The 72,089-nt window shown below is 36.6% G+C and overlaps 1 protein-coding gene and 2 non-coding genes across 4 annotated transcripts; all 3 read left to right on the top strand.

Annotated features, from left to right (window-relative positions):
• Positions 1 to 46,557: 46,557 nt before the first annotated feature.
• Positions 46,558 to 50,550, top strand: LOC112711130 (uncharacterized protein ycf45). Of its 2 annotated transcripts, none has more exons than XM_025763705.3 (9): positions 46,558 to 47,005; positions 47,085 to 47,147; positions 47,323 to 47,400; positions 47,626 to 47,846; positions 48,302 to 48,374; positions 48,494 to 48,778; positions 49,567 to 49,710; positions 50,097 to 50,147; positions 50,349 to 50,550. In XM_025763705.3, exons 1-9 carry the CDS (start codon positions 46,799 to 46,801, stop codon positions 50,418 to 50,420), a joined length of 1,194 nt encoding a protein of 397 aa, XP_025619490.1. In that variant the 5' UTR covers positions 46,558 to 46,798; the 3' UTR covers positions 50,421 to 50,550. The 2 variants fall into 2 exon arrangements, with proteins under 2 accessions (XP_025619490.1, XP_025619491.1); XM_025763706.3 differs by having other exon boundaries at positions 50,243 to 50,550.
• A 10,235-nt stretch (positions 50,551 to 60,785) lies between these two features.
• LOC112713141 (small nucleolar RNA R71) lies at positions 60,786 to 60,893 on the top strand. The gene has a single exon (XR_003158115.1). It is a non-coding gene; the product is annotated as a small nucleolar RNA R71 (small nucleolar RNA).
• An 8,667-nt stretch (positions 60,894 to 69,560) lies between these two features.
• LOC112713607 (small nucleolar RNA R71) lies at positions 69,561 to 69,668 on the top strand. The gene has a single exon (XR_003158578.1). It is a non-coding gene; the product is annotated as a small nucleolar RNA R71 (small nucleolar RNA).
• The last annotated feature ends 2,421 nt before the right edge of the window (positions 69,669 to 72,089 follow it).

The raw sequence follows: 72,089 nt of genomic DNA, 5'->3' as shown, positions 1-72,089 counted from the left end.
TTTTGGCTGTAATGAATGATTATGAAATGATTATGAATGATAATGTAGCTTATGCACTTCTTTTATCAGAGATACGAGTTTTTCTGGGTAAAGAGCAGTGGCTTGCCACCACGTGCTCCAAGTTGAGACTCGATACTCTGTTGGCCCTACGTCGCAAGGGTGACCAGACACTTATAAATTCCCGGAAAGGTTTCTCCAATGAGCCAAATTTATAAATGAATGAGAAAAAGCTATGCATAGACTCTTGGGGATGCGCGTTGAGGGACTGTTCAGGGTTTAGTAGCCAGACATGTCGAGTTAGCTTGATAGCCGATAGATGAGACTCATCACCTATAGGACAGACATACATCATATGCATATGTTTGAATTGCTTGCTTGGGCATTATTGGGAGTGCCTGTGTGAATTTAATATGCTTAATTGTTATACTTGCTACCTGCATTATTTGTATTCTAATTGTGTTTGCTATTTTCTGCTTGTTTGTCTGTGTGGTTCCATCGGAGTTGGAGGATTTGGAGGAAAGTGGATGATGAAGGGTTGGAATAGAGTTTTGGTTAAGTTTAAGAACCTTATATTACCACCATTGTTTATGTTTTTTCATTTTAAATCTTTAAGCCTTATAATTTAAATGTCGGAGTTCTAGGATTGTCTCTGACTTTTCCAAGACCTTATATCTTATGTATGCGGCACCATTACCATGCTGAGAACCTCCGGTTCTCATTCCATACAGATATTTGTGTTTTTCAGACGATGCAGATTGAGCGGCACCTCGTTAGGTGATGAGAGAAAAATGATTCCACACAAACTCACCGGCAAGTGTACTGGGTCGCATCAAGTAGTAATAACTCACAAGAGTGAGGTCGATCCCACAGGGATTGATGGATCAAGAAACTTTAGTGAGGTGATTAGTTTAGTCAAGCTAACAGTGGTGAATTGGGTGAAATTGAGCCACAGAAAGTAAATTGCAAAATGTAAAGTGCAGAATGTAAATTTGTAGAAGTTTAAAGAGCAAGAAAAGTAAATTGCAGCAACTGTAAAGGGAATTGGGTGCTGGGAAATTAAATAAAGTAGTAAATCAAATCTCAAAACAATTGCAGAAGATTTAAATTGCATGAAAGTAAATTGGAAGCTATGGGAACAGAAAGCAATAGGAACAGAAGATTAAAATCAAGCTCAATGTAAATTGAATTGTAGAATTACAGAAAGGAAAATTTACAGAAGAGAATTATCAGAACCTGAAATTGCATAAGCCAAATTGTATTCACCACTGAGATGTAAAAGTGCAGAAAAATAAAAGTGTATCAAAGAGAGCCTTTTATTCTACTCCAACTCCTACTGCTCTCTATTAGAGCCTCACAGCCTAAAGCCTTTTTATATGCATTCCTAAATTACAAATGAAATTCAAATTGAAAACAAATTAAATGCAAAATTCCTATTTTAGATGATACTTGTGCTTTCGAGTGATGTTAATTGGGTTCTGCTTGCTTTGGGGCTTCATTGGGCTTGAATTGGAATTAATTGAACCAAAGTTGCACTTCCAGGAGAACGGAGCATTCATTTAGAGAACGGGGTGTTCGGGCACCCACGCGTATGCTTGCTATACGTTTGCGCGTCCCTGGTGTTTTGGCTGATCGACGCGTACGCGTCCTGTGCACGTGCGCGTCCCTTGGTATTCTTCATCATCGACGCGGGCATGTCCTGTGCGCTTGCGCGTCCTTGATAGCGTTCATTAAATGAGCGCTACGTTTGCGCCATGATTGATCCCATGCGTGCGCGTTCTTTGCACCTGCGCGTGCTTCATCTCGGTGCTCCATCGACGCGTGCGCGCCATGTGTGCATGCGCGCCGAGTGCAAAATTTCCAATCCCAAATTCGAAATTGCCCAAAAATGCTCCTTTAGTTAACTTAGCGTTCTCTTGGCAAATGAGCACTGATTATCAAACAGAGGACGCTTCCTTGATTTAGTCATGGGCCACGCTTTTGAAAGTGTGGCCTAAGGCTCCAAAGTGTGCCTAAACTCCAAAATGTGCCCCAAAATTCTTCTTTTCTTCTTTCGAGCTGATTTTTGTGCTATTTTTGCTTTTTTTTCACTTATTTCCTACAACATTTATAAAATCAAAAGATCAAGAAAATATACTATTTAGGCACAAAAACACTCAATAATTAAGCATTAACCATTAATTTCTTATATGAAAAAGCATAGAAAAACAGGATATGATGCGCAGTCATCACAACACCAAACTTAAACCTTGCTTGTCCCCAAGCAAGAAAAGAATCATGCAATAAAGTTTGACAATCCAAGGTGAGAAGAATAGCAACTTAATGTTCATGGTTGGCTAGCTTTTCTATGCATGCCACAATCACAAAAGAAATGTAAATGATTGATGCTTCTATCTAGTTCAATTTCTGAAATCTTTTCCTTATATTTCTTCCTTGAAACAAGCTTTTGATTTTCTTATTAACTTCTCCTTTTGGGTGCTTTGCCCCATGAGTTGATAACAAAGCTACGACTCTAAATGCTTTGTTTTCAAGTATTACCACTTGATACACAAGCACCACAAGCATTTAATTAGAGGACTTTTTTAAGCTCGTTTGTTTCTTTTCTTTACTCTCTAATCATTGATTCTCAGAGCCTTAAGCTTTAAGGGAATGCTTTTGCACTTGAGCCTAGCCTTGACTCTAAGTATTTTGTTTTCAAGCTTTTTGCTTGATACATAAACACCACAAGTACTTAACAAATGAATTGTCATTGGTACTCAAAGCCTTCATCTTTCTCATTCTTTCCCCTTTTTCTTTCTTGCCTTAATTTGCAATTGCTTCTTCAAGTTTTTCCTGATTTCAAACAATTTCATAAAATGTCCTAGATGAAAACTTCAATTAAATAAAATCTAATGTGATTGAGCAACAATTAATCATACTAGCCTTCCAATACTTGTATGCCCATGCTAAATTCTTCTTTAATGACCTTGTTTGTTTATGATCATGATTCCTTAATTACTTTAACTCACACAATTCAAGATGGTAATCATAATGTCACAGCAAGATGTTACAAATCAAAATTTAGGCTATGCTTATTCATACACACATGCATACGGAGAAGATAAAAACAATCATGCGATTTATAGTGATGGAAATAAGTAGGAGGAAAAAGGAACGTTACCACCTTGTAGTTCATCTTCATTGTTGTTGTCCTTTTCCTCCTATTCTTTCCCTTCCCATACCAACTTAGAGTGTTTACTCATCCTCAAGAAATAATTAGAACAGGGGTGATGGGGCTAAGATGGATCATGAGTGTCTTACACAATAAAATGTTAGTAGTACATGTGTTTAAGCAAGAAAAATGAAAAATAATAGTGAAGGCACATGAAATATAGACATTGTGATTGCAAAAATAAGAGGGTGTGCATGATACATTGCATAAAGAATAAGTGGTACACCAAACTTAGTGTGACACTTTCACTTGGAATTGATGCAAGTATCCAGTATAGATTGTAAACAGATTTTGTTGCAAAGCAACACCAAACTTAGAATGCAACCATATGTCAATTTATTTGAACTAAAACTAAACAAAGAAAACTGCTATATGTTAAATACAATTACCAAGAGAAGAATTTGTCACGAATAAGGATTTCTTGATGAGGTATTTAACAAAAACAGTTAAGGAGCAAAATAAATGAAAGCATTAAAAACAAAGAAATGACTAAAACAAAAGAAAAAAATGTTAAACCAAAAGAAAGATAACTTTGCAGAGGCATTATGATTATGCAAACAAGTGGTGTCGCTGAATAAATTGCATAGAAAATAAGTGGCACACCAAACTTAGAATCTTAGTGTGACAGTTTTATTTTTTTATTTGATGCAATTATCCAGAAAGATTGAAAACAGATTGTTGCAGGGCAACACCAAACTTAGAATGTAATCATATGCCAATTTATTGAAATTTAAACAAAGCAGATAGAGAAAATAAATAAGGCAAAGGAATGAAATGTTACCTAAGGTTGGGTTGCCTCCCAACAAGCACTCTTTTAGTGTCATTAGCTTGACATGTTGTTCTTCACTTTCTTCCTCTTCGTCCAGTTTGTTAAGAGGAATGACCTCAAGGGGGGGGGAGAAGATTCAGCTATTGTCCCTTGTTTTGGTCTCCTCTCAGTAAGCTTCCTTTTGTTAATGGCTTGATTGAGCTTGCTTGCTAATGGTTCAGGGGTTGGATTGTTTGCAGTTGACCTTCTCTTCTTCATGAATGTTGTCCTTTGTAGCTTGGTCACAATCCTCTCTTTGGTGCTCTTGTCAGTTGTCTTCACTTCTTTAATATCAAGACATGGTTGCTGTGTGATTGTTGGAGCATTATCTTCATCAAAAGCCTTTTGAATTGTTGATTCCATAAGCTCTTCTTCTATGTACTTCTCTGCTTCACTTGAATGTGAATTCTCTTGATTGACTTTCTCACTTTCTTGTTCTTCCACTTCCTCCTTTGCATTCAACATTTGATTTAATAATACTTCCATGGAGGAGGTTTGTTGTTCTTCCCAAAATTTCTTCATCTCCTCTTCATATCTTTTAATCACAGATTCAAGTATTGAGAGTTTTTGGTTTAGGGAGGTTTATAGAGGTTGTGAGTTTTCATGTTCCTTTGTCATCTTAAGTGGCTTCTGTGGATATGCAATTTCAGGTTCAAATACCTCCACCACCTCATTCTTCATTGAAAGTTTGCGTGACACAGGTGCCTCTTCATCTTCCTTCTCCACTTCTTCCTTTTTACCCACTAATTGATCTTCATCTTCCTTGCTTAGCAGTTCTGAGTGTTTCCTTATTTTCTCCAAGTGCTCATCTATCTTTTGAAGGAGGATTTCTTGTTCTCTCCAGGATTTTTCTTGCCTTTCTAATAATTCTCTGGACTTTTGAAGGAGATCCTCAGCTACTAGCTCAAAAGATGAAGGTTGAGAGAAATTTTGTGGATATGGATGTGTTGTGGTGAGGTTGTTTTGAGTAGTATGGAATGAATCTTGTGGATTGTGGAATAAGTTTTGTGGTTGGTAGAATGAATTGTATGGATCTTGGAGGAGACTTTGTGTTGAGGCATAATCAAGTGATGAAAAATTTTCAAGTGAGGAACTGTGAGATGAGGTTGGACAAGTTTGTATAAATGAATTGAAGGTTTGCTCAAGTGATGATGGCTCTTGATAAGTAGAGCATAAACTGTTAAATGCTTTCTAGTTTTGATCCGCCCATCCACAATGTGAATCATTGTAGAATTCATCACAGTACGGATCATTTTGTGGCATTGAGGGACAATCTTGCATGAATTTATCGAAAGCACTCTCCACTGATGATGTCTCTTGATGAAAAAAGTATGGATCATCAAGATCTCTTTGATTTTGACCCTCCTAGTCACAATATGAGTATGAGTCATCTTGTGGCTCTGGGAGGTGTTCATTCTCTATTATTTCTTGTTGATATTCCCATCCACCATTATCATAATAACATGAATTATTTTGTGGTGTTGGGTAGTATTCCATGGAATTGTCTTGATTAGCATGTCCCCATTAGTTGGATTGCTCATAATCTGTTAATTCTTGGTGATATTCCCAACCACCATGAGAATAATGACTTGAATCAATTTGTGGTGGTGGGCAATATCCCATATGATTCTCTTGCTCATCTTGTGGCTCTGAAGCATATCTCCATTGATTGGAGTGCTCAAAATCTATCATTTCTTGGTGATATTCTCAGCCATCATTAGAATAGTCAATTGGTGATGGTGGGTAATATCCCATGAAACTTGTTTGATCAAAAGATGAGTTGAACTCCATTTGAATTTTGTAAAATATATCACCAATGAAAATTGAAATTCATGTCACAAGTGAGAATTTCTTAGTGAGGCAATAACTCAAACACCTTGGCATCAGCCTAAAACAAAAAATTAAAAGAACAAAAACAGAAAAAATGCTTAATCTAGACTTCTCACCCACTTAATCATTGTCGATCTAAATCAATCCTCGGCAACGGCGCCAAAAACTTGATGAGGGAAAAACGATTCCACACAAACTCACCGGCAAGTGTACCAGGTCGCATCAAGTAGTAATAACTCATAAGAGTGAGATCGATCCCACATGGATTGATGGATCAAGCAACTTTAGTGAGGTGATTAGTTTAGTCAAGCTAACAGTGGTGAATTAGGTGAAATTGAGCAATAAAAAGTAAATTGCAGAATGTAAAGTGCAGAATGTAAATTTGCAGAAGCTTAAAAAGCATGAAAAGTAAATTACAGCAACTGTAAAGGAAATTGGGTGCTGGGAAATTAAATGAAGCAGTAAATCAAATCTCAAAACAATTGCAGAAGATTTAAATTGCATGAAAGTAAATTGGAAGCAATGGGAACAGAAAGCAATGGGAATAGAAGATTAAAATCAAGCTCAATGTAAATTGAATTGTAGAATTGCAGAAAAGAAAATTTGCAGAAGAGAATTATCAGAAACTGAAATTGCATAAGCCAAACTGAATTCACCACTGATATGTAAAAGTGCAGAAAAATAAAAGTGTATCAAAGAGAGCATTTTATTCTACTCCTACTCCTGCTGCTCTCTATTAGAGCCTCACAGCCTAAAGCCATTTTATAGGCATTCTTAAATTACAAATGAAATTCAAATTAAAAACAAATTAAATGCAAAATTCCTATTCTAGATGATACTTGTGCCTTTGAGTGATGTCAATTGGGTTCTGCTTGCTTTGGGGCTTCATTGGGCTTGAATTGGAATTAATTGAACCAAAGTTGCACTTCCAGGAGAACGGAGCGTTCATTTAGAGAACGGGGCGTTCGGGCACCCACGCGTATGCATACTATACGCTTGCGCGTCCCTGGTATTTTGGCTCATCGACGTGTACGCGTCCTATGTGCGTGCGCATCCCTTGGTATTCTTCATCATCAACGTGGGCGCGTCCTGTGTGCTTGCGCGTCCTTGATAGCGTTCGTTAAATGAGCGCTATGTTCACGCCATGAACGCTCCCACGCGTGCGTGTCCTTTGTGCCTGCGCGTGCTTCATCTCGGTTCTCCATCGACGCGTGCGCGCCATGTGTGCGTGCGTGTCGAGTGCAAAATTTCCAATCCCAAATTTGAAATTGCCCGAAAACGCTCCTTTAGTTAACTTAGCGTTCTCTTTTCAAATGAGCGCTGATTGTCAAACAGAGCATGCTTCCTAGATTTAGTCATGGGCCATGCTTTTGAAAGCGTGGCCTAAGACTCCAAAGTGTGCCTAAACTCCAAAATGTGCCCCAAAATTCTTCTTTTCTTCTTTCGAGCTGATTTTTGTGCTATTTTTACTTCTTTTTCCACTTATTTCCTTCAACATTTATAAAATCAAAAAGATCAAGGAAATATACTATTTAAGCACAAAAACACTCAACAATTAAGCATTAACCATTAATTTTTTGTATGAAAAAGCATAGAAAAACATGATATGATGCGCAGTCATCATTAGGCGTCTAGAGTTCTTGCAGCAAAGTGGGTCTTTTGGGACTTTATATTTTGTGCTGTTTAGATATGCTCATGTATAGAACCCTCTTACATACTTGATTTACTTATGTACCTCATAGAGGTTTATATAGCACTTAGATTTCTTTTGTGTATTTTGGGTTATGAATTTTATATGTATATATGTAAATATACTCCAGCCAGCCTTAGCTTCGCAGGCTGTGCTTGGCATGCTTGAATATTTTGTACCTTGACCCTCTAATCTCCTTGTATATATATATATATATATATATATATATATATATATATATATATATACTTAAACTTTCTTCGTACACAAGTAAATGTTATTTCCTAAGCACTGCGCTTTCAATTTCACGATTTCGCTTTACCTATCCTTCAATACTCCTCGTATATCTTATATTCTTTCAATTATTATACGTATATATTTTATTTTAGATGTCGTAATACCACACTACCTCTATTTTACGACTTAAGCATAAAGTTTTGTGTGGTGGGGTGTTACACGGTGCGTGGTCAAAAACTAAAAAGAATTTAGAAGAAGAAAGAATAATAAGTCGAATTAAATAAAACTAACTAAGATTTTTTCTCATAGAGATGGCGAGCTTTGATAAGATTCTCTAGATTTTATATGTAGAGCAACTTGACAGAGTTTGCAAGAATGACATCAAAGTAGAGCCTTCAAAGACTAACTAGTTGTAAATTTTTTAGTAGTGCTAATAAATGATGGTAAATAATTGAAGATTTCGATCAACATTTTTTAACAGGTTAAGCATTTCTATTATTATAATCCATGATATCTAAAAATTAATTAAAATTCTGAAGGTTGAAGACAGTTACAAAAATAATTCTAAGACCATATATTTTTAATTACAGAACAGAAAAACAATGAGTGATTGTTTTAGTTTATAGACAAATAGAACGACATTTTATTCCTTCCTTCTATAGATTTTTTTAAGCGTAACATATTATTTTCGGCCATAAAAAATTTAAATATTTTGACGTACAATTTTAATAATATAAGATATAATTATCTTGATATCTATTAATGATTGAAACAATTTGATCAAATTACCCAATATGACGTGAGAATTGAGAAGGTAACGACTTAATTTGTATGAATAAAGCTCTACATTCAAGTAAAATTCTTATTCAAATTTATCCAAGTTGTTGTAACAACTTTTTAAATTACGCGCTCCTTCTCCTTCTCCTCATCCTCATATTTTTTCTTCTTCTTCTTTTAAATTCGTGCAGGTTCTTCTTCTCCTCCTCTTCCGCCTCCTCCTCCTCCTTCTTTTTCTTCTTCCAAATTTGCACATACAGATTTTTCTTCTTTCCTTTTTCTTCTCCTCACCTTTCTTCTCCTCCTCTTAGAGATTATTAACACCTGCATCCATTCAATTCAAAATAATTCAATTCATAATGAACCGAACATGTTATTAAGGTGAAATAATTATATAGTACTAAATGAACAGAACATTATCCATTATATAAAATCAAATTCAAAACAGCTTTCTGCATAATGAACCAAACATGTTATTAAGATGGAATAATTATATAATACTAAATGAACAAAACATTATCCATTATATGAAATCAAATTCAAAACACCTGTGTCTACAATTTAGAGATTATCAATTCAGTTCAATTCAATTTAGAACACCTGCGTCCATTCAATTCACTTCAATTCAATTCATAATGAACCGAACATGTTATTAAGGCGAAACAATTGTATAGTACTAAATGAATAAAACATTATCCATTATATAAAATCAAATTCAAAACAATTTTCTGCATAATGAACCGAACAAGTTATTAAAGTGAAACAATTGTATAGTACTAAATAAACGGAACATTATCCATTATATAAAATCAAATTCAAAATAGGTTTCTACATAGTGAACTGAACACGTTATTAAGGTGAAATAATTGTATAGTAGTACTAAATGAACGGAACATTATCCATTATATAAAATCAACTTCAAAACACATGTGTCTACAGTTTAGAGATTATCAATTCAATTCAGAACATATGCGCCCATTTAATTCAATTCAATTCAATTTAGCAATTGCATTACATTCAATTCGATTGAAAAAATAATCCATTACAAAATGTTGGTGTTGTTGGTGATGACGATAATGAAGAAGAAGAAGAAGAAGAGAAGAAAAATCTACGTATGTAAAGGAGAAGGAGGAGGAGGAGGATGAGGTATGTGTGAATTTAAAAGAAGAAGAAAAGGACATATGCGTGTATTTGAAAGAAGAAGACAAAAAAGAAGAAGAAGAAGCGCGGGGAGAAAAAGAAAAAAAAGCACGTGTAATGATGCTCTTTTAAGGAGAGTGGTTTTTGTTGGTGTTGAACCTACTTGAATAAACTTAAATGAAAAAAATACTTGAATGTATAACCATCTTGAACTTATATTTTTAATTATTAAAATTGTCCAACGTTGCAATCTTTTATAATTAAATGGTAGTTTTTCTATTTTTTAATATATACACATGAAATAATAATCATTTAAATATTTATCTTTTTTAGTTGATTCTTAATCATTCCTTATTTAATAAGGAATGGTACATTATTTTTTGTTAATTAAATAAATTTTAACTTTTTTTATTATATTTTATATGAATGGATCAAATTTAACGTTTAAAATTTATTATTTATTAGGGTTTAAGAATTAAAATTTAAAATTTAAAATTTAAAACTTAAGCTTTAAAGTTCAAAAAATACTACATTTTATTTTTTCATAACGCATTAACCATCGTTGTATTTTCTTCTGTTACAGACAATAATGGAATAAACTACCAAAATCACTTAACGGAAAAGATTCAAAGAAAAAAAAACACAAAAAAATAATAACAAAAATACCCTAAAAAGATTTAAAATTTAGACAAAGATAATAGATATTTCCGTTTTAGTTAACGAAAAAAATGGAATGACAAATACAAATGCTACCCGACTACTTGATAATTGATGACTTTTATCACTTTTTAAAATGTCTGAAAACATCTTATCTGTTTTCATATTGTGTCATTTATTTTTTTCCCATAACTAAATCTTTTAAAGACATATTTGGTGATTTACTTGCAGTAATACTTGCATAGACAAGTGTTAGATCCTAGACAATTTGAGGCTGAAGGTGCTACCGTGTGAAAATTTTCGTCGACACTCTTCTTCACCCACTAGTTGTAGCAATTATAATATTGATAGTTAGAAATGTACCATCTTTTTTTACGACAAATTTCTTTGTCTTTAGCTACTTGAATTATTGTCACCAATACAACTGCAAATAATTAAAGAAGATATTAATGTTATATTTTTTTCTTTTGAGTTTAATTAAAAAATTAATGGTTTTTCGTTAATATTAATTAACATTTTTAAAATTATATTTTTATTATAAATTTTAAATTCTAAATCCTAATTTTAAGTTCTAAACTCTTCAAAAGAAGATGGTTATTACAAACTAATTTTATAATAAAAAATAATTGATGTTGATTAATTAAAAATTATTTTTTTGAATTTTTTTAATAAATAATAGAGAAGATATTAACATGAGATATGAAAGAAGCTAAGATATATATGTGAATAAACCTGAAACTAAAAGAAAATCTGAATAAAAGTTTGTTATGGTCGTAGGCTTCTAAAAGGCTTACGATCGAGTCAAATGGAGTTTTGTAGATATTGTTTTATAGAAAATGGGGTTTGATCGTAGATGGAGGGAGTGGATAAAGAAGTGTGTGTGTTTTACGTCTATGTCGGTCCTAATAAATGGTTCTTCCTTTAAACCCTTCAAAATGGAAAGGAGTCTAAGACAAGAGGATCCTCTTTCTCTCCCTTTCTATTTGTGCTTGTTGTGGATGTTCTGCATAGGATGATTAGAGAGTCAGTGCGGAATGGACACATTACTCCATTGTTGGTTGGAAGGGATAACATTGAGTTGTCACATTTGCAGTTTGCGGATGATACTATACTTTTTTGCCCTTCTGAAGAAGAGACGATCAGAAACTATAAGTGATTGCTGCGCTGCTTTGAGATGATGTCAGAGTTGAGTATTAATTTTGACAAGTCCATCTTGATCTCGGTTAATTGTGAGCAGAGTTGGGCACGACAAATGTGTCGATTGTTGGAGTGTAAAAAGGTGTATTTACCTGTCAGATATCTTGGCATTTTTCTGGGGGTGAATCCAAGGATGGTCAAGACATAGAAACCAATAATTGATAAGGTAGAAGAAAAGCTAAGTCTGTGAAAAGCAAAATCTCTAAATAAAGTGGGTAAGCTAATTCTCATTAAATCTGTTCTTAATAACCTGCCTATTTACTATCTCAGTTTGTACAAAATGTCGAAGGTAGTAGTAGAAAAAATAATATCCTTACAGAAGACGAGAGGGACGAGATACCTCTAATAAAATGGAAAGTTGTATAGGCCTCTAAAAAGGTAGGAGGTTTGGTTGGGGAGACTTCAGAAAAGAATCAAGTGAGAAAACATAAAATGAGAAGACACCACATCTAACTCAAAATATTAAGATAATAAGTTAATGGATCTCTCATCTTATAAACTCTTCACTCTTCTTTGCTTTTTTTGATGTGAGACTAACTTCATGCACTCTTTGCACTTACAACACTAACAATTTTTAGCGTTATAAATTTTTATTTCTTTTTTTTTTTGCTCTATCTTATTGGATTGAGCTTTTTTTACTTCAAAAAAAAGTTTGCCATGGTTAATTATTTATCAAACACTTAATTAGGTGTCAATAACAAAGCTTCCTTAATCTATCTACTAATCTCGATATGTTTCGTGTATGTAACAACGAGAGATGGGAGGTGTACTGTATATATAACCGAAATTTCATTTGATCACATCAAGAATAATTTTAAAATTAATTGATATACATTTTCATTGGGCATACAATAATGTAGATGGAGTAACACGATGAGAAGACATATAACTAAGTTTAAACAATTAAGATTTAAAGTTATTTGAGATTACTAATAATGTGCTATTGGTCCAAGTGAAAAGTGATTTTATATTCTTAAGTAAGATTTTGAGTTTAGCTATAAAAAGAAAATGAGCGATCCAGTTGGTGGAGTTCAAATTATTTTGCTGGGCAAAAGGTTCAAACACCCGATGAACAATTAAAAAAAAGTGTTTAAATCATCATTATTTTGATTTCATGAAGATGCAAAATGTAATATTTTTTTCTTGATAACTTTTTTTTTCTTGGTCTAATACTTTATAAACACTAACTCTTACCATTAACCACTAGCTACATTGATTCTGTGTTATTATTTTTAAGAGTCCCGTTAGGAAATTAATGGGATATTTGTACAATATGTACAATGAACTATTTATTTAGTCCAATATGAGTTAAAAATAAAAATTATCCACGAAATAATAAATTTGAAAACTCTTATTTAGTTATTTCATATCAAATTTCAAATTTTAAATTCTCCGATTTCAAATTTTTAAAAAAATCTCGTTAGTTATTTCAAAAAAATAACCATCTGAAATTCTTCAATACTCTCTTCTTTTTCAACCAACGACAACCCCACCTTCATCAATAATCATCTCATTTTACCATCGTTACTTGACTTGCTACACGCCACTCACCCTTAATAAAAATAACCATCCACTTAAGGATAAAAATAATCATCCGCATACCTAATGAATTGAACATCTAACATATTTTAATTATATATAACTAAACTCAATCCAATCAAAATAATCATCTACATAAAATAAAATAATCATCCGCATACCTACTAAAATGACCATCCTAAATTGACCATTAAAATAGAAGAAGATGATAAATAAACAGAAGAAACTATTATTGTGGTAAAACATAATTTTGAAGGACTAGTGATGACAAAAGCGGCACTCTTGTGAAGCATAGGGCTCAAATCATGAAAGAACCTAACATGTTTGGATTCGAAGAAGAAGAGCATGGTGGTATCATCGGTGAAAAGAGACTTGAAGGAAATGGAAGAAAGCGAAGACGCATCGGAGGAGGTGAGGACAGTGTCGGGAAGAAGGCACACACCGGCTGCGACGGAGGCGCTGGACGTCTGGGTTGCTGCGGTGCTGTTAGTTCGACCCACACAATATGTTTGTCCTCCCTTGGCGGTGGCCTGTGCGGCAACGGCGCCATTCGGAACAGTGTCGGCGCGATTTCCGATGGCGACTGGTGACCATGGCGTTAGTGTACTGGCGAGACTCCATGAGAAAGGCATAGAACGCTGACAAACCGTATTGAGAGAGAGAAGTGAGAGAAGGAGGTAATTTATTTGTTTCCAAAATCGATGATAATCCTAATATTTGATTTAAATTTCAAATTGAAAACTATTCAAAATTATTTAGTTGCATATAATTTAAAATTAATTAATTGCCTATCAAATATTTTAAATTTTAAATTAACCCCATTATATGCATTGTACAATACCTCTATTGTCTCCTTGTATTTTCCCTATTTTTAATTATCTAAGTTCCAATTAAAGTATCCAATAACATTAAAATATCGTCCATTTATCTATAACAATATATAATGGCAATACATGAGTTTAGTATCCAAAATTCTTTTCCAATTTTTCCCTTTTTAATATCTATTCCACTATATGTCCACGTTAAACAACTTTCACTCTCTCATCTTCTCTCTTATTATTATGTCAGTTATTCACGTTATCACTCTCTCATCTTCTCTCTTATTATTATGTCAGTTATTCACGTTATCTCATATTATTGTTACTGTGTAGTAGAAAAATTTTTTTTTAATCTATCTTCTCTTGCATCATTCTCACTTCACTTAAATATAACGTAAAATCTAATATAATTTACTTTCCGTAGTTAAATAAAAGTGTAACACTATGCTTATATAATTGTTTTGATTAATTACAGTGCCAATATATTAATGGAAGATTTACGTGAAAGTCGTCGACCGACTTGGCAAGACTATTCCAGGCGACAAAAACAAAACATGAGCGAAAAATAGAGATAACACCTGGCCAGAAAGCGTGTCCGTTACTGATTAGATAGGAAAACAAATTGATACATTTGAGTGTTCCAACTAATATAACATATTTATTTAACTAATAATATTTTTTTTTTTAAGTTTTGATTCAATAAACCTTTAATTATTGTCATAAATAATATTGTTATAGATATTGCTATATTATCTTAATGTATTTTAAATTCATAACAATATATAATGTCAATACAAGGATACGCTTTTAAAAGAATATAAAAAGTAAAATAATTTAACAGGATAATATTTTTTTAAAATTTACATAGAATAATTTTTATACCAATATAATATTCATTCATATGAGTTTATTCATGGAGTACCTTATAAAAATTATAATTAAGTAATTTTTTATTTTATAACCATTTTATATCTTGGGATTAAAAATTTTGTATTTTTATTAGGTTTATTTTTATATTTTATTTTGGTTCTGTTAATAAAAAAGTATTAAGATTAGTTTTAATGTTTAACTTTTAGGATAAAGAAAAAGATGAGACATTTTTTATAAATTAAATTATTGAAAAACTATTTATTAAGAAGATATTAAGTTTATTTTTTGATTATAGGAATATATATAATTCACTCTTGAATGTAATTAAAATAAATATATATTTATTTAATTTTTTAAATTTTATATTAATTATTAAAATTATAATATAATGGATGTACTCCTATAAAAAAAATAAAAATGACTTCATAAATTTTTTTTTGGAAGGAAACATGACTCAATAACTATAAAATCTAATTTAAACAACTATAGATAAATAAAATAAGTAATAAAAAACGGACATAAAATTTAATTTTTTTTGTTATTTGGTACAAAAATTAATCACTGTTCTCACGTATAATGACATAAATTTTAACATTATCCTTTCCCAAAGCCATCTATTTTTTTAATTTTTATCCTTATTTTTGTATTTTATTTTAATTTTATTAAACCAAAAAGTACAAATGTCATTTAACTTTAATGTTCAACTTTTATCATAAATGAAAATATATGATTTTGTATTCATTAGATAATAAAAAAATTCATAATAAAAAAAAGTTAAATTTACTCATTTGTTACATTTATAGGAGTGTAGATGATTCACATTAAGACTTTTTTTTGAACTTTTATTTTTAAAGTAATATTTATTGTTGAGTGTAATAATTATGAATCTAATATATGTTGGTAACTAATTGCGATTGAAGAAAAGATAGAAAAAGAATAAAAAATGGAGGAAGAGAGAGAGAATAAGCTAATATAAGGATGGTGGTGAGGCATATGTAGATAGATAATGGTAAGAAAAAAGAATAATAAAATTAAAGAAAATTTAAAATGTTGAATATAAAATTATAAAAAATAAATTTTTTTAGCTATTAAAATTATGTGAGAGAAAGAGTGATTTAAATATAAATTTTTATATCTGTTTTAAATTAAATATAATTGAGAAATAAATAAATTTATAAATATTTGTAAATTTTTATTTTCATTGTTACTCATAGTAACAGTGTAATGATTTTAGTATTATACCTAAATTAATTTAAATTCAATTATTTTATATATTAAAAAATTAAATAATTAATAAATTTTTTTATTAGTTATTTAATTATTCTATACAAAATTTTGAATGCTTGATATCTTAATTTTTTTTTAAAATAATAAAATATGACTTAACAAGTAAGTATGAAAAATAAGTATCTATATAATAATTATATATCTAGATATCTAAATCAAATAAGAAAATAATTCTTTTAACAAATTTTTAATAACTCAAAAGTTAACACAATGGATATAAACAAAAATGAGAGTTGCGATAATGGTAATATGGTATGGTGGTAATTGATTGCGATTGGGTTAATAGAAGAAGAAAATAAGAAAGGAGAATAAAACAAGACAACATAATAGTGACGACGGAAAAATAATTGTTATATATCTAAAAAAAATAAGAAAAAATAATAGTATATAATATGATGAGATGATATAATCAAAATAAAAAATAATAATTTTGAAATAATAATAAATTAAAGATAATTAAAGATGTTCAATATAAGATTAAAGAAATAATTTTTTATCTATTAGAATTATGTATAAAGAAAAGAGTGTTTCGAATAATAATTAAAGTTAATTTTACTTTTAATTATAAAATATTTTTCTATAATTAAAGTTATTTTAATTATTCATTTAATTTACATTTTGCCATACATAAACAAAGATTAATGTCATTTTTTTTTCCAAAAAATTCAGTACACAAAATATCTCAATTTTACATATTTTAATTGATTTTAATTGAATTCGTCCCTATAATAAGGAATCAATTTAATTGAATAATCTTGAATCGTTTATATAGTTATTTTTATGGTTAATAAATGTAACCTTTTTTTTAAGATTCAAAAAATTATTGACAAGGATATGTAGGATGAATTAGGAAAGATTTTTTTCAAGTACACAATTTTTATATTATCCTATTTTGTTTATTAATCATTCTTATAGCTTGATATTTAAAAATAAAAAAATAAGTATTTTTATTTCTTTTGTTTTTTTCGCTATTTATAGGGAAATGAAGGCCTCTTCATATCTAAATCCATATTTTAGTCTATCACTTAAAAAAATGAAGACAAATATAAATATTCATGACATTTAAATAAAATTATCTTTTGTAAATAAATAACTAACGTGTATTTTGGTTTATATATACTCTTTTTGAATTAGAATAATATTATTATCATTATTTTTTTAGCTATATTTTTTTTGATAATATATATACTTCTTTATTATGTGTTTTTATAATTTAATATTTTAAAAATTTTTATAGTAATTTTAAAATAAGAAAAATATGATATAAATAAGATTATGTCAATATTAATATAATAATAAAATATTTATTTAATAAATTTGAAGAATAAATAATATATTAACAAAAAAATAAATAAATTTTTTAAAAGACAATAAAAAAACGACTGAACAAGTATAAAGAGGCTGTTGAGCCGCTAATTATAATAATAATAGATTAAGTTCACACCACTTAATTAACGAATCTGGTAAGATAACTACTAGTAAAATAGCTACTAGATTACATTGTGGTTTCGGCAATTAAGTTTAATAGCACATATAGCTATAACAATTGAATTAATAGAACTTTGCCTTTGCAAAAGGTTAATATATAAAAGTACTTATGACTTGTGTATTCACCAAAAGTTATAATCTATAATGAAATAAAGTAATGTAGGTAGCTTCCAGCCTCCCATCGTAAATGAATGAATGATTCGTTTTATTCGGTTGTGAATATTTTTTAACTCAATAAGATCAGTAAGTTTTAGAAAAATTTTGTGATAGTCTTATAAATTATAAATCTCTAAAAAAAAAGTCATGTAAGATTTTGAATATTTTTTTTGAATAAATTTACAGTTTTTTTGGGAAAAAATATAGAATGAAATTTTGAAAATATTAATCTTCTAGCGCCATTGCAATTGTTTCGGCTCGACCCAATAAAGACTGGGGTCCATGTCGCAGGCTGCCGACCCGACGGTTCTTGACTCGTATACACAAAAGTGACCCGCACGTCGCTTTACCTTTCAACGAAGATCTGGATAGCTGGCGGAAGCTCCCAGACGGACAGGCCCAAGTCAGAGGGCCCACCCGAATACAAGGTATAAATAGGGAGGGACCTACGCCTCCTTCAAGATACGTCATCTTTACCCTAATTAGGCGCCTCTTCGTACGAACACTTACTTTAGCATCGGAGTGTACTTGCAGGTAGTCCCACCCGCCGATTGTGGCGGCATCCTTCCCCGTACAGCTCGTGTTCAAGTTTGGATACATTCTCCTTCCTACTTGTTGCTCCCGACCCAACATCTCACCGACCCCAAATCTTTACGAGCAACCGAACATTGGCACCGTTTATGGAGACCTGACGAGACCATGGAACTTATCTCTCGTACTAAGGAAGATTGAGCAGAGGGAGGAGCCCGTCTATAGAGTAGGGTAAGCTCGGCGACCTCTCAGGAACGCCAAAGATCCCCGTCTCACCAAGACGACTCCCATGCCTGATCTCCCGAAAAGCGCCCATTTGGGGTTACCGGCAATGATAGCTCTCGAATCATGCAAGAGCTCAGACATAGGGTATAGAACTTGGAGAGAGAACTGGCAGCAAGGGACTGCTACCACCCTGAGCGTAGCCAAGACTCCCGTCTGAGCCTTTCACGGACCAATCTCCACCACGGAGATCGGAAGAGCAACAACAAAGTCCCAAAATGGACGACGGGTATGACCGAACCAATGCTCACTACCTTACCTACACCCACGGCAAATCAGAAGCCCGCGGGGAGCAATAGAGAGATCGAGGGAAGAAAGAGCGAGATCCCATTATAATGGGTGCCACTCATTTCCACCGGTCCATCCTCAAGGTTTGACTGCCGAAGAACTTCTACAAGCCAATAGACATGAGGTATGACGGAACCAAGGACTCGCAAGAGCACCTAACGTCCTTTGAGGCCAGGATGAATCTGGAAGGCATGGGAGACGCTGTTAAATGTCGAGCATTTTCCGTAACCTTGGTGGGGTTGGCAATTCACTAGTTCAACTCCCTCCCACAGGGGTACTTGGTCCATTACGGCCTTTGCAAACATCACGCAAAGGTTCTTGGCACAATTCACCACCCGGATCACCAAGGCCAAGCACCCGATTAACTTGCTAGAAGTGACCCAACGTGTTGGCAAACCGACGAGGAAATTTCTTGACCGATTTAATGACGAATGTCTGGAGATTGATGGCCTAACGGACTCAGTGGCAGGTTTATGTCTGACCAATGGTCTGCTGAACAAAGATTTTAGGAAACACCTTACTACTAAACCCGTCTAGACGATGCAGGAGATCCAGAATGTTGTAAGGGAATACATCAATAATGAAGAGGTAAGCCAAGTGGTGGCAGCAAATAAACCGCAACCATCTAACCAACCAACTCGTCAGACCGGTTACACGAAAAGGCCAAAAGAGGCGCCAAAAGAAGGGACATCCGGGAAACCATTTAAATCGTTTTCCTGTGTGGGTAAGTTCACCAACTACACCCCTTTAACCACACCCATCGTTGAGGTCTACCAGCAGATCGTGAAGAAGAGTATATTGGCCAAGCCATGGCAGCTCAAGGATAGGACAGGAGAAACAAAAGCCTTTATTGTGATTACCATAAAGGTTTTGGCCACAAGACACGAGACTATTTTAATTTGAAGGACACACTGAAACAAGCTATCCGGGAGGGAACGCTAGCAGAGTTCTCACAGTTCATCCGAGAACCAAGGAGAAGAGAGAGGGAGCAATCCGAGGAAGATCAGAATTGAATTGTGAAGCCGAGGGAAGGACTCCCCGAGAACATGGACACCATTCCAATGGTGGTGATAAATATAGTAGTTGGAAGAGATGCACCACCTAATTCAAAGTCAGCAGTGAAGAAGGACGCCAAAGTATTAGCCGTGTCTTCAGAAAGCTCCAAGGTCCATTTTGGGAAACTTCCCAAGATATCCTTTGGCCCAAGTGACCGTTGGTGCCATGACCTTTCCGAGGACCCGTCAATGGTAATCACAGCGAGAATTGGGACAGACCTAGTCAAACGAATCTTAGTGGACACAGAGGTTGACTCGAACATCATGTTTTGAAATGTGTTCAACGCCTTGGATCTCAAGGAGAGTGACCTCAAGGGCCGCTTCATAGGGTTATAGGATTGGGATACAATTACATCAAACCTAACAAATTCGTCACGCTCCCGATATACGTGGGTTCTGGGGAGATCCGAAAGTAAGCAATAGTGGAATTTGTGGTTCTGAGAGATTCCACGACATACAACGTCATCCTAGGCATGAGAACTATTAACGAACTGTTGGCTATCATTTGCGCAAAGCTTCTGACGATGAAATTCGTGGTGGACAACGAATCCATGGGATTGATCCAGGGAGACCTGGAGACGGCGGTTGCCTATGACAATGACAGCCTAACACTCAAGAATAAATCAAAGTAGGCAGCTGATGAGCGGATAATTTATACGCTTTTTGGCATTATTTTTAGGTAATTTTTAGTAGGATCTAGCTACTTTTAGGGATGTTTTTATTAGTTTTTATGCACAATTCACATTTCTGGACTTTACTACGAGTTTGTGTGTTTTCTGTGATTTCAGGTATTTTCTGGCTGAAATTGAGGGACCTGAGCAAAAATCAGATAAAAGGCTGAAAAAGGACTGCTGATGCTGTTGGATTCTGACCTTCCTGCACTCGAAATGGATTTTCTGGAGCTAAAGAACTTCAAATGATGCGTTCTCAACTGCGTTGGAAAGTAGACATCTAGAGCTTTCCAGCAATATATAATAGTCCATACTTTATTTGAGTTTAGACGACACAAAGTGGCATTCAACGCTAGTTCCATGCTGCATTCTGGAGTAAAACGCCAGAAACACGTCACAAACCAGAGTTAAACGCCAACCAGACATTACAACTTCGCGTTTAACCCCAAGAGAAGCCTCTGCACGTGTAAAGCTCAAGCTCAGCCCAATCACACACCAAAGTGGGCCCCGGAAGTGGATTGCTGCACTTAGACTTATTTTTGTAAACCCTAGTAACTAGTTTAGTATAAATAGAACTTTTTACTATTGTATTGAGTGTCTTTTGACCACGTCTTGGTTATTCCGGTTCCCTCTCTGGGGCCGAAGCCAATGAACACCATTATCACTTATGTATTTTCAACGGTGGAGTTTCTACACACCATAGATTAAGGTGTGGAGCTCTGCTGTTCCTCGAGTATTAATGCAATTACTATTATTCTTCTATTCAATTCAGCTTATTCTTATTCTAAGATATTCGTTGCACTTCAACATGATGAATGTGATGATCCATGACACTCATCATCATTCTCGCCTATGAACGTGTGATTGACAACCACTTCCGTTCTACCTTCGAACGAGCGTGTATCTCTTGAATTCCTTAATCAGAATCTTCGTGGTATAAGCTAGAATCCATTGGCAGCATTCTTGAGAATCCGAAAAGTCTAAACCTTGTCTGTGGCATTCTGAGTAGGATTCAAGGATTGAATGACTGTGACAAGCTTCAAACTCGCGAGTGTTGGGCGTAGTGACAGACGCAAAAGAATCACTGGATTCTATTCCGACATGATCGAGAACCGACAGATGATTAGCTGACATGACTCCCAAGGGTGTAGTGGTAAATATTCTCTTTAATACAACCGCGTTGTAAGTATAGCTCTACCAACAACAATCCTCGGGAGGTCAAATTTAGAAGAGGGATTTGGTTGTCACAAGTTCAACCCCAATAGAAATAACCGAAGTATTCAAACCTTGGGTCATCTCACAAGTTATGGGCAAACATGTGCTTCGACATTGGTTAGAAATCCGGGGTTGTGAGTTATGAGCATGGAAATAAATGGAAATCTTAACAAGCAAATAATCTTAAATTGCGATAAAATAATTCAACTATCTAAGCAAACTTGAGCAACTTCAATGAACAAGCAATATTCTACTAAATTCTACTTTAAACCAAGCAAGTAACTATAACTAAGGCAATTAAATTGGAAAATTGATTTTCAAATATGAATAATAAAAGCAACTCTTGGCTAGGCATGGGAATTGGGATCACAATCCTTGTCCAACAACTATATCTTGACAATTATGAGGAACCAAGCTCATTAAGTCTACTCTCAAAGTCTTAAGTGCGTGATATCTACCCCTAGACTTGAAGTACGTCAAATGGCTTTGGTCACATGAACCCATAAGTCCCAACCTACCTACTAATTAGATTAGTAGTGGGTTGGCGTCAATGAGTATCAAATTTACCACGAAGGGCTCCCAAATCATCAAATCCATGAGACCCAATGACTCAAGTTCACCCAATTCCCTTGACCTAGGCCAAGAGTGGAAAAGACTACTCCATACTCAAAGTAAACAATTCATCGAACACTTGGTAAGCATTAACAAAAGACATGTTCAAATTAGCAATTAAATTGAAATCTACAAGTACCCACTAACAATTATCAACATACAATCAAGCAATTAACAAGGCTAAACATGGAATTCATCAATGTAACATCAACAAGTCAAGATTCACAACATTCATAAAATGGGTATGAAATGACAAGTGACAAGAATCATAAAACTATCATTAGATGCAAGGAAGATTATAACAAGAAATTCAAATTGAACAATGAAACTGGTAATTAACAAAATCCAATTCACAAATCAACAAGGGAAGATCAAATGGAAACTGGATCTAGAGAGGAACAAGGGTTTCTCTCCCTAGAATAACCAAAGAACCAAAAACTAGCTAAAATTGTGTCCTAGTGTCAAATGAGTGATCTCTCTCTTTCCCCCTAGCATCCTTGGGTCTTTTCCATGCAGAGACAGCTTGAAATTGGGCCTGATTCCCTCAGAAATCGCCAGGCACGATTTCCTTTAATGAGGTCACGTGCAGCCTCCCACGCGTGCGCGCTCGCCGATTGCAATTGTGATCCACGCGTGCGCGCCAGTTGCGCGTGCACGTCGACAGGAATCTTCTAATCTGCGCGGATGCGTCCATCCTTGTGCGTCGCTTCCAGCCAATCCCATCCACGCGTGCGCGTGGAGTGCGCGGATGCGCTGATGCTGCTGCTCCCAAGACTCCAATTCTTCATGTTCCTCCCCTTTTTTACATGCTTTCTCCCTCTCTTCTAAGTTATTCCTACCCTATAATTCCTGAAATTACTCAACAAATACATCACGGCATTGAATGACAATAGAAGAGGATTAAAATATGGAAATTTTAAGGCAAAATAAGCATGTTTTTCATCATGGAGCAATATTGGGAAGTAAACACAAAACCATGCATTTCTTGCGAATAAGTGTGAGAAATATTGATAAAATCTCCCAAAATAAGCACAAGATAAACCACAAAATCGGGTTTTATCAAATCTCCCCACACTTAAACCAAGCATGTCCTCATGCTTAAAATCAAAAGACCAAAGACTATGATGGGAAAGAGTTTATGAAATGCTAAATACCTAAATGGATGCATGCGATTAATGTAAAATCATCTACCTACTTGGTTAAGAGTAAATCTATCCTCCAAGAATATATGTGAGCACATAGGGTAAAAATAGTATGTGATTAATGAATCCTACCAAATCGAACATTCCATGGAATGCATAGAACTTGCTAAATGAATGCTTGTGAAAGCCGGGAACAAGCATTGAGCATCGAACCCTCACCGGAAGTGTATCCGCTCTATTCACTCACGTGTCTAGGGTCCATCACTCAATCTCCTCCTAATCATGCTTTCCAAGATTTGTCTTTCATCTAACAATCAACAAGTACTTAATGCATGCTTACAAGTATCATGAGGTCTTATTCATGGGTTGTAATGGGGCTAGGGTGAAGGTAAGGATGTATATGGCTAAGTGGGCTTAAAATTTGAGTCCTTGATCAACCTCAGATCCCACTAAACACCTAGAACAACCTATACAACTATAATGCATTACCTAGCTACCCTTGAGTTTCACTTTTTGCATACTCATGCATTCCTTTTAATCCACAACCTATATGCATTGTTTTTATTACTTTATCTTTGGGCATTTTTGTCCCCTTTCCTTGCCTCTTTTTTTTTTAATTATTATCATCCCCCTTTCTTGGGGTTTTCTTTGTGGACAAAGGTTTCAATGCATATAGTTTCATCTTACAACACATGAGTATGTTCCCAAATCCTAAAATTTTTAATTACAACTACAACATACCTCTTTACATTTACCCTAATTCCTAAGTATACCCGCCCAATTGAATGATATGCATCCTAACTCACCTAAGCTGATCAAGGATCCAAATTCTTGGGACATTCATTATTTTCCACTTAGGGTTGTTGATGTGCTCTTTTTAAGAACAAATGGGGCTTATCACAGGCTCAAAATTGGTTAGCAACGGTAGATGAAAGGGTTAAGACTATTTGGGAAGAGTGACTATCGAAATGATGGCCTCAATCATGTAAATGCATTCATACATCAAGCAATGGACATATAGAATCAGACAAAGCAAGGATCACAATCATAGAGAGAGAGATATGCACACAAGAATGGAGATAATGGTTAAAAGATGTAACCATGCAACTGGCTCAAAACTTTCATGCTTGTGTTCTTAGCTCAATCACTATGTTCCAAAATACATTCTTAAAGCAAGTTTGCAAAAAATAATTTCAGGAGTTTTGGTAGGTCACCCAAAACACAGTTTCTTGGAAAGGAAGCTATTGCTTTGACCAAGCAATTCTATAAAAACTAACTATCATGCAAGGGTATTTACAAGAAAAACTAACTACACATGCACTATACTATCATCTATGCGAAAGACAAATCCATAGTTATTGAAGAGAAGAGGGTGTTACTCATGGAGATCGGTCGAACGACCTCCCCACACTTTAGAAATTAGCAAGGTCCTCTGTGCTACGAATGATACTCAAGGGACAGTCAGGACCGGAACCTTCACTATCCCCTCCATCGGAACTCCCATCGCTTGGGTTTGAGGTGGATGTGAATATCTCAGGTTCCTCCATGCTCGGGGCAACACGACGTAGAAGCTTCTTGAGGTAGGTGTATCGGCGGTGGTTGCGCCGCTCATACTTATCCAGCTTCCGGTGAAGATCTTCTATCCTTTGATCTGTGGATCGCAGTGGTGATGATGATGAGCTCGAGGGAAAAAGAAGTGGCGGGGCCATGTCGAGGCTTGGTTTGTTCATGGAAAGGTGTAGATACTTTCCGCTTGGGACCACATCGCCTTTAGCTGGAACTATGATCTTTTTGTCCTTGGCTTCCCAAGAAACACCCGTAGCAGAGACTAAGTCAGATACCAAAGCTGGAAATGGCAAATTACCCCGGTCATGAACTTGACTCATCACTTGCTTGATAAGGGACGGAATGTTCACCGGCTTCTCCGTGAGAACGCACCAAACAAGTAAGCGAGGTCTGCCGTGATGGACGACCGGTGGGTGCTAGGTAGTACATAATAAGATAGGATTTGGGCCCAAGCTCGAGCTTCCACAGTGAGGAAGCAAGCATCAATGCTCTTGGGTCTCACCCGCTGCCTACCTTGGGTCCAAAATGTCTCTGGCTCAACAATGACTTGGAGGATCGAGTCCCAATTGAATCCAAACTCCTCTCGCTGATGCAAGACTTTTTGGTAGCCATCCATGTCACTTGGCACTGGTTGTACATTGAGTACCTGCTGAATAGCCTTTTCTGAAACTGAAACTTGCTTCTGGCACACATATATCGATCGAAGAGAGGAAAGATAGTAGTTAGTGTAAAATTCTTCCACCCAGGAGAGGTTGATTTCCCTCGGCTTCCTCAAAAGAAACTCCCACCCTCGTTGTTCGATACGGGGTAGAATATAAGGAGCAACCTTGTCCGGCGGAGCGAGTAGGTGCTCTGGATGATAGTTCCTTGCCGCTATGGAGGGGAACATAAGTTCACAAAAGCGGTTGGAGAACCTTGCAGAATCTTTCGCCGGTTTGCCCTTTTCATTCTCATCGATAGGAGCGGCCTTCCCTTTCTTGGATAAGGGCTTGGCTCCTAAGGAAGAGTGCGCCTTAGAAGTTGACCTTTGGGGTGCCCTTTTTGCGGCCGGTTTCCTCGAAGCTACCTCCTTGCCTTTTTTGGTGGCCATCCTAAAAAGAAATGGGAAGAAGGAAAACATTAAACCCAAGAAATAAATTGATGAAAACATGCAAGTGACTTGTAGTGCCCACGGTGGATATGAAAGCAAGGGTTATATCACTTGGCATAAGATGCAAGAGAAAGTAAAGCATGCAAAGGCATGAGAAAAGTAGTCTCAAGCATCCTAAATAAAAAGCAAGTCGTGTTCAATTAATATGGAATTGGCAAGTATGAAATTTAAGCTCACAAATTAGACTCAATGCATGTAAGAGAAAACGAGTGAATGAGGGGAGAGCACCAATTTGAAAGTGTATGGCTAAAATGAACCAAAATGATATAGGTGCATTTCCTCGAACACTTGTCGTGCAATAACAAGCAATGAGCAATTATGAGCTACTAAACCAATTCAAAGCCCAAAATGAAACATCAATCATCACATAAACATCACACAATGAGAGGGATAAGAAAAAGAATGACAAAAGATCTAGTAATGCAATGTAAGATCAATCTTCAACATCCATGGAGAAATAAGGAAAAAGGAAAAGTAGGCAAACAAAAACAAGGGAAAAGGAAGGTAAGTAAAGCAATACAAAGCAACTAACTAAAGAAAATAATGCAAGAAGGAATAAAGAGGAAGAGTGGGAGAGTTGAAATATTGAAAAGTATGAAAGAGCAAGGTTGAATCTCCCTTGGTGAAGATGAGAGAGGAAATGGGAAAGGTGTAGTGCCACCGGAAAGGTTGGTTGTCGCCGGTGAGTGGCCGGAGACAATGGTGGTGGGTTGGGAAAGAAGGAGAAGAGAGGAGAAATGATGGAGAGAGTAGGAGGAGAAACTAAGAAAGAAAAAGAAGTTGAGTGAGGGAGGGAATGAAACGGCGTGGAGTATAAAACTAACTCGCGCAACCGGCGCGCACGCGCAAGGTGCGCTGACGCGTCGGTAAGGTTGTAGCTACGGGCGCGTGTGCGTCAGTGGCGCACGCGCGCGAGAGTGGTTGTGCCCCAGGCATAAAAGTGGCACAAAGTTGGCTCAAGTCTCTGGTTTTTGTACCAGAGTGACCCAGGGAGGCATGAGCGCGGACGCGCACCTTGTGCGGACGCGTGTTTGTGGTATTCTGCAGTTGGCGCAGGTGCGCACAACGCATGGACGCATCAGTTCTGGCGCAAAGTTGGCCCAATTGTGGCATAACTCTCTGGTTTTTGTACCAGAGACTCCACATAGCCCCATTGGTGCACGCGCGCACCGTGCACTTGCGTGTCAATGGTCAACTGGCAAGTGTGTGCGCAAGCGGCATGTACGCGAACGTGTGGGTGCCTGGCACGAGTTGGGCACAGAGTTGGCCTGACTCTCGGGTTTTTGGCTTGAGAATGGAAATTCGCAACCGGCGCGCGCGCGCACTATGCGCCGGCGCGCGCGCGCACTATGCGCCGGCGCGTTGGTGCCCTTTTTCAAAGAAAATTTTTGTTTTCTTATCTCTTTTCACAACCTATCTATATAAACATTCTACCTATCTAACAGAATCAACAAAGCTAGCATTCCTAAGCACTCAATCAATCAACCAAAGATCATAAAATTCAAAGGAACTAAAGATACGAAAAGATGGTATAAACAAGGAAGATCTTACCACGGTGGGGTGCCTCCCACCAAGCACTTTTCTTTAACGTCCTTAAGTTGGACGGTCCTCTCTTTAAGCTTCCTTTCTCCTTGGTGCATCCTCCAATATGTACACCTCTAGCTCTTTTGGAGGCCTGCAACCATGATACTTCTTCACTCTATGTCCATTCACCTTGAAGGTTGCTTCACTCTTGGGATCAAACAATTCTACCACTCCATAGGGCTTCATCTCTTTCACCTTAAAAGGTCCTTCCCATCTAGAACGGAGTTTGCCAGGCATAAGTCGGAGCCTTGAGTTGTAGAGGAGGATCTCATCGCCTTCTTGAAAGTCCTTCTTTCGGATGTGATGGTCATGAAACGCCTTAGTCTTTTCCTTGTAAATTCGGGCATTCTCATATGACTCATTCCTCAAATACTCAAGCTCTTCCAGTTGTAACTTCCTAGCTTCACCCGCCTTGGCTAAATCCATGTTGCACCGCTTTACCACCCAATAGGCTCGATGCTCAACCTCCACCGGAAGGTGGCACACCTTACCATAGACAATTCGGAAGGGACTCATCCCTATCGGGGTCTTTTTGTAGGCCGTTCTATATGCCCATAGTGCATTTTCTAATCGGAGGCTCCAATCCTTTCTTTGTGGATTGACCATTTTTTCCAAGATCCTCTTGATTTTCCAGTTGGAAACTTCCGCTTGTCCATTAGTTTGTGGATGATAAGCAGTGACAACCTTATGCGACACTCCATAGCACTTGAGCAATGCTTCTACCTTCCTGTTACAAAAGTGGAATCCTTGGTCGCTCACGATTGCTCGTGGCGACCCTTAACGGCATACAATGTGATTCCTAATGAAAGAAACAACGGTATTGACATCATCAAGGCGGGTAGGTACGGCCTCTACCCACTTTGACACGTAGTCTACCGCTAGCAGAATATACAGATACCCACTAGAGTTGGGAAACGGTCCCATAAAGTCAATGCCCCATACATCAAATATTTCACAGAACAACATAGGTTGCTGAGGCATTTCATCCCTTTGGGATGCGTTTCCTGACCTCTGACACTGATGGCAAGACATACATAGTCGGTTAGCATCCTTGAATAGGGTTGGCCACCAGAATCCACAATCCAACACCTTTTTAGCGGTCCTTTGTGGGCCAAAGTGGCCACCACATTCGGACGAATGACAAGCCTCAAGAATTGGTTGGAATTCAGACTTTGGGAAACATCTTCGAATTACTTGGTCCACGCCCCTCTTCCACAAGTGAGGGTCATCCCAAATATAGTATTTGGAATCACTCCTCAACTTGTCCCTTTGGTTTTTCGAAAAGTTGGGAGGGAAGATTCTTGCAACCAAGTAGTTCGCCATTGGGGCAAACCAAGGAAAGCTAGCCGACACAGCATGCAAACTATCCAATGGGAATGAGTCGTTGATCGAAAATGGATCAATTTTTAAATTCTCAATGCGGCTTAAATGATCCGCAACCAGGTTTTGAGATCCACTCCGGTCCCTAATCTCAATGTCGAATTCTTGCAAAAGCAAGATCCAACGTATGAGTCTAGGCTTTGACTCATTTTTTGTCAATAAATACTTCAAAGCTGCATGATCCATGTATACCACTATCTTTGAACCTAGAAAATAAGATCTAAATTTATCTAAAGCATGAACAATAGCTAGGAGTTCTTTTTCAGTAGTGGTATAGTTGGATTGTGCTGCATCTAGTGTCTTAGAAAAGTAAGCAATGACATAAGGGAGTTTACCATCGCACTGTGCAAGCACGGCACCTACAGCATGGTTTGACGTAGAATTGGTGCTGTGGTAATAACTCTTTTTAGCTCTTCAAAGGCTTTCACACATTCACTATCGAACTCAAAATCCACATCTTTTTGGAGTAGGTGCGATAACGGCAAGGCAATCTTGCTGAAGTCTTTGATAAAGTGCCTATAGAATCCTGCATGTCCCAAAAACGAGCGAACCTCCCTCACGGATGAGGGGTAAGGCAGAGTAGTGATAACATCGACCTTGGCCGGGTCCACAGAAATGCCTTCATGAGATACTACATGTCCTAACACTATACCTTGTTGTACCATAAAGTGACATTTTTCAAAATTTAAAACAAGGTTGGTGTCAACACATCTAGCAAGGACCTTGGCCAAGTTCTCTAAGCAACAATCGAATGAAGTACCATAAACGCTGAAGTCGTCCATAAAGACTTCCAGACAATTCTCCATTAGATCGGAGAAGACACTCATCATGCACCTCTGAAAAGTAGCAGGTGCGTTACATAGTCCAAATGGCATCCTTTTATAGGCAAAGGTGCCGAATGGACAAGTAAACGTGGTCTTCTCCTGATCTTAGGAGCAATATGTATCTGGAAGTAGCCAGTATATCCATCAAGAAAGCAGTAGTGAGTTTTACCTGCCAAGCGGTCTAACACCTGATCGATGAAGGGTAAGGGGTAATGGTCCTTTCGTGTGGCGGCATTCAATCTTCTATAGTCAATACATACTCGCCACGCATTTTGTACTCTTTTAGTGACCATTTCTCCGTCGTCCTTCTTGACCGTTGAGATGCCCGACTTCTTAGGGACAACTTGAACCGGGCTTACCCACTCACTGTCGGAAATAGGGTATATGATATCCGCATCCAGTAGTCGGGTAACCTCTTTCTTCACTATGTCAAGGATGGTGGGGTTGAGTCTCCTTTGCGGTTGCCTAACTAGCTTGGCTCCATCTTGGAGAAATATCCTATGCATGCACTTGCGGGGGTCAATTCCCACAATATCCGCTAGGCTCCATCCTATTGCTTTCTTGTGCTTCTTGAGAACATCTAGGAGCTTCCCCTCTTCTTCACTTGAGAGCTCACTAGCAATAATGACCGGAAATCTTTGGTTCTCCTCTAAGAAAGCATACTTCAAATGAGATGGAAGGGGCTTCAATTCACTTTTTGTCTCAAGATGAGGTTCCTTCCCATCAAGCTCATGGAGTTCACTCTTGACAACTTCTTCAGGTTCATCCTCTTGGTCATCCATCTCCTCAACAGTGGGGTAGCACAATTTTTCATGATCCTCTTCTTGCACTTCCACTATCACTTCATCAATCATATCACATCGGAGCATGGAGTGTTCTTCAGGAGGATGTTTCATGGCTTCCTCTAAATTGAACTTTATAGTCTTGTCTCCAACCCCAAAAGAATATATACCAGTGAAGGCATCCAACTTGAATTTAGAGGTTTTGAGAAAGGGTCTACCAAGTAGGACGGAAGATGAGCTTCTACTTTCTGTTGGAGGCATCTCAAGGATGTAAAAGTCAATCGGAAAAACCAAATCCTTAATTGCCACGAGTACATCTTCAGCTATTCCCATTACTGTGATCACACTTTTATCGGCTAAGGCAAACTTCGCCGCCAACTTCTTCAATGGAGCTAAATTCAACCGCACATAGATGGACAGTGGCATGATGCTTACACAAGCTCCCAAGTCACACATACAATCATGAAAAGTGTATCCACCAATACGACAAGACACTAAGCACGGTCCAGGGTCACCACATTTTCTTGGAATAGGTTCCATTAAGGAAGAAATTGAACTACCCAAGGATAGTGTCTCCAATTCTCCTAACCTATTCTTGTGTGTACACAAGTCTTTCAAAAATTTTGCATACTTGGAAATTTGTTGGATAGCGTCAATGAGTGGTATGGTCACCTCGACCTTTTTGAACACTTGAAGCATGTCCAAATCAAATTCCGGTGTCTTCTTCGCTTTCTTCACCATAGAAGGAAATGGAATGGGAATTGACTCATCAACTATGGCTTTCCTCTTGGGTTCCTTGAGGTTTACTCCTTCTTCCTTATGCCTTTTGTCTACTACCTCTCCTTCATGTGGAGCTCTAACAACTACCTCTTCTTCATACATTTCTCCCATGACCCTTGGAGGTATCTCCTCTAATGTAGTCCCTGACTGTAGAGTAATGGCGTTAAGACCGCCTCTTAGGTTTGGTTGGGGTTCGGATTGAAGGTTGGAGGAACTTGAGGGTTGAGTGGTGTTGTTATTGGGAGTTGGTGGTTGGCTTGACATGTTCATTTTTTAGAGCATGTTGGTGAGATTGGCCAATTGGGTGTTCAAAGCCTCGAATTAAGCCTTGTTAATCTCATCTCATTTTTCCATAGCGGCTCTAAGCTCATCAACTTGATTGTTGGAAGATGGAGGAGTCTGGTTTTGTTGTCTGTGGTGCGGTGTTTGGTACTTGGTATAGTTGTTTTGGTTTTAGTTGGGGTGGGCTTGGTTGGCTTGGTAGTTGGTATTGTTATGGTGGTATTGGGATGAAGGTTGGTTGTTGTTGTGATGAGAAGAAGGGTTGTTCCATCTTTGGTTTTGATTGCTTCCTTGTGCATTATCTCTCCACCCTTGATGTTGATTACTACCTTGATGGTAGTTGTTTTGACCTTGAGGAGGGTATGGTGGACGGTTGTTGTAATTCACATTGGCTACCACAAGGGCATGTTCCTCTTGAATTTGATGGCATTGGTCGGTGTAATGTGTGGTACTAGAGCACAACCCATAAATCCTAGGAGGGCCTTCAAGTTGAGCAACCAGAGGTGGGGCTTGGACAGCTTGGATGGAGTAGTACTCCCTTTGATCTCTTTGCATTTGTGTAAGGATGGTGGTCATATCCCCAAGTGCCTTGGTTAGACTTGCTTCGGAGGGGGGCGGTTCTACCACACCCTTGTGGGAGTTACTTCTCACTCTTGTATGTTGTGTAGATTCGGCAACATCCTTTATCAAATCCCAAGCTTCTCCCTCCGTCTTGTTTTTCGAAAGGGAACCGCCACTAGAGGCGATAAGCAATCTTCTATCTTCCGCACAAAGACCTCCGGTAAAGTAGCTAATGAGCAAGCGAGTGGTCATTCCGTGTTGTGGACATGACTCCAATAGCCTCTTGAACCGAGACCAATACTCATACATACTCTCTTGGTCTCTTTGCATTATGCCCGAAATCTCTTTCCGGATGTACTCGGTCTTCTCCGGTGGGAAGAACTTATCAAGAAACTCTCTTCTCAAGAAATCCCAATTAGTCACAATATCATCTGGTAGCAAATAGAACCATATTTTTGCTTGTGCTTCAAGAGAAAAAGGAAAGGCAAAAACCATGATTGCTACCTCATCGGCTCCATGCCTTCGAGCCGTAGAACAAGCAACATGAAAATCCTTCAAATGTCGGATGGGGTCTTGACCCGGCAACCCATGATACTTAGGAAGTAGATTTATCAAGCTACTCTTCAACTCAAAGTTTGGATCAAGGTTAGGATACCTTGCTTGCAACGGTTGAAGTATGATATCCGGAGCTCCTTGCTCATGCAAAGTGATCCGGCGTGGCTCCGCCATGTGTGGCTCACCAGTAGGATGTAAAGATGTATCAGTAGTGTCAACAGAAGAATAGACAGTAGTGGACTCCAAGTCACTCTCGGCGACGTCTAGTGACTCGGTGTTTTCCTCGAGAGAGGCCGAAGTACTAGGCGTATAGTCCAACCGCCTTCTAGCTTGCCGAGTGTGTAACAAAGTTCTTTCGATCTCGGGATCAAAGTTGGCTAAGCTAGAATTCGGTTGAGACCGAGTCATCAAACTTAAAATTCATAGTACAAATGCAAAAGAATTTTAAACTATAGCTAAGTATTGAAAAAGCAAAATATCTGCAATATTCACATATTCACATAACCAATATCAAGGCATACGTTGCAACCATTCCTTGGTAAATGCGCCAAAAATTTGACACGACTCTGATAAACCCCATTTGTAGGGTTTATCTTGTATTGATTTTTGGGGATTTTATCACATTTTACCCACATTTATTCAATGAAATAGCATGGTTTTGTATATTCTCCTTTAATTATGCTTAAGAGTGAAAACATGCTTTTTAGGACTTAAAATAGCTAAATCTAATTCTCCTTGATTCCATTAGATGCCTTGATATGTTTGTTAAGTGATTTAAGGTTTAGGAGGCAAAGATTGGATCAAGGGAATGAAGAAAGAAGCATGAAAAGTTGGAGAACTCATGAAGAAATGAAAGAACCGGAAAGCTGTCAAGCCGACCTCTTTACACTTAAACGACCATAACTTGAGCTACAAAGGTCCAAATGATACGGTTCTAGTTGGGTTAAAAAGCTAACATCCGGGGCTTCGAAACGATATAAGATTTGCCATAGTTGCTACACGTATGGTGGCGCACACGCGCATAGTACGTGCACGCGCCATTGCTGCCACCTGGTTCACTTAAAGCAAAACGTGGCCAGCGATTTTAGAAGCCTTGTGGGCCCAATCCAACTCATTTCTGATGCTATTTAAGCCATGGATTGAAGGGGGAATGAAGATACACTCATACTTTCATGCTTTAGATGTTAGTTACCATTAGTCATAGTTTAGTAGTTAGAGTTAGTTTCTAGAGAGAGAAGCGTTCTCTCTAGGATTAGGATTAGGATTAGTTCTTAGATCTAGGTTTTACTCTTTGCCTTCTTCTACTTCTACCTTTCAATTCTTTGTTGTTATATTCATCTTCTTCTACTCTTTTATTATAATTTCCTTTATGTTGTTCTTATATTTTGTTGTAGATCTAGTATTGTTCCTTCTACATTCTTCCAATTCAATAAGAGGTAATTCATACTAAATGTGTCTTCTTTGCTTTCTATTGTTGATCTCTTGTTTTTATAGTTGTAGATTCCTTTAATTCTTGCAAATTCCTGTGTTTACTTGTATTGCACTCTATGTGTTTGATGAAATGTCTCTTTTAGTTTTAGTGTAGATTTTGCTCCTCTTGGCCTAGGTAGAGTAATTAGTGACACTTGAGTTATCTAATTCCTTTGTTGATTGATAATTGGAGAGATTGCTAATTGGTTTGGAGTGCACTAAAGCTAGTCTTTCTTTGGGAGTTGGCTAGAACTTGTGGCTCAAGTCAATTCATCCACTTGACTTTCCTTTATTTAGTAAGGGTTAACTAAGTAGTAGCAATGAACAATTCTCATCACAATTGAAAAAGATAACTAGGATAGGACTTCTAGTTCTCACACCTTACCAAGAGCCTTTTATAGTTGTTAGTTTACTTTCTTGCCATTTATCTTTCATGCCTCTTATCAAAACCCCAAAATAACTCACAACCAATAACAAGACACTTTATTGTAATTCCTAGGGAGAACGACCCGAGGTTTGAATACTTCGATTTATAAATTTTAGGGGTTTGTTTTAGTGACAAACAATCTTTTGTATGAAAGGATTATTGTTGGTTTAGAGACTATACTTCGACGAGATTTCATTTGTAAAATTCTAAACCATCAAAAATCCATTTATCAGACTCCCAAGGGTGTATTGGTAAATATTCTCTTTAATAACCGCGTTGTAAGTATAGCTCTACCAACAACAATCCTCAGGAGGTAAAATTTAGAAGAGGGATTTGGTTGTCACAAGTTCAACCCCAATAGAAATAACCGAAGTATTCAAACCTCGGGTCATCTCACAAGGAATGGGCAAACATGTGCTTCGACATTGGTTAGAAATCCGGGGTTGTGAGTTATGAGCATGGAAATAAATGGAAATCTTAACAAGCAAATAATCTTAAATTGCGATAAACTAATTCAACTATCTAAGCAAACTTGAGCAACTCCAATGAACAAGCAATATTCTACTAAATTCTACTTTAAACCAAGCAAGTAACTATAACTAAGGCCATTGAATTGGAAAATTGGTTTTCAAATATGAATAATAAAAGCAACTCTTGGCTAGGCATAGGAATTGGGATCACAATCCTTGTCCAACAACTATATCTTGACAATTATGAGGAACCAAGCTCATTAAGTCTACCCTCAAAGTCTTAAGTACGTGATATCTACCCCTAGACTTGAAGTACGTCAAATGGCTTTGGTCACATCAACCCATAAGTCCCAACCTACCTACTAATTAGATTAGTAGTGGGTTGGCGTCAATGAGTATCAAATTGACCACCAAGGGCTCCCAAATCATCAAATCCATGAGACCCAATGACTCAAGTTCACCCAATTCCCTTGACCTAGGCCAAGAGTGGAAAAGACTACTCCATACTCAAAGTAAACAATTCATCGAACACTTGGTAAGCATTAACAAAAGACATGTTCAAATTAGCAATTAAATTGAAATCTACAAGTACCCAATAACAATTATCAACATACAATCAAGCAATTAACAAGGCTAAACATAGAATTCATCAATGTAACATCAACAAGTCAAGATTCACAACATTCATAAAATGGGTATGAAATGACAAGTGACAAGAATCATAAAACTATCATTAGATGCAAGGAAGATTATAACAAGAAATTCAAATTGAACAATGAAACTGGTAATTAACAAAATCCAATTCACAAATCAACAAGGGAAGATCAAATGGAAACTAGATCTCGAGAGGAACAAGGGTTTCTCTCCCTAGAACAACCAAAGAACCAAAAACTAGCTAAAATTGTGTCCTAGTGTCAAATGAGTGATCTCTCTCTTTCCCCCTAGCATCCTTGGGTCTTTTCCATGCAGAGACAGCTTGAAATTGGGCCTGATTCCCTCAGAAATCGCCAGGCACGATTTTCTTTAATGAGGTCACGTGCAGTCTCCCGCGCTTGCGTGCCAAGTGTGTGCGCGCGCTGATTGCAATTGTGACCCACGCGTGCGCGCCAGTTGCGCGTGCGCATCGACAGGAATCTTCTAATCTGCGCGGATGCGTCCATCCTTGTGCGCCGCTTCCAGCCAATCCCATCCACGCGTGCGCGTGGAGTGCGTGGATGCGCCGATGCTGCTGCTCCCAAGACTCCAATTCTTCATGTTCCTCCCCTTTTTTACATGCTTTCTCCCTCTCTTCTAAGTCATTCCTACCCTATAATTCCTGAAATTACTCAACAAATACATCACGGCATCGAATGACAATAGAAGAGGATTAAAATATGGAAATTTTAAGGCAAAATAAGCATGTTTTTCATCATGGAGAAATATTGGGAAGTAAACACAAAACCATGCATTTCTTGCGAATAAGTGTGAGAAATATTGATAAAATCCCCCAAAATAAGCACAAGATAAACCACGAAATCGGGGTTTATCATTAGCCGTGCTGTGACAGAGCATTTGGACCATTTTCACTGAGAGGATGGGAAGTAGCCATTGACAACGGTGACGCCCAATATACAGCTTGCCATGAAAAGGAGTAAGAATGATTGGAGGAAGGCAGTAGGAAAGCAGAGATTCAGAAGGGACAAAGGATCTCCATACACTTATCTGAAATTCCCACCAATGAATTACATAAGTATCTCTACCTTTATTTTCTGTTTATTTATCCTTATTTTCGAAAACCATTATAACCATTTGAATCCGCCTAACTGAGATTTACAAGATGACTATAACTTGCTTCATACCAACAATCTCCGTGGGATCGACCCTTACTCACGTAAGGTATTACTTGGATGACCCAGTGCACTTGCTGGTTAGTTGTGCGAAGTTGTGATAAAGTGTGATTCACGTTTGAGAGCTCTAAGTCTATTGGCGCCATTGTTGATGATCACAATTTTGTGCACCAGCAGCCGGGGTGTTATTGACGGACTTGGAGAAATTCCGAGTAGGGGATACGGAGGACAAGTTTATGTTTGTAAATCAAAACCTCCCCCCATGAATTGAAGGATCCCCTCATGGTAGCCGTTAGAGCAAATGGAGACCTTTTTGCCTGGACTCCAGTTGACATGCCAGGGATAGACCCCGATTTCGTGTTGTACCGCTTGGCTGTGAAGCCGGAAGCCCAACCAGTCGCACAATGAAGGAGAAAAATGTTGCCAGAAAAAGTTGACGAGGTAGCCAAGTAGACGGCTAGCTTGTTAGAAGCCGGGTTTATCAGGGAACTCGACTACTTCACATGGCTCTCGAATGTGGTGCTCGTAAAGAAAGTGAATGGGAAGTGGAGGATGTGTGTTGATTAATTGGAACTTAACAAGGCGTGTCCCAAGGATTCAGTCCTTCTTCCCAATATTGATACCCTAATAGATGCAACAGTGGGATATAGATTTTTGAGATTTATGGATGCATACTCGGGATACAACCAGATCCCAATACACCGACCTGACGAAGATAAAACGGCATTTATAATGCCATCAGGGACTTATTGCTACAAGGTCATGCCATTTGAGCTGAAGAACACAAGGACAACATACCAGAGACTGATGAGTAAAGTCTTCAAGGATCACATCAGTAAGTTGGTAGAGATATGTGTGGATGACGTACTAGTAAAGACTACCAAACCGAGTAGCCTTGTAACCGACATGAGCGTCGTTTTTGACTCACTCCAAAAATGTAATATGAGGCTGAACCACCTAAAGTGTGTGTTTGTTATGGATCGCCAACCCGGATAAGTGTGAATCCATTCTCTGCATGACAAGTCTTAGTTGTATAATGGATGTGCAAAGGCTAGCGGGGAGACTGAAGGACCTGTCACATTTTCTCGACACATCGGCAGCAAAAGCGTTACCCTTCTTCAACCTAATGAAGAAGGGGATGGCCTTCGAGTGGACCCTTGCGTGTGAAAAAGCTTTCAATCACTTCAAGAGGATTTTTTTGGAACCACCAGTCCTCAGAAAACCAAAAGAGTGGGAGACCTTATACCTTTACCTCACAATGATAGAGGAGGCCATAGCAGCCGCCTTGGTTCAAGAGGAGGACAAGCTGCAACAGCCCGTGCACTTCATAAGCATGGTGCTCTAAAGGGCGGAGTTGAGATACACTAGGCTAGAAAGTCTAGCCTATGCCTTGTAATCTCCTCTCGGAGGTTAAGGCAGTATTTTCAAGGACACCCAATCACCCTGAGAACCGACCAGGCGATCAAATAGATTCTACAGAAACTTGACCTGGCAGGACGAATGATGACTTGGGCAATAGAATTATCTCAGTATGACATCCGGCATGAACCTTGACATGCGATCAAAGCCCAAGCGATGGTTGATTTCTTGGTAGAGGTGACCAAAGATGTTTCCGAAAACACGAGCACACGGTGGAGGCTCCAGCTTCCAGCCAAGCATTCGGGGGAGCTGTGATCATTTTAAAAAGCTCGAAAGGAATAACCTATGAGTAATATATCAAGTTTGAACTCCCAATTTTACACAACCAAGTCGAGTACGAAGCCATGATAGGCAGCTTAACTTTAGCCAAGGAGGTTGGAGTAACAAAGCTTGAAGTCAATAGTGACTCCCAGGTCAAGACCTCACAAGTAAATGGGACCTACCAAGCCAGGGACCCACTATTGCAAAGGTATTTGGAGCGAACAAAGCAGTTGTGTAAGGAGTTTGAGGGGGTAGTGGTCAATCATATGCCCAAGGAGAGAAATACTAGGGCAGACCTTTTGTCAAAATTGGCGAGCACCAAGCCTAGAATCCCTCTCTTGGATCAGCTCAATCTGACATTTTCTTGAAAAAGGTTCGCTCCCTTCATGATGACAGATGCTCGCGAGTTCTTAAAGAAGTGCAAGAAATGCCAAGAAAACGCAAATTTTCACAAAGCACCGGTAGAAGAGCTAAGCTTCACACTAGCCTCCCGGCCTTTCTCCCAATGGGGAGTGGACCTCTTGGGCCCTTTTTGGTGGTCCCAGGACAGGTCAAGTACCTAATTGTGGCTATTGATTATTACACCAAGTGGGTAGAGGCTGAACCATTGGTCAGCATATCATCTGTGAACTGCTAGAAATTCCTTTAGAGACAAGTGATCGCTAGATTCGGGATTGCAGATATCGTTGTGTTAGATAATGGAACATAGTTTATAACAACAAATTTGGGAAGTTCTTAACGGGACTCAAAATCACGCAAAAGTTTTCCTCCGTGGAGCATCCCCAAAGTAACGGGCAAGCTGAGGCGGCGAACAAGGTCATCCTCAGTAGGATGAAGAAGCGCCTAGACCAGAAGAAGGACTCTTGGGTATATGAGTTAGCTTTTGTCTTGTGGTCCTACAGGACAGCGCCGCAATCCTCTACCGGGGAGATGCTCTTCCAGCTTACCTACAGCATTGACACGGTGATTCCTGTAGAGATTGGGGAACCAAGCCCGAGGTTGCTTCTAGGCAGAGGCAGTCAAGCAATTGAAAGTGACTTGATAAATGAAGTAAGGGAGATGACCCACTTGTCGGAGGTAGTGTTAAATCAGAGGTTAGCGCTGCATTACAATCACAGGGTGCAAAGTAGGAGTTTTGAAGAAGGCGACCTGGTCTTGCAACGTAATGATATAGGTCCACCGACTCTTGGAGAAGGCAAGCTCTTGCTAAATTGGGAAGGACCTTACAGGGGAAAAGAAGTGCATGGAAAAGGCGTCTACAAATTAGAACAGCTAGACGGAAATGAGGACTTGAGGACTTGGAATGCAGCGAACCTTAAGAGGTTTTACTCCTGAGGCTTAACGACCTCCCGACCAACCGGTTATTTTTCTTTTGTTCACTTTTGTTTTCATTTACTCTCTTCATTATACTTTGTTAAATGAGGGTACTCTTTTCCCTTGTCCTCAGAACGAGACAACGGTAAGGGGTTTTAACGAGACCCATTATTGAAAAGCGGTTGCGTGTTAATTTTTAACATTATTCTTACTTTGATTCATTTATCTATATTACCAAGTTACAACAATGGCTACCCGAGACTAATCACCCCGGGTACCATAATACCACAACAGGTAGATATCCACTGGATGATGACCTTAGGGCCGAACAAAGAAAAAAAATAATAATGCGACCAAAGGGCACCGCGTTAGCCCAACAACAAGCTAAAAAAAAGAGAAATTATTCAAAGTTACAAAACGGGGCATCACATCGGCCCAATAGTTAAAAGAGTACAAAAAGTTCAAAAGATACAAAAGATTACAAGTGACGAAGATCGTCACTTCCTCGGGATATCCACCACCTTCCCATCTTGAATCATCTTAAAAGCGCCAATTGCGGAATTGTCGAAGTCAGGAGCAAGGAAGGAGACCTGAGCCTTGATTGTCTCCTTGGTAGCAGTGATGGCTTCCCAGGCATCCTTAATGGGTAAATTGGAGTTTTGTGGATATTGTGTTACAGAAGATGGATTTTGGTTGGAGGTGGAGGGAATGAATGAAGGAGTGTGTTGGTACTGCTTCTATGTCGATTTTGATAAATGGCTCACCATCTAAACCTTTTAAGATAGAGAGAGGTTTGAGATAAGGTGATCCACTGTTCCCTTTTTTGTTTGTTCTTATTGTTGATGTTCTGCATAGGATGCTAGGGAAGGTAGTCAGAAACAGATGTATTTTGCGTTTGCTAGTTAGCAAGGATAATATAGAGTTTTCACATCTCCAATTTGCAGATGACACTATATTGTTCTGTCCACCGGAAGAGGAGACCATCAGAAACTATGCCAAGTTGCTAAGGTGCTTTGAGGTGATGTCGAGGTTAAGTATCAACTTTGATAAATCAAGTTTAATCCCAATCAATTGTGATCAACGGTGGACTTACAACATGTGCAACTTGTTGGGATGTAAAGATGCTAACCTTTCAATCAGATATCTTAGCATTTCTTTAGGAGCAAACCCAAGACTAGTCTAGACTTGAAAACTGGTAATTGATAAAGTGGTGGAGAAGGTTAGCATGTGGAAGGCAAAAGTGCTTAATAAAGTGGGTAAGTTAGTCTTTATTAAATCTATGTTGAATAGTTTGCCGATGTACTATTTGAGCCTGTATAAGATGTCGAAGTCAGTGGCAGAAAAGTTGATTTCGTTGCAGCGAAAGTTCCTATGGAGCAAGGAGGAAGGTAGAAATGGTTTGCTGCTGGTTAAGTGGAAAGTGGTTCAAGCTCCTAAAAAGGTGAATGGCTTAGAGGTGGGGGATGTCGTGGTTAGGAACACAGCACTCTTCTTCAACTGGTGGTGGCATTTTTCCAAAGAGGAGTGTCCATTATGGAAGAAGGTTGTATGCTCTTGTTATGACTTGAACGCCAATGTGATGTTATCAGCTCAGACTTTGCCTAGTAGAGGGGGTCCATGGAAGGATACCTGTCAGCTGCAGTTCAAGGATAGTAATGTGAGAGATAAGATGATTACTGGGTTATCTATGGAGGTGGGTGATGAAAGGAGGACTCGGTTTTGGGAAGATGTCTTGTTACATAGTGGTTCGCTAAAGATGAGTTTTTCGAGGATCTTATCTGTTTCAAACCAAAGAGGATCTGTCATAGAGGATTGTGGGTTTTGGGATAGGTTAGAGTGGATTTGGAACTTTCAGTGGAGGTGGGAGTTATACCAATAGGAGTTGGATTTAGTGGATCAATTGCATGAGACTTTAAGACCTATAAAGCTAGCATATGATACACAAGATAGAGTTGCATGGAAGTTTGACAAAGAAAGTATTTTTTTTTTCAACTAACTCTTTTGTGCAGGTGATGCAGTTAGAAACAATCCCGAAGGATATCACCATCTTTAGTTTCACCAGAACCATATGAAAAGGTTTGGTTCCACCAAGAGTGGAGTTATTTATTTAGTTTGCTTTAATAGGAAGAGTTAATACTAAAGAAAGATTGCACAGGTTGGGAATTATTAGACATGGTGATAACATGTGCGTATTGTGTAAAAAAGACGTTGAACATATTTACCACTTGTTCCTTGGTTGTGAGTTTACTTGCCAGGTGTGGTGTGAATGACTATCTGACTTTGGAATGTTGTGGTATGTTTCGGATTCAATGAAAGAACACTTTGAGAGTTGGACATGTATCGTTAACAGGAAAGAGGAGCGCAACAAGTGGCTCATCTGCTTTTTTGCCATTATTTGGAACGTTTCGCTAGAGAAGAACGGACGAATCTTTAATAACAAGGAAGCGGGTGTAAAAGAGGTTTTTTAGAAATCTTTGACCAGCTCTAGAGAGTGGAATAGGTTGGATCCTTTTTGTTGTTAATGGCTATGTTAGAGATGATACTAGAAATAATTTTTTGTTTATTTATTTTTGTTGGATGTTGATTTTTTGAGACTTGGTTTATTGTCACTCCACTTTATTGTATTGAGCTCATTTGTATAAATAAATATTTTAATTACTAAAATAAAAAATTATAAAAAATATTATTGAAATTTGTCTCCTAATTTATCTTGTTTACAATATAAATGAAATAAACTTTCACGTATTTATATACAAGTGTCTCTTAGTCTTAAACTTATCTCTCGTTTACACGTATACAAGATAAGGCTAAAAAACGAATTTAAGTCATAATTTTTATAATTATTTATTTAAGTAATTAAAATATTTATTTAAATAAAAAATCTATTGACATACTAGTAATAATAATAATTGGAATAAGGGTCGCACTAGTGTACAGATGAAAGTGCGTACAGATATACATATTTTTTTATTATATTTCACGTATGGACACGTGTTGGTTCCACGCTACAATGTGCAAGTGGTTCAGAGGAGGTCCCACGAGCTCACAGGAGCTGCGAAGGAGCTGGCTTGGTAGGGTGTAGTTGGACGGTGTTCTGACGCGTTCTGTGGGTTGGATGCTGCTGTCATGGACCTTGTTTGGGCCGAAAAAAAAAAGGCCGAAACACTTGAGTTGGTTCTTCACTTCGATAGTGGGTGAATGATTCAATAGTAGTTGCATTTTTTTTCACCAAAATTGGTAAAAGATAACCATTTCTTTATACTGTTGGGCACTTGGATCTTGGGATCAATCCTCTTTCAAAACTATTAAGCCTTATAATGTCTCATTTATTGAAGTTCACCTATCCTAATAATTTTAAAATAGTATAAAAATATTTTTTGGGTTAAAATAACATTAAAATAAACATATTGAATTAGTGAAATATGATGTAAAATGTTAAAATAAATTATTATTTTGACCCATAAAAAATAAACCAAAAACAAAAGAAACAATATTTTTATTTTTTAAAATTAATTTTAGTTTGACAAAATATACATTTTGAGGAGAAATAACAAATAATGCATTTATTTAATCCAACCTTTTGTTGAGTCATCTAAAAAGTTATTTGGAAAATATATATAAAAAAGAATAATAAATTGATTTTTTTACTATTTTTTTATTTTTTAAATATTTTTTCAGTCATGTAAATGATATAAAAAATATTTTAAATAAAATGACTAAATTAAAAAGATTAAATTAACATCTATAATTAATTATATAAAAAATATTTTAGTATTATTTATGATAATATTATTTGTTTCTAATTTTATTTAGTTGTTTCTTTTTTATTATTTTTTAATTAATTTTTATCCCTATTATTATTATTATTATTATTATTATTATTATTATTATTATTATTATTATTATTATTATTCTCTTTGAGAAGGCACAAAGCTACTTTATATCTCTAATATCACTAAATCGACGCACCAAATCGAAGTGAATTTTTTTTAATCTATCTATATATCAATTTATTTATAATGATAAATTATATTATTAAATAAAATTTTCTCTAAATTATACAAATATGCAACATTTTATATTTGCTTATGACTGGTACGATTTTAGAGTTTTTAATATAATTGGCTATGAATTATCGTAGATTACATGCAAGGTGTTGCAATACATAAACCGATACGACTTGTAACGGTTTATGAATAGCAACAACGGCTAGAAGATATAACGATTTCTAAGAAAAAAAATAACAGAATATAACTAAAATTTTTGTTTATAATCTCATCTTATTAGTTGAGTCCAAGGTTTTGATGGCCAAATCCGTGTTGAAGTCCTCTAACTATAATGATACCGCGTATAAAGTTATAAATAAATACAGCGTTTTAGTGCAGCCTTGATCTTGTTGATTCTATCTGATATAACAAGAATGCCTGGTTGAGACGTGACGTGTTGTCGAAGATGGGATAAGAAGGACCACGACTCCACATTCTCACCCTCCACAAGTACGAATGCGACAGGAATGATGTTGGAGTTCCCATCTTCCGCAATTGCTACGAGAAGTGTTCCATTGTACTTCCTGTACAGATGGGTCCCGTCAATACTAACCAGTGGCTTGTAATGTCGGAACGTCTCGATACACGGTGGAAAAGTCTAAAAAAGATTGTAGAAATATGCTTGCTCCTCACTCACTTAGCCACCCAGTCGCACTGGACTCGTCCTCAATACTGCAACACTGTCCGACATCGTGATTTGTATGCCTAGCAACCATTGCGACAACTCATTATATGACTTTTTCCAGTCTCCGTAAATCTAAGTCACAGCTTTCTGCTTAGTCATCCAAACCCTCTTGTAAGTCGGTCTGAAACCAAAATGGGCCTTTGTCACGTTCTGAAGTACCTTGATCGACACGGCAGCATCGGCCCTGATCATAGGGAGTATGAACGTCAAGATCACATGGTAATCGATCCCCCTATGAAGACTCGATATCGAAGTGGCCAGACAAGGATGAGGTCCATTGTACCGTTTCACTTCCCAAATGCCTCTGCGTTGCTGGAGACTGATCCGAATCAACCATATGCACCCATTGCCAAAATACTTACACTTTCCATGGTACTTGCAGTAATCAGACTCCATCACTTTATACTCAACCCCACGTCGGATGCTGTACGTCTTCACACTCAACACTGCCTCGTCTTTGTCCTGAAACTATTGTCCAACTTGAAACTCAGCTACTCCACTGATCTCCTATGTGGTTAGAACCTCCTGAGATAGAGATAATATCCACAAGCTTGGCCAACAGCTCAGGGGTCCTCACCTCCAGAAATTACCAACGACAATGGAACAAAACTTCCAAATCTTCAACACTCCCTATGACGAACGAATCATACTTCACATCGTCTCGCAAAACCGAAATCAAAATTCTATAGAATAACTTCTCCACCTGTTTCATGTTTTGTAGACCAAGTTTTTGGATTATATTATCCCTAAACTCCGTGAAACTCGTCCAATGTCTAATGAAGATACTAAGCAGATCTTTATCCGTAAACTTAATTCTGAAACGTATTTTTTTCGTAATCGACCCTCTATAGTGTACCAAAACCAAGAAGCTCTCATCACTAGCCATTGTGGGACTCACTATGATGGAGAATTCGGATTCCACACCTATTTATAAACACTAAATCGAATTAGCCAGGCTCCATTTACATATGTTGCTAAAAATTTAGTAAATCTGATCAACCTATTTCGATTTAGCCTCGTCTTTGTCTGGAAACTGCTGTACATACTTACATAAATTGAAATAGCCTAATTCGATTTACTCCAAATACAATGTTACCTACTAAATATTAACAAGAAAATTAATTAGTCTGATTGAAATAAAATACACTTAATTCAATGTACACAAGTTGGTAATTTGTTAATTTACTTACTAATTAATTTTTTAGAAATCACAAAAATCTTTTGATAACAACAAAAGTGTAAAGTAAAGCATAAAAGAAATAGCTTAAAAGAATGTGGTATATAAACACCGAATTTAAATTTCAAATTGAATTACTTAAACATATTTATTATTTGTTATCCCAAATAGTTTAAAAGAATGTGGTTTATCACATATTCATGGGAAACTATATACGATAAGATTTTTTCTATGATTGGAAAAGAAACAATTTTCTCAAAACAATGATCTAAATGGATCAATCCATTATCTTTTGGGGCCTATCCCCAACATTGAAATAGAAGTTTTGAATTTATTATCCGATTTTCTCTCTTTTATTTCCGGTTACAGTCCATTATATCAAAAAATCCTAATCAATCAAACAACCCCAGCCCAATCGTAACATTTTAGGAATTAAACAAAGCCCAACAACGATAAGTCCATTCACATCCTTTCAACGGGATTCTCAAGCTGACCTGGTCTCTCCATCCACCGGCTTAGCTACAATGTGGAGCCTTTGTAAACCAGCCCTGCAACGTCTGCAAGCTGTTCAGAAAGGTCTGCGAGCTGCTCCTCCAATTACCAGCAGAAATCCACGTGTCAGCTTCACATCGAACAAAAGAGCATATCTTTACAAACACATCTGTATGCTATAATTGTCCTTGGAATAATATCGAGGATAAAGGAGGGAAATAAAGCAAGGGAGTGGAAGGAACCAAAAAAATGGTTGTTGGGAAACCATTGGCGGCAGCACGCCTATCCATTTCATGGAATCCGTGGAATCTGAATGTTAAGCCAATTCCACTTACCACATTCAACTTCGCTCTTCGGTTGCAACCACCAACTTACCTCAATCTCCATGTTAGAGCATCTTGTTTTCCCGCTTCTTCCCCTCTTCCCCAGAACGATGATCTCCAAGCTCTCTTACAGGTTACTACTTTTTAGATTTTCCATTGAAACAATTCATTTCTTCATTGTTATCGATGAATACCTAGGTCTTGTGTTGCAGATTCTTCCATCCGATTTGCATGACAATCTCCTCAATGAACCGGACAGGGCTCAACTCTTAGAGGTCACTACCTCACTTCTCAATTTACATTCCTATTTAATTTACGGTTTTCCGCTTTTTTAATTAGAAAATATTTCATTTTGGTTCAGGGTTTGCTTTTTGCCTTAATGCATATAATTTAATTATCATGATATGGGCCATATGGCAGTAATTTGATGCTCTTTTTGGTGTTTGTTAGGTTATATTGGATTTGGGTCGTTTGCCAGAGGCACGTTATCTTGGTAAAGAAGGAGGGCAATATATAAGGGAGTCTGAGGTGACCATGCATGCATTCTAGTTATTCATGCTTTTGCTTCCTATTTTTGGATTCAAAATCTCTTCATTTATTGTTATAACTTTCCTTAAGAATATGCATTATTTTCAAGCTGAATATATGAAAAAAATTAATTGCTGAAGTTTTCTAATGTATTGAAAATTAAGTTTGCAAACAAGAAATTTGCCTTGGAGTGGTTATGTGATCTCTTGACAAATGTATAGCCAGGTAACTGTGAAAGAGCTGGAATATGCTCAACAAGCTGTTGGAGAGTTCGGCAGGGACAATAGAGCCGGCATCGAGGGTACATTGCACAGAATATCTGCAATACGGAGTAGGAAAGGTGGCATAGTTGGCTTGACATGCCGCGTTGGAAGGGCAGTAAGTGGCCAGATTGACATGGTTTATGACCTGCTTCAATACTGGAAGAGCATTTTATTTGTGGGAAGGTGTAGCAACACTACCCATATGGTGTACTAAGTAATTTCAATTGATATTATGAGATTGGTGGATATTGTTCATAATTGAAGTGCAAATGTGCTCCCTATGAAAGTGATTCATCATTTATTAGATAAGAAATTAATTTTGATATGATCTTCTTCATGTTTGCTTTATATATTATATTTGTACAACTGTGTGGTTGTGCTTCATCCAATTGCCACTTGGAGTTGAATTTAAACATTTTAAGGATTGGATTCTTTGTTTGTGGTTGTTTATTGGAAAATATGATAGAATCCCTTTACTCTAGGGATTTCTAATTTTTCATTGTGAAATCATCTATTAATAGTAAAAGTCATCTATCATGGTCTGATAACTTGCTCATCTCAGTCTCACAGCTTAGTAAAGTGTCTAAATTTCTTTGTAAATTTTGATAACCGATTTCCTTTTTTTCTTATTCTTTCAGGCCTGGGGTTGGTAAGACTACTGTTATACGAGAGATTGCTCGTGTACTGTCAGATGAATTTCACAAGAGAGTGGTACATTGACTTTCTGTATCTTATGGCACTCTTTTCTCCTCAAAGTACACCTTTTGTGTGTCTATATATATATATTGTAGATCAGTTTGTGATAGAATGAATGCTTGCAAATGTCATAGGTAATTGTTGATACCAGCAATGAAATCGGAGGTGATGGCAATATTCCGCATGCTGCAATAGGGAGTGCACGAAGGATGCAGGTACCTGAGCCATCAATGCAACATAGAGTGATGCTTGAGGCAGTAGAAAATCATATGCCTCAGGTGATTATAGTTGATGAGATTGGCACAGAAGCCGAAGCTCATGCTTGCCGATCAATTGCTGAGAGGGGAATCATGCTTATTGGGACTGCTCATGGACAACAGCTTGAGAATATCATGAAGAATCGAACACTCTCAGATCTGGTTAGTTTTAATCCTTACATTATAATATTATTGTGGCAATAACATTTAAGATTTTGTTGTCGCTCTCTTTCAAGAACTTGAGCACTCTAGCTTCAATACGTGGCACTCTAACTTTACTACCTGTACATTCTTGGATGTAAGCTTTAGCTGTACTAGCTGCTTTCTTGATCGGCAAATGGGTCAGTTATAAAATTTCTAGACAACTCACAAACTTGTTCTGATTTAGTTTGGCTATGCATTCGTGATTTGATTTTAAAATTTGCTGCGAGTATTGTTCTGATGACCTGCAAGTTTTAAGTGGCAAAAACATGCAATTCATTAGATTATTGTGTGAAATGACATTATTTATGATAGGATTAATTGTGGCTATTAGATACCTTAGGACAAGATAACTGCCTCTTCTGAACCTGCTTTTTCTTCTTTGCATATTTATGTGTTGCTCTTCAAATGAACTCTTTTTAGAGGGTGTTTATTTGTTAGATATGCAGAGATATCCATATTCCTTATTACATGGCTCAAGCTCTTAGGATTTATTTTTTATTTTTTATTTTTTTGCCTTTCTTGTGAGAGTGCCTCATTCTCTCTTTTTTCACTTATTTCCTCATTTGTAATTGTTTCCCTCTATTAAAAGAGCCTGAGACTGCATTTGATTTTTATGCTGTAGTAGAAATTTCATAAGAAGCTCACAATTAAGCCAAAAAAATTATAACGCTTATTCAGTTGAATTGTGTGTATTATGCAACCCAGCAGAGTGTAACATCAACATTCACCTCCTCTTGTTTTGCCAGATTGGTGGAATAGGAGCTGTTACTCTGGGAGATGCAGAAGCTAGAGCAAGAAATTGTCAAAAGACAATTCTTGAAAGGAAAGCTCCTCCAACATTTGATTTCCTGATCGAGATGAGAGACAGATACTACTGGCTTACACATCAGGTATGCTAATTCATCATCATCATCATTATTATTATTTATTTATTTATTTTACTGTTGATCGTGAAAAACTCCTGTCTCGGAGACAGCTAAATTCTGATTGTGACTTTGCAATCATAAAATAAAAATAAATATTAATTGCTGGCACATTAATAACCTGATTAACATTGAGTCGTTCCCAGTGTACCTTTCACTGGTACAAGCCCCAATTAATTGTTTGATACATGACTTGTTTACTTGGCATCCTAATAACAACTTGTTAAGTTATTTACCCTAGAAAACATGTTAAAGACATACAAAAGTGTTGCTAATTTGATATGTTGCTTGTTCAAGTTTTGGTATGTTCATATGAGAGTTGAATTTAACTTGTTCATGCTTTCCATCTGCAGACAGACAAAAGTGTTGATATGTTGCTTAGAGGCAAAATTCCTCAAGTTGAGGTAATTCTTTAGTTTCGTGTGTTTGGTTTATTTGATCGGAACTCCTTATTTTGTGCATAGAAAATAAAATAATAATTAGGACAATTTTTTGCCAGGTATATGATTACTCTATACTATATTTCTGAACAATATATTCAAACGAGCTTCTACTTCAATTCAGAGTCATGGTGTCATCTTTCCTTTTTCTCTTCTCTTTTGCAGGTAAGAAAAAGAGATGAAAAATGCAAGGTTGTGATAGAAAAATCCAAAGCATATGATAAATGTCAATTTTAATTTTCTTTTTGAGGGATTATTGTGTTGACATTTTCAAATATTGAAGGACAAATTTGGTAACCAACATCTTTAGAAGATTAACGAGGTGAGTGATATAAGAAGTATTATCATAATGACTAGAAGTTAGAAATAGTTTTGCATTTTTATCTGTTTTCTATGTATTTGGGTTTATTTTTACTGTGTATACGTAGGCGTGACATGGATGGGGTAGGGTAAGGTAGAATTTAAACCGGTAGGGTAAGGTAGGATTTAAACCCCATCCTAATCCGACTAACTCACATCCTAAAGCTCTCAACCTAATCCTACCCGATCTAATCTGCGAGAAAAAGGAAAAAAAATTATTTCCACTCATACAATATTTGGTCCTTCCTTATTTCATAATATCAAATATTCATGTATTATTAGCAAATTGAATTATTAGCTTAGTGACACTATGTACCTATGTAAAAGAGAACTTCGGTTTAAATCGCTACTTGTTCACTCATGCATATATATACTTTTATGAATGCAAAAATATTAATAACTAGATTTTAACCTGCCGGTTGTGTGTAACTAAACTGAATTAATTTTTATGTATAAGAAAGTATTTAATAACGAAACCTTAAAAATTAATATTAAGTCTAGATAAAATTGTTAAGACATTATATATATTCTAGTGTTTGAAAGGGTTTATTATCTAATATATATGTTTAATAAATTTAAATACTAGTGTAAGAATAAAGCTATTAGATGTAATGAAATAGGAATATAATATTTCAATAATTAAAAATAATATCTATATTTTTATGAATTATGGCATAATGTATTTTTAACATTATTATTATAACATCTAAATAATATTAATAATATAAATTGTTGAAAAAAAAGTGATATATATATATGACAGAGATAGTATATAATTGATAAGCACAATTATATCAAAAATAAAAATAATATTGTTATTAAAGGTATAAAATAATTTACATAGAAATAAAAAAATTAAAATATTAAAAAATAAGATTAAACACTACATAAGAAGCACAAAAAATGTGATGATAGAAAATAATAAAATAATAATTTTATTAAAATGTTTACGTGGCAATATTAGAAGTTATCTAATATGTCAATAAATTATTGGGTTATTTGATTTTATTTTTTATATATTATAGATAGATAGAGAGATAAATTAATTTTTGTAAAACAAAATTTATTCTCCAAATAGAATATGCAATATTAGAATTCAGATTATTGATATAAATTAATATTTTTTTATACTATATATATTTTTAGAAATAAATAATTTAGTGTGTGAAATTATGAAATTAATGTTAAATTAATTATATAAATACTATTTTTTATGGTAGTATAAATGTATTTAAAATAGATGCTTTCTTTTATGTTGTTGTTTGAATAATATGGTAATTTTATATGAAACCTAAAAATAGAGATGGATCTAAAAATTTTAATATGAAAGGGTTGCATTTTAGACGAACTTTTTAATTATTTTTGTTATATTTTTTTATTTTATAAAAATAATTTAGACATAATATATAGTTATTGAGTTGGTTAATATATATTAAAAAAATTATAAATTTTTTTTCACAATTTTATTGTTAGCATGATAGTTATATAAAAAAAACATAACAATATCAATAATACATTATGAAATAACAAAATATCAATAATTTATAGTGTGTTTAGTTAAAATAATATAACATATCTTATTAATTAAAATTAATTCTTTTAAAATTTTAAAAAATTTATAAACAAATTATAAACTATTGATTATGTGAAAGACACAATACTCTTATATAATATCTTTATAATTTTTTTTAACAACATACATTTAAAAGAAAAATGAGTATTTTTTTATAAAAAAATCTTTAGTACACAATGTGATTACTAAAACATAACTATGTAAGTTATTATTAATATTTTATATGATAATATAAATGTTACATATGTTTTTTTAATAATAGATATAGAGATGATTATATAAAAACTAATTTAAAAAGTACAAAAATTTGAGGGTATGATATTAAATTGGTTAAATAAAAAATATTAGTAAGTTAAATAAGCGAGACATAAATCGATCACATAGTAAAAAATAATATACATAAAACTACTAAATTACACAATATTTTTTATTTCTTTAAACACATATTATATATAAGTATAATTCCCTAAAAATTTTGGAGGGGGGAGGGGGGGATGAGGCCACTACTCGTCCCTTGCCACTACTCGCCCCTCTAGATCCGCTTTTGCCTAAAAGCTTAGGAAAGTTTTCAAATATACCAGTATACCGGTATTTCAGTGATTTTTAATCATTGATTTTAATTATATATATTATGTATATTTTTTATAATTAAGATCAACAGTTAAAAATGACTGAAAATCGGTGTACCAGTACACTTGAAAGTTTTTCAAAAATTGATGTATCATTCAATCATCATAACACTACTTTGAATTCTCTTTTTATATATAATAGATAATAGATAGATGGATAACAGATAAATTATAATAGATAGATAGTTAGATAGATAGATAAATAGATAGATAGATAGATTTGAATTAAACGAGTAAGATTGGCTCGACTCCCGAATCTAACTTTATTCTCCACGGATTAGATTGCCAACTTATCCTAACTGGGTTAGAGCAAGTTGGATACCTACAAGTACGGGTGGTGCTATCAATCTTATGACTATGAAAATAATGATCAGGATATATATAAACCATCCAATCAACAATTAACAAGTGGCACAATTTGAAGAACTGATTTTTTATCATACAACATATTTCCTTACAAGTTTTTAATTAATCCTACTTACAATATGTACAGTGAGATATTACACTTGATAATATAAAAAAAGGACTAATTTTTACTTAGTAAGTAAAAATGTTCAAATTAAAAAAAGAAATTTTTAGAATCCCTTTTTTTCCTGTGGAAAGATGAACCAAAGCGACGTGGCATATGAGTATCTATCTTTGCCGTAAGAGGAATTGTTGCGGGCACGGGTTCTAGACCCAGCGGCCCAGTGGCGAGGAAAACCTTGGGTCAAATCCATCAGGGCTCTGCCCTGGAAATCGGATCAATTCGAAAAGTCCGCTTGCGCCATCTCCAGCGTTAAATGTCCCAGATACGCATTGAATCTTTTCGATTTGATGAGGATTTGAGCATTACAACCCATACATAGGGGAGCCTCCAACTATCTTTTTATTTTTTTACCGGTTTTTTATAGAGCGATTTTTACCGGTCTAATTTTCAGAATCTTGACTGAGAGATTTACTGCCCTTTCCTGATTCTAGGGGCCTCGGAACAAAACCCCTCTTCAACCTAATGAAAAAAGGGATCACCTTCCAATGGATAGAGGAATGTGAAGCTGCTTTTCTAGACTTTAAAAAGCTTTTATCAGAACAACTGATATTAGCAAAATCACAGGTGGGGAGCTGTTGTTCCTGTATCTTGCAATCTATGACGAGGCCATGGGGGCAGCCCTCATCTGAGAGGAGGACAAGAAGAAACTTCTGATATACTTCATTACCAGAGTATATCAGAACACGAAAATACGGTATTCATAGCTGTAGTAATTAGCCTTCGCCTTGCTCATCTCTTTGAGACGGCTAAGGCAATACTTCCAGAGCCACCAAATTGTGGTCCGTACTAACTAGCCCATCGGCAGGTGTTACAGAATCCCGAACTGGCGGAAAGAATGATGACCTGGTTCGTGGAGCTATCGTAGTTCGACATTGCATACCAACAGAGGCACGCCATTAAAACCCAAGCCATGGCGGACTACTTGGCCGAGATAGCCAACTCCGCCTCCGACCTGCCAACTCAATAACGGGAACTCCACATAGACGAAGCTTTTAACCAAACCTCTGGTGGTGCAAGAATCATCCTGAAAAACTCAGAAGGTCTCTTATACGAGCAGTCCATTAAGTATGAGTTCCTGGTGTTAAACAACTAGGCTGAATACGAAGCCATCATACCAGGACTTACCCTAGCCAAAGAACTAGGGGTCAAAAGTCTAATGGTCAAGAGTGAGTTCTAAGTCACCACGTCACAGATTAATGGCACGTACCAGGTCTGAGACCCTTTGCTCCAGAAGTACTTAGAGAAGGCCAAGGAATTGGGCAAAAATTTTCACAGTATTACAATTCAACACATGCATCGAGAAAAGAACACCAGGGCATACTTATTGTCAAAGCTAGCCAGAACTAGATCCTTGGGAGGAAACCACTCCCTTATCCATGAGGCCATCAGGGATCCCTCAGTGGCCTTACTCCTAGACATGCAAGGAACTTTTGACTGGATGACCCCCATCAGACAGTTCTTGGAATACAGTGAGCTCCCAGAGAACATAACTGATCAGAAGCGACTGAAGAGGGAGGCCGCAAAGTACACCATAATCCAGGGAACCTTATATCGAAAAGGCATCTCCCAACCACTTCTGAAGTGCCTCCAACCCGAAAACGAATTACTATTGAGGGAAGTGCATGAAGGTTGCTGTGGCCATCACATGGGTGGCAAGACTTTGGCCCAAAACATTATGAGAGCCAGTTACTACTGGCCGATTATAATCCACGACTCAATGCAACTCGTCAAGTCATGTGTCAAATGTTAGGAGAACAGAAACTTTTATAAGGTCCCCGTTCAGGAGCTAACTCCCATTACAACTTCGCGACCATTCGCAGTATGGGGAATCGACCTTTTGGGCCCTTCCCTATGGCCCTAGGGCAACTTAAGTACCTAATAATAGTGATTGACTACTACACTAAATGGGTAGAAGCCGAGGCCCTTGCCACAATCACAGAAACCTAATGCAGGAAGTTCTTTTGGAGGCAGATAATCAATCGGTTTGGAACCCAGATATCGTGATCACTGACAACGGCACCCAATTTGCCGATAAAAAGCTATAAAGTTTCCTCGAAGGACTGGGGATCCGACAACGTTTCTCCTCGGTAGAACACCTACAAGCCAATGGTCAAGTTGAAGTTGCTAACAAGGTAATTCTGAAAGGCATCAAGAAGAGGTTAGAGCAGAAGAAGGGTGACTGTGCAGACGAACTTGGATCAGTCCTCTGGTCATACTGAACTAGCCCGTAATTAACTACCGGAGAAACACCCTTCTGCTAACTTACGGCACGCAGACCATAATTCCAGTAGAAGTCGGGGATCCCAGTCCCAAATTCCTCCTCAGAGTCACCGACTATGAAGTACAAAAAGACTTACTGGATGAAGTTCGCGAATTTGCCCACCTGAGAAAATTGGCCCTCAAGCAATGGTTGGCCCTCAGGTATAACCAAAGTGTCAAAAAGCGGGTATTCGAGAGAAAGGAGATTTAGTGCTACAACGAAATGACATAGGAACTTGAAAGCCGGGAGAAGGGAAGCTCGGGAAAAACTAGGAGGGCCCCTACCAGGTCCGCAAAGTATTTGGCAAGGGAGCCTATCAACTAGAGTGACTCTATGCTTCCGTCATCTCGCGATCATGGAACGCCATAAACCTTAAGAAATTTTACTCGTAAGAGGTTTACCTCGTAAGCACTAACCCCTCGGGCACACATCCGAACACATAGAGTTAAAAAAAAACTTAGGATCTTTTCTCGAATCTAAGGTCCACAATCTGCCCAAAACAGTTAGTCTTGAAGGCCCCAAATCGAGACACATTAAAGTCTGGGGAGAGGGGGGATACCTATGAATTTAGAGATTCCTCCGTGGCGGAGATGGCCTCTTTTGCATTCTTCATAATCTCCTTGTTCCGCTTCCTCAACGCATTTGCAATGTTCTCAGTGACTTTGGCCTTCTTCTTCGCTTCCTCGCCACGACGCTCGACCTTCGACACCTCCGCCCACAGGAAAATCTCGGGGTCAGAAAGACACTGAATCCCTGATAAATCTCATTTTTAGGGTTTATCTTGTGTTAAATTTAGAAGATTTTATCAACTTTTCCTACATTTATTCACTAAAATAGAATGGTTTTGTAAATTCTCTTTTATTCGTGCTCAAGTGTGAAAATATGCTTTTTAGGTCTTAAAATAGTTAAATTTAATTCACCTTGATTCCATTCGAAGCCTTGATATGTTTGTTAAGTGATTTCAGGTTTAGAAGGCAAAGATTGGATTGAGGGAATGAAGAAAAAGCATGTAAAAATGGAGAACTCATGAAGAAATGAAGGAATTGCAAAGCTATCAATCCTGACCTCTTTGTACTTAATCGATCATAACTTGAGCTATAAAGGTCCAAATGAGGCGGTTTTAGTTGCGTTGGAAAGCTAACATCTGGGGCTTTAAAATGATATAAAATTTGCCATATTTTCCTGGCGTTTAGGGACGCGTATGCGTCGTTTCACACGCACTCATTGCAGGATCAGCATGGGCCATTTTTAGCAACTCGTGGCCAGTGATTTCTGGCTCATTTTGGGCCCAATCTAACTCATTTCTGATTCTATGGACCCAAAGATTGAAGAGGGATGAACCAAGTAGTGTTAGTTTTAGATTTTACCATGCTTTAGGTAGAATTCTAGAGAGAGAAGCTCTCTCTTCTCTTTAGAAATTAGGTTAGGTTTAGCTTAGGATTTTCTTAGATCTAGTTTTAATTTCTTATTTTCATCTTGTCTTCCTTACAATTTCTTGCTCTTATACCTTTGTTCTTCTCAATTCTCTTGTTAATTTTCCTTTTTATACATTTTTTATGTTTATGCACTCTTGTTGGATTTGAATTTCCTTTAATGCAATTTATGTTTTATGTTTTCTTTATTGTTTAATTGATTTGTTATTGTTATTTTCTTGCATTTGGTAGTGTTAGATTTTATATTTCTTGTCATTTTATTATGCTTTCCTTTTATGCCTTCCAAGTGTTCGATAAAATGCTTGGTTGGATTTTAGAGTAGATTTTTTTCTCCTCTTGGCTTGACTTGAGTAATTGGAGACTCTTGAGTTATCAAACTCTTTTGTTGATTGATAATTGAAAGTTGCTAGTTGACTTGAATGCCACTAAAGCTAGTCTTTCACTATGATTTGACTAGGACTTGTGGACTCAAGTTGATTGTATCCACTTGACTTTTCTTCATAGTTAGAGGTTAACTAAGTGGGAGCAATGGACAATTCTTGTCACAATTGGTGATGAGGATATGACTTCTAGCTCTTATTCCTTACCAAGAGCTTTCTTAGTTATTAGCTTACTTCTTTTGCTATTTACATTTCTTGTTCATTGTTACAAAAACCCCAAAACATTCCTTCATAGCCAATAATAAAGCACTTCATTGTAATTCCTAGGGAAAACGACCCGGGATTAATACTCTCGGTTATTTTATTGGGGTTTGTACTTGTGACAAATAAAATTTTTGATTGATGATTGTTTGTTGGTTTAGAACTATACTTACAATGAGATTTCAATTGAGAAATTCTATACCGACACAATAATTCTTTTCATCAAAATGGTGCCGTTACTGGAGAATTGCAATGGTGTTATGTTATTAGCTATTGTGAACATGTCCATAGTGTGAATATCTTGATTTTTTTTGTTATTTTGGGATTCTGCTAGTAATTAGTTTTTCTTTGCTTTTTGATATTCTTTGTTTTGATTTCCTCTTTTTCATATGAATTCTCATCCTTGTGATTTTGGATATGATTGTGACTATGTTGTAGGTGATGAAAATTTTAATGAAGGCTCATGTTATGGGAGAAATGAATTTTTGAGAAGGGAACCACATCCATATGAGCAACTATCATGGCAACCTCCTCAACCAAGCTACTATGATTGCAATCCCTCCTACGATGCATATCATTCCAATGGATATGATGGTTCTTATCATGATTATGCCACTCAACCATCATCATTCCATGCACCATACTCTCAACATAGTCCTCAAACACCATCATTCCAACCAACATATTCTCAATCTACATCCTATTTCCACCAATTACCTCCACAAAATCCTAATCTATACTCCCCCTATACATACCCTTGGGATAATTATGACCAAGAACCCATTGAACCACCATCACTCTAACATCTTTACCCTTCCAACCAAGTTCCCATGGATGATACACTTGATATTATTCTTCAAGAGCAAAAGGAGCTTCAAACCATACTTAACACTACCTTCACCAGTTTTGCTTCTACCGTTCTAGAGCTTATATCCTATATACCTCTACCTTCTACCAACAAACAAAGCACCTTCCAACCCCCAAGCTTTAGTGCATCTCCTATTTAACCACATGATGAATGTGAGAAATTAACCGAGGAGAGGAGTATGAGGGAGATTTTAGAATCTCAACTTGAGAATAAGAAAATGGAGTGTGTTTTGCAACAAGTGGAAGAAGACCTAGGGGAGGCTGGACAAGAAGGAAGTTCCATCACTAAAGACAACTCTGCATCAAGTGAAAATGGTGATCTTGTTGAAGCTTCTTCCATTGAATGTGAAACCGATGTTGAGGAGGAATGTGCACAACTTCCAATACATATTGTGATTAATGAGAAAGAGTTGGAAGAAGAAAGCAAACAAGAGGAAATTGAAGAAAGTTGTCAAAAGATGGAAGTCATCAAGGAGGAGCCAAAGGAAGTGGAGCATACAAAGTCAAGACCATTGGATATCTTCCTTGCTAAGTCACCATCCAAATTACAAGTTGAATGGGTAATCATCTCATCTTTCAATTTCCTTGGCCCATATCAATATGCATTGTTAGAAACGGATGGTCAACTTAGAACTCTTTGTGGGTTAGAGGGTAAGAAAGAGTTGGATGTTGGTGGGCAATTTGAATCAAGATGCATAGGGGATAGAAGTTCAAACTTTGAAATCCAAAAGTGGAGTGAAGCTCAATTCTATGGAATTAGGATGAGGATTAGGAGTTTTAAGGAGAATTCAAGAAGTTTGTCACCCAATTGGAAGCATGTAGTTCAAGAAGAATAGGGGTTGGCAAACAAAGTATGGGACCCCGAAATATGCATCAACAATCCTCAACATTGGGGCCTTGTGCGTCTAGTTTGGGATCCCAGATGCTATTGGAAATGCAAGCATTGGTGGGGATTCAAGGAAGAGTTCAAGCATAAGCCACCATAGCAAAGTCCCCACCAAATGTCCAACTTAAGAACTTTAAATAAAAGTGCTAGGTGGGAGACACCCCACCATGGTAAACTCTTTCCATTCTCTTGTATATATAATCAATGAATGAATTGAGTTACCGTTATTAGGTAGTTTTCTTCTTTGCATATTCTTATTTTAGTGTTTTGGTTGTTAGTTTGTTTGAGTAGATTTATGCTTTAAGTTGTAGGTTAGTTGTTTTTGAATTGTATTTTTCTTGAAGTGCAAGTTTTCTTTGTTTTGTCATTGAAAATTTTTCAAAAACTAAAAGATTTTTGTTAAATTTAAATTTTGGTTGCTTTAGAGTGTTTAGAGGTTAGGAGAGTGCCCTGTTTCTGTTTTCTATGTTAAAAAAAAGGATCACCCCACGCGTAAGCGTGGGCGACGCGCACGCGTTGTATGCCATTTTGGGACTCCTGGTACAAAAACCCAAGAGTTGTGCAAGAATTGTGTTGGTTTTGTGCAAAAAGCACAATCTGGACCCACACGTACGCGTGGGCGACGCTTACGCGTCACCTGTGCTTTCTGCGTTCCACGCGTACACGTCGCTTGTCCCTGTTGCAATCTACGCGTTGCCTCGTGCCCTATTTTTCTCCTTTCTTCTTCTTTCTTCTTCTCTCTTCTTCCTTTCTTACTTTCTTTTTTTCCTTCTCTTAAAAAAGTGAATAAATAAATAAAATAAAATAAATAAAATAAAAAGTTTCTCATCTTTCATTTTCTTTTACTTATTGCATTTGCATATTATCATCCATTGCATTTTAATTTCCTTTTTATAACTTGATTTTATTTTCTTTTCTAAGTTGCTTATTTTAATAATGGTGTTGAAATCTCCTACTCAATTGTTGAGAATTTTTTGGATTATTTTGGTGCCTCTTGACTTGTTTGATATTGATGGGTGATGAAACTTTTAAACTAATGCTTAATTTTGTAAGACTCTTGCATCCTTGGTGCATTGATAGGAACTCGTATTGTCTTTCATGACCCACTCTTTCTTGTTTAAACTTGATGCTCAATATGCTCTTCATACTTTGACTCCACTCTTGCATCAAGTATTAGTTGATATGCCTTAGCTTATAGTGCTTTCTCACTCACATGTTGTAGGTATCATGTAGTTGAGAACCTTACTCACAGAATTCCTCTCAGAAGTGTACATGAATTGGTTATTTACAACCATGTCAATGAGTTCTTGAGCTTCTGCAGGCGTTTTCTTTAGGTGAATGGATCCACCTGCAGAATGGTCCAGTGACATCTTAGAGAACTCAGATAGATCATAATAGAATATATCCAAAATGCTCCACTCTGAAAGCATGTCAGAAGGACACCTTTTGGTCATCTGCTTGTATCTTTCCCAAGCTTCATAGACGGATTCACCATCTTTTTGTTTGAAGGTCTGAACATCCACTCTAAGCTTGCTCAGTTTTTGAGGAGGAAAAAACTTAGCCAAGAAGGCCGTGACCAGCTTATCCCAAGAGTCCATGCTATCTTTAGGTTGTGAGTCCAATCATGTTCTAGCTCTCTTACAACAAAAGGGAAAAGTATGAGCCTGTAGACTTTAGGATCTACTCCATTAGTCTTAACAGTCTCACAGATCTGCAAGAACTTAGTTAAAAACTGATAGGAATCTTCTGATGGAAGTCCATAAAACTTGCAGTTCTGTTGCATTAGAACAACTAATTGAGAATTCAACTCAAAATTGTTTGCTCCAATGGCACGGATTGAGATGCTTCTTCCATCAAACTTGGAAGTAGGTGTAGTATAATCACCAAGTATCCTCCTTGCATTATTATTTTCGGCTGCCATCTCCTCTTCTTTTTTCGAAAATTTCTGTCAAGTCCTCTCCAGAGGATTGTGCTTTGGCTTCCCTTAGCTTCCTCCTTAAAGTCCTTTCAGGTTCAGGATCTGCTTCCACAAGAATGTTCTTGTCCTTGCTCCTGCTCATATGAAAAAGAAGAGAACAGAAAAGAAGAGTAATCCTCTATGTCACAGTATAGAGATTCCTTTATGTGGGTAGAAGAAAAGAAGAATAGGAATGAAGAAGAGAAAAATTCGAACACAGAAGAGAAGAGAGGGTTTGGATTTTAAGATGAAGAGAAGAGTGTTAGTAATTAAATAAATAAATAGAAGAAGATGAGATAAAAGAGTTTTCAAAAATTAACTAAAATAAAAGAAAAAAATATTAAAGTTAAAATTTGAAAATTAAGAAAAGGAATAAAATAAAAATTAGAATTTGAAACAATTAGTTAAAAAAAGAGAATTTTGAAAAAGAGGGAGGTAATTTTCGAAAATTAGAGAGAGGAAAGTAGTTAGGTGGTTTTTGAAAAAGATAAGAAACAAACAAAAAGTCAATTAGTTAGTTGAAAAAGATTTGGAAATCAATTTTGAGAAGATATGATCTGAAAAAGATATTTTGAAAAGATATGATTGAAAAAGATATTTTGGAAAAGATTTGATTTTTAAAATTAAAATTGATTACTTGACTAACAAGAAACTAAAAGATATTACTCTAGAATTTAAAGATTGAACCTTTCTTAACAAGAAAGTAACAAACTTCAAAATTTTGAATCACTCACATTAATTGTTAGTAAAGTTTTCGAAATTTTGAAATAAAGATAAGAAAAAGATTTTGAAAATAAATTTTAAAATTTTATGAAAATAATAAAAAATGAAAAAGATTTGATTTTTTGAAAAAGATTTTGAAAATATAAGATTTTTAAAATTGAAAATTTGACTTGACTTATAAGAAATAGCTAAGTTTTAAAAATTTTTGACTAAGTCAACTCAAATTTTCGAAAATTATGAGCAAAATAAGGAAAATATAATTTTTTATTTTTGAATTTTTAATGAGGGGAGAGAAAAATACAAATATGACCCAAAACATGAAAATTTTGGATCAAAACACTTAATTCATACAAGAACACTATGAATGTCAAGATGAACACCAAGAACACTTTGAAGATCAAGATGAACATCAAGACTTATTTTTGAAAAATTTTCAAGAAAAGAAAAACATGCAAAACACCAAACTTAGAAATTTTTCATATTTAGACACTAAGAATTCAAAAATGCATATGAGAAATAACAAAAAACAGAAACAAGAAGATATCAAGATCAAACAAGAAGACTTACCAAGAACAACTTGAAGATCATGAAGAACACCATGCATGAGTTTTCGAAAAATGCACAAATTTTTAAGGACATGCAATTGACACCAAACTTAAAAATTGACACTAGACTCAAACAAGAAACACAAAATATTTTTAGTTTTTTTTATGATTTTATTAATTTTTTTTTGAAAATAATCTTTAGGAAAACGAAAAAGAGTAAAATTTTTTTGAAAGATTTTTGAAAACTTTTTGAAAATAAAATTACCTAATCTGAGCAACAAGATGAACCGTCAGTCGTCCAAACTCGAACAATCCCCGGCAACGGCGCCAAAAACTTAATAGGCAAAATTGTGATTTACATTTTTTATAACTCGAACAATTCTTAGCAATGGCTCCAAAAATTGGTGCACACTACTATGGTTCACTCACATTCTTCACAACTTCGCACAACTAACCAGCAAGTGCACTAGGTCGTCCAAGTAATAAACCTTACGCGAGTAAGGGTCGATCCCACGGAGATTGTTGGTATGAAGCAAGCTATAGTCATCTTGTAAATCTCAGTCAGGCAGAATATAATGGTTATAAAGGTTTTCGAAATTAATAATAATTAAAGCATAAAATAAAGATAGAGATACTTATGTAAATCATTGGTGAGAATTTCAAATAAGTGTATGGAGTTGCTTTGTCCCTGTTGAATCTCTGCTTTCCTACTACCTTCCTTCAATCCTTCATACTCCTTTCCATGGCAAGCTGTATGTAGGGCATCACCGTTGTCAATGGCTACTTCCCATCGTCTCAGTGAAAATGGTCCAAATGCTCTTGTCACAGCACGGCTAATCATCTGTCGGTTCTCGATCATGTCGGAATAGAATCCATTGATTCTTTTGCGTCTGTCACTACGCCCAACAATTGCAAGTTTGAAGCTCGTCACAGCCATTCAATCCCTGAATCCTACTCGGAATACCACAGACAAGGTTTAGACTTTTCGGATTCTTAAGAATGGCGGCCAATAATTCTAGCTTATACCACGAAGATTCTGGTTAAGGAATGCAAGAGATATTCACTCTAGCTTTCGCTTGTAGAACGGAAGTGGTTGTCAGGCACGCGTTCATAGGGACGGATGATGATGAGTGTCACGGATCATCACATCCATCAGGTTTAAGTACGAGTAATATCTTAGAATATGAATAAGCTTGAATTGAATAAAAGATAGTAGTAATTGCATTAAAACTTGAGGTACAGCAGAGCTCCACACCTTAATCTATGGTGTGTAGAAACTCCACCGTTGAAAATACATAAGTGATAATGGTCCAGGCATGGCCGAATGGCCAGCCCCCATGAAGGTCTAAAATTGCATACACTGTTTAAAGATCAATCAAAAGACAAGACGCTTAGTACAATAGTAAAAAATTCTATTTATACTAAACTAGTTACTAGGGTTTACAGAAATAAGTCTAAATGCAGAAATCCACTTCTGGGGTCCACTTTGGTGTGTGCTTGGACTGAGCTTGAGCTTTACACGTGCAGAAGCTTCTTCTAGAGTTAAACGCCAAGTTGTAACGTATTTTTGGCGTTTAACTCTGGTTTGTGACGTGTTTCTGGCGTTTTACTCCAGAATGCAGCATGGAACTGGCGTTGAATGCCAGTTTGCGTCATCTAAACTCGAACAAAGTATGGACTATTATATATTGCTGGAAAGCCCTGGATGTCTAATTTCCAAAGCAGTTGAGAGCACGACATTTAGAATTTTGTAGCTTTAGAAAAGCCATTTCGAGTGCAGGGAGGTTAGAATCCAACAGCATCAGCAGTCCTTTTTCAGCCTGAATCAGATTTTTGCTCAGGTCCCTCAATTTCAGCCAGAAAATACCTGAAATCACAGAAAAACACACAAACTCATAGTAAAGTCCAGAAATTTGAATTTTGCATAAAAACTAATAAAAACATCCCTAAAAGTAGCTAGATCTTACTAAAAACTACCTAAAAATAATGCCAAAAAGCGTATAAATTATCTGCTCATCACAATACTAAACTTAAATTGTTGCTTGTCCCCAAGCAACTGAAAATCAAATAGGATAAAAAGAAGAGAATATACTAAAAATTTCAAAACATCAATGAATATTAGTTCTAACTAGATGAGCAGGACTTGTAGCTTTTTGCTTCTGAACAGTTTTGGCATCTCACTTTTTCCTTTAAAGTTTAGAATGATTGGCATCTATAGGAACTTAGAATTTCAGATAGTGTTATTGATTCTCCTAGTTAAGTATGTTGATTCTTGAACACAGCTACTTTTATGAGTCTTGGCCGTGACCCTAAGCACTTTGTTTTCCAGTATTACCACCGGATACATACATGCCACAGACACATGACTGGGTGAACCTTTTCAGATTGTGACTCAGCTTTGCTAGAGTCCCCAGTTAGAGGTGTCCAGAGCTCTTAAGCACACTCTTTTTGCTTTGGATCACGACTTTAACCACTCAGTCTCAAGCTTTTCACTTGGACCTGCATGCCACAAGCACATGGTTAAGGACAACTTGATTTAGCCGCTTAGGCCTGGATTTTATTTCCTTGGGCCCTCTTATCCATTGATGCTCAAAGCCTTGGATCCTTTTTACCCTTGTCTTTTGGTTTTAAGGGCTATTGGCTTTTTCTGCTTGCTTTTTCTTTTTCTTTTATTATTTTTTTCGCCACTTTCTTTTTTTCGCAAGCTTTTGTTATTTACTGCTTTTTCTTGCTTCAAGAATCAATTTTATGATTTTTCAGATTATCAACAACATTTTTCTTTTTCATCATTCTTTCAAGAGCCAACAATTTTAACATTCATAAACAGCAAGATAAAAAATATGCACTGTTCAATCATTCATTTAGAAAATAAAAAGTATTGTCACCACATCAATATAATTAAACTAATTTTAAGGATAAATTCGAAACTCATGTACTTCTTATTCTTTTGTATTAGAAATATTTTTCATTTAAGAAAGGTGAAGGATTCATGGAATTATTCATAGCCATAAGACATAGACACTAGATACTAATGATCATGAAGTAAAGACACAAACATAGACAAACATATAGCATAAAACTGAAAAACAGAGAAATAAGAACAAGGAATGAGTCCACCTTAGTGATGGTGGCGTCTTCTTCTTGAAGGACCAATGATGTCCTTGAGATCTTCTATGTCTCTTCCTTGCCTTTGTTGTTCCTCCCTCATTGCTCTTTAATCTTCTCTAATCTCATGGAGAATGATGGAGTGTTCTTGGTGTTCCATCCGTAATTGGTTCATGTCATGACTCAATCCTTCTAGGGAAGTGTTGAGTTGTTCCCAATAGTTGTTTGGAGGAAAATGCATCCCTTGAGGTATCTCAGGGATTTCTTGATGATGAGCTTCCTCATGCGTCTCTTGAGATCCATGAATGGGCTCTCTTGTTTGCTCCATCCTCTTCTTAGTGATGGGCTTGTCCTCTTCAATGAGGATGTCTCCTTCTATGATAACTCCAGCTGAGTAGCATAGATGGCAAATGAGATGAGCAAAAGCTAGCCTTGCCAAGGTGGAGGGCTTTTCGGCTACTTTGTAGAGTTCTAGAGAGATGATTTCATGAACTTCTACTTCCTCTCTAATCATGATGCTATGGATCATGATGGGCCGATCCACAGTAACTTCAGATCGGTTGCTAGTGGGGATGATGGAGCGTTGGATGAACTCCAACCATCCTCTAGCCACAGGCTTAAGGTCCAGTCTTCTCAATTGAACCGGCTTACCTTTAGAGTCTCTTTTCCATTGAGCTCCTTCAACACATATGTCCATAAGGACTTGGTCCAACCTTTGATCAAAGTTGACCCTTCTAGTGTAGGGGTGTGCATCTTCTTGCATCATAGGCAAGCTGAACGCCAACCTTACATTTTTCGGAAATCTAAGCATTTCCCCCGAACCATTGTAAGATAATTCTTTGGATTTGGGTTCATACTTTGATCATGGTTCCTAGTGATCCATGCATTAGCATAGAACTCTTGAACCATTAAGATTCTGACTTATTGAATGGGGTTGGTTAGAACTTCCCAACCTCTTCTTTGAATCTCATGTCGGATCTCCAAATACTCATTTTTCTTGAGCATGAAAGGGACCTCAGGGATCACCTTCTTTTTGGCCACAATTTCATAGAAGTGGTCTTGATGGACCTTTGAGATGAATCTCTCCATCTCCCATGACTCGGAGGTGGAAGCTTTTGTCTTCTCTTTCCTCTTTCTAGAGGTTTCTCCGGCCTTAGGTGCCATAAGTGGTTATGGAAAAACAAAAAAGTTATGCTTTTACCACACCAAACTTAGAATGTTGCTCGCCCTCGAGCAAAAGAAGAAAGAATAGAAGAAGAAGAAGAAGAAGATATGGAGGTGAGGGAGAGAGATGTGTATTTGGCCAAGGGGGAGAAGAGAGGGTTGTGTAGTGTGAGAATGAAGAAGGATGGAGGGGTCTATATAGTGGAGGGAGAGGGGTTTGGTTCGGCCATTTAGGATGGGTTTGGGTGGGAAAGAGATTTTGAATTTGAAGGTAGGTGGGGTTTATGCGAAATAGTGGATGGATGTGAGTGGTGAAGAGGTGATGGGGAAGAGAGATTGAGGTGATTGGTGAAGGGTTTTTTGGGGAAGAGTGTTGTTGGATTGTGTGAAGAAGAGAGAAGGTAAGTTGAGGTAGGTGGGGATCCTATGGGGTCCACAGATCCTAAGATGATCCTGTGGGGTCCACAGATCCTGAGGTGTCAAGGATTTATCGTCCCTGCACCAATGAGGCGTGTAAAACGCCCTCTGCATGCAATCCTGGCGTTCAACGCCAGATTGATGCTTGTTTCTGGCGTTCAACGCCAGCTCTATGCTTATTTTGGGCATTCAACGCCAATCTACAGCATGTTTTTGGCGTTGAACGCTAGTTCCATGCTTGTTTCTGGCGTTTAACGCCAGCTCTCCTCAGGGTGTAATCCTGGCATTTAAACGCCAGACTGCTGTTTGTTTCTGGCGTTCAACGCCAGATTCATGCTGTATTCTGGTGTTGAACGCCAGCTAGATGCTCCTTACTGGTGTTTAAACGCCAGTGAGCTCTTCCTCTAGGGTGTGCTGTTTCTTCTGCTATTTTTTATTCTATTTTTAATTTTAGTAATTGTTTTGTGACTCCACATGATCATGAACCTAATAAAACATAAAAAAACAATAAAAATATATATAAATAAAAATTGGATTGCCTCCCAATAAGCGCTTCTTTAATGTCAATAGCTTGACAGTGAGCTCTCATGGAGCTTCACAGATGTTCAGAGCATTGTTGGGACCTCCCAACACCAAACTTAGAGTTTGAATGTGGGGGTTTAACACCAAACTTAGAGTTTGGTTGTGGCCTCCCAACACCAAACTTAGAGTTTGATTGTGGGGGCTTTGTTTGACTCTGTATTGAGAGAAGCTTTTCATGCTTCCTCTCCATGGTTACAGAGGAAGATCCTTGAGCTTTAAACACCAGGTAGTCCCTATTCAATTGAAGGACTAGCTCTCCTCTGTCAACATCAATCACAGCTCCTGCTGTGGCTAGGAAGGGTCTTCCAAGGATGATGGATTCATCCTTATCCTTCCTAGTGTCTAAGATTATGAAATCAGCAGGGATCTAAATGCCTTTAACCTTCACTAACACGTCCTCTACCAATCCATAAGCTTGTCTTATTGACTTGTCTGCCATCTCTAATGAGAATGTGGCATCCTGTACCTCAAAGATCCCCAGCTTCTCCATTACAAAGAGTGGCATAAAATTTATACCTGACCCCAGGTCACATAGAGCCTTCTCAAAGGTCATGGTGCCTATGGTACAGGGTATTAAGAATATACCAAGATCTTGTTTCTTTTAAGGTAAAGTTTGCTGAACCCATGTATCTAGTTCACTAATGAGCAAGAGAGGTGTATCTTCCCAAGTCTCATTACCAAACAACATGGCATTCAGCTTCATGATAGCTCCTAGATATTGAGCAACTTGCTCTCCAGTTACATCTTCATCCTCTTCAGAGGAAGAATAGTTTTCAGAGCTCATGAATGGCAGAAGGAGGTTTAAAGGAATCTCTATGGTCTCTATATGAGCCTCAGATTCCTTTAGGTCCTCAATAGGAAACTCCTTCTTGTCTGGGAGACGTCCCATGAGGTCTTCCTCATTGGGATTTCACGTCCTCCCCTTCCTCTCTAGGTTCGGCCATTTTGATTATGTCAATGGCCTTGCACTCTCTTTTTGGATTCTTTTTAGTATTGCTTGGGAGAGTACTAGGAGGGGTTTCAATGATTTTCTTACTCAGCTGGCCCACTTGTCCCTCCAAATTTCTGATGGATGACCTTGTTTCACTCATGAAACTTAAAGTGGCCTTAGACAGATCAGAGACTATGTTTGCTAAGCTAGAGGAGCTCTGCTCAGAATGCTCTGTCTGTTGCTGAGAAGATAATGGAAAAGGCTTGTTATTGCTAAGCCTGTTTATTCCACCATTATTAAAGCCTTGTTGGGGCTTTTGTTGATCTTTCCATGAGAAGTTTGGATTATTTTTCCATGAAAAATTGTAGGTGTTCCCATAGGGTTCACCCATGTAATTCACTTCTGCCATTGCAGGGTTCTTAGGATCATAAGCTTCTTCATCAGAAGATGCCTCTTTAGTACTGTTGGATGCATTTTGCCATCCATTCAGACTTTGAGAAATCATGTTGACTTGCCGAGTCAACATTTTGTTCTGAGCCAATATGGCATTCAGAGCATCAATTTTAAGAACTCCCTTTTTCTGAGGCGTCCCATTACTCACAGAATTCCTCTCAGAAGTGTACATGAATTGGTTATTTGCAACCATGTCAATGAGTTCTTGAGCTTCTGCAGGCGTTTTCTTTAGGTGAATGGATCCACCTGTAGAATGGTCCAGTGACATCTTAGAGAACTCAGATAGACCATAATAGAATATATCCAAAATGGTCCACTCTGAAAGCATGTCAGAAGGACACCTTTTGGTCATCTGCTTGTATCTTTCCCAAGCTTCATAGATGGATTCACCATCTTTTTGTTTGAAGGTCTGAATATCCACTCTAAGCTTGCGTAGTTTTTGAGGAGGAAAGAACTTAGCCAAGAAGGCCGTGACCAGCTTATCCCAAGAGTCCATGCTATCTTTAGGTTGTGAGTCCAACTATGTTCTAACTCTGTCTCTTACAGTAAAAGGGAAAAGCATGAGCCTTTAGACTTCAGGATCTACTCCATTAGTCTTAACAGTCTCACAGATCTACAAGAACTCAGATAAAAACTGATAGGGATCTTCTGATGGAAGTCCATGAAACTTGCAGTTCTATTGCATTAGAGCAACTAATTGAGGCTTCAGCTCAAAATTGTTTGCTCCAATGGCAGGGATTGAGATGCTTCTTCCATCAAACTTGGAAGTAGGTGTAGTATAATCACCAAGCATCCTCCTTGCATTATTATTTTTGGCTGCCATCTCCTCTTCCTTTTTCGAAAATTTCTCTCAAGTCTTCTCCAGAGGGTTGTGCTTTGGCTTCCCTTAGCTTCCTCCTTAGAGTCCTTTCAGGTTCAGGATCTGCTTCCACAAGAATGTTCTTGTCCTTGCTCCTACTCATATGAAAAAGAAGAGAACAGAAAAGAAGAATAATCCTCTATGTCACAGTATAGAGATTCCTTTATGTGGGTAGAAGAAAAGAAGAATAGGAATGAAGAAGAGAAAAATTTGAACACAGAAGAGAAGAGAGGGTTCAAATTTTAAGATGAAGAGAAGAGTGTTAGTAATTAAATAAATAAATAGAAGAAGATGAGAAAGAAGATTTTTCAAAAATTAACTAAAATAAAAGAAAAAAATATTAAACTTAAAATTCGAAAATTAAGAAAAGGAATAAAATAAAAATTAGAATTTAAAACAATTAGTTAAAAAAATAGAATTTTGAAAAAGAGGGAGGTAATTTTCGAAAATTAGAGAGAGGAAAGTAGTTAGGTGGTTTTTGAAAAAGATAAGAAACAAACAAAAAGTTAATTAGTTAGTTGAAAAAGATTTGAAAATCAATTTTGAAAAAGATATGATCTGAAAAAGATATTTTGAAAAGATATGATTGAAAAAGATATTTTGGAAAAGATTTGATTTTTAAAATTAAAATTGATTACTTGACTAATAAGAAACTAAAAGATATGACTCTAGAATTTAAAGATTGAACATTTCTTAACAAGAAAGTAACAAACTTCAAATTTTTGAATCAATCACATTAATTGTTAGTAAAGTTTTCGAAATTTTGAAATAAAGATAAGAAAAAGTTTTTGAAAATAAATTTTAAAAATCTTCGAAAATAATAAAAAATGAAAAAGATTTGATTTTTTTGAAAAAGATTTTGAAAATATAAGATTTTTAAAATTGAAAATTTGACTTGACTTATAAGAAATAGCTAAGTTTTAAAAATTTTTGACTAAGTCAACTCAAATTTTCGAAAATTATGAGCAAAATAAGGAAAATATATTTTTTGATTTTTGAATTTTTAATGAGGAGAGAGAAAAATACAAATATGACCCAAAACATGAAAATTTTGGATCAAAACACTTAATGTATGCAAGAACACTATGAATGTCAAGATGAACACCAAGAACACTTTAAAGATCAAGATGAACATCAAGACTTATTTTTGAAAAATTTTCAAGAAAAGAAAAACATGCAAGACACCAAACTTAGAAATTTTTCATATTTAGACACTAAGAATTCAAAAATGCATATGAGAAACAACAAAAAAAAACAAGAAAATATCAAGATCAAACAAGATGACTTACCAAGAACAACTTGAAGATCATGAAGAAAACCATGCATGAGTTTTCGAAAAATGCACAAATTTTTAAGGACATGCAATTGACACCAAACTTAAAAATTGACACTAGACTCAAACAAGAAACACAAAATATTTTTAGTTTTTTTTATGATTTTATTAATTTTTTTTTGAAAATAATCTTTAGGAAAACGAAAAAGAGTAAAATTTTTTTGAAAGATTTTTGAAAACTTTTTGAAAATAAAATTACCTAATCTGAGCAACAAGATGAACCGTCAGTTGTCCAAACTCGAACAATCCCCGGCAACGGCGCCAAAAACTTGATAGGCAAAATTATGATTTACACTTTTTATAACTTGAACAATTCTTAGCAATGGCTCCAAAAACTGGTGCACACTACTATGGTTCACTCACATTCTTCACAACTTCGCACAACTAACCAGCAAGTGTACTGGGTCGTCCAAGTAATAAACCTTACGTGAGTAAGGGTCGATCCCACGGAGATTGTTGGTATGAAGTAAGCTCTAGTCATCTTGTAAATCTCAGTCAGGCAAATTATAATGGTTATAAAGGTTTTCGAAATTAATAATAATTAAAGCATAAAATAAAGATAGAGATACTTATGTAAATGATTGGTGGGAATTTCAGATAAGTGTATGGAGTTGCTTTGTCCCTGTTGAATCTCTGCTTTCCTACTGCCTTCCTTCAAC

This window comes from Arachis hypogaea, chromosome 9, assembly GCF_003086295.3.
Source record: "Arachis hypogaea cultivar Tifrunner chromosome 9, arahy.Tifrunner.gnm2.J5K5, whole genome shotgun sequence".
In the NCBI taxonomy this organism is placed as follows: Eukaryota; Viridiplantae; Streptophyta; class Magnoliopsida; order Fabales; family Fabaceae; genus Arachis; species Arachis hypogaea.
The sequence above is the reverse complement of the archived record's forward strand: the minus strand, read 5'-3'. Positions and strand labels throughout refer to the sequence as shown.

Excerpts from the sequence above, each read along its gene's own strand:
- LOC112711130 (XM_025763705.3), top strand. The coding sequence starts at position 46,799 with ATGGTTGTTGGGAAACCATTGGCGGCAGCACGCCTATCCATTTCATGG. Across the intron at positions 49,711-50,096 it reads ACTACTGGCTTACACATCAG|ACAGACAAAAGTGTTGATAT; the intron begins GTATGCTAATTC and ends TTCCATCTGCAG. Across the intron at positions 50,148-50,348 it reads GCAAAATTCCTCAAGTTGAG|GTAAGAAAAAGAGATGAAAA; the intron begins GTAATTCTTTAG and ends TCTCTTTTGCAG.